The sequence below is a fragment of the Eutrema salsugineum genome, unplaced genomic scaffold, assembly GCF_000478725.1.
Source record: "Eutrema salsugineum unplaced genomic scaffold, Eutsalg1_0 scaffold_4, whole genome shotgun sequence".
Taxonomy (NCBI): domain Eukaryota; kingdom Viridiplantae; phylum Streptophyta; class Magnoliopsida; order Brassicales; family Brassicaceae; genus Eutrema; species Eutrema salsugineum.
In genome coordinates, this window is record NW_006256686.1 from 9271195 (window position 1) to 9341334 (window position 70140).

At 36.8% G+C, this 70140-nt stretch overlaps 12 protein-coding genes across 13 annotated transcripts; 8 read left to right on the forward strand and 4 right to left on the reverse strand.

Annotated features, from left to right (window-relative positions):
* Positions 1-4025: 4025 nt before the first annotated feature.
* On the reverse strand, positions 4026-5347 carry LOC112084667. The gene has a single exon (XM_024153957.1). It carries the CDS (start codon positions 5035-5037, stop codon positions 4060-4062), a length of 978 nt encoding a protein of 325 aa, XP_024009725.1. The 5' UTR covers positions 5038-5347; the 3' UTR covers positions 4026-4059.
* Positions 5348-19938: 14591 nt separating this feature from the next.
* On the forward strand, positions 19939-20724 carry LOC18014200 (zinc finger protein ZAT8). Its single transcript, XM_006418906.2, has one exon. The coding sequence runs from the start codon at positions 20035-20037 to the stop codon at positions 20602-20604; it is 570 nt and encodes a 189-aa protein (XP_006418969.1). The 5' UTR covers positions 19939-20034; the 3' UTR covers positions 20605-20724.
* Positions 20725-22215: 1491 nt separating this feature from the next.
* LOC18014046 (zinc finger protein ZAT8) lies at positions 22216-22812 on the forward strand. Its single transcript, XM_006418907.1, has one exon. The coding sequence runs from the start codon at positions 22216-22218 to the stop codon at positions 22810-22812; it is 597 nt and encodes a 198-aa protein (XP_006418970.1).
* A 471-nt stretch (positions 22813-23283) lies between these two features.
* On the reverse strand, positions 23284-25598 carry LOC18014047 (ras-related protein RABE1c). Its single transcript, XM_006418908.2, has 9 exons — positions 25357-25598; positions 25144-25221; positions 24859-24931; positions 24653-24753; positions 24285-24350; positions 24092-24189; positions 23940-24002; positions 23741-23833; positions 23284-23632 (listed from the first exon to the last, which is right to left on the reverse strand). Exons 2-9 carry the CDS (start codon positions 25214-25216, stop codon positions 23549-23551), a joined length of 651 nt encoding a protein of 216 aa, XP_006418971.1. The 5' UTR covers positions 25217-25221; positions 25357-25598; the 3' UTR covers positions 23284-23548.
* A 1451-nt stretch (positions 25599-27049) lies between these two features.
* LOC18014048 (40S ribosomal protein S15a-1) lies at positions 27050-28857 on the reverse strand. The gene is made up of 4 exons (XM_006418909.2): positions 28754-28857; positions 28102-28250; positions 27827-27987; positions 27050-27394 (listed from the first exon to the last, which is right to left on the reverse strand). The coding sequence occupies exons 2-4, from the start codon at positions 28232-28234 to the stop codon at positions 27296-27298; spliced, it is 393 nt and encodes a 130-aa protein (XP_006418972.1). The 5' UTR covers positions 28235-28250; positions 28754-28857; the 3' UTR covers positions 27050-27295.
* Positions 28858-29169: 312 nt separating this feature from the next.
* On the forward strand, positions 29170-29850 carry LOC18013626 (histone H2B.7). Its single transcript, XM_006418910.2, has one exon. The coding sequence runs from the start codon at positions 29245-29247 to the stop codon at positions 29683-29685; it is 441 nt and encodes a 146-aa protein (XP_006418973.1). The 5' UTR covers positions 29170-29244; the 3' UTR covers positions 29686-29850.
* A 117-nt stretch (positions 29851-29967) lies between these two features.
* LOC18013627 (cold-inducible RNA-binding protein) lies at positions 29968-30943 on the forward strand. Of its 2 annotated transcripts, XM_006418911.2 has the most exons (4): positions 29968-30036; positions 30121-30189; positions 30276-30382; positions 30726-30943. In XM_006418911.2, exons 1-4 carry the CDS (start codon positions 30000-30002, stop codon positions 30807-30809), a joined length of 297 nt encoding a protein of 98 aa, XP_006418974.2. In that variant the 5' UTR covers positions 29968-29999; the 3' UTR covers positions 30810-30943. The 2 variants fall into 2 exon arrangements, with proteins under 2 accessions (XP_006418974.2, XP_024009540.1); XM_024153772.1 differs by having other exon boundaries at positions 29968-30189; positions 30726-30920.
* A 770-nt stretch (positions 30944-31713) lies between these two features.
* LOC112084478 lies at positions 31714-33010 on the forward strand. The gene is made up of 3 exons (XM_024153622.1): positions 31714-31720; positions 31823-32742; positions 32840-33010. Exons 1-3 carry the CDS (start codon positions 31714-31716, stop codon positions 33008-33010), a joined length of 1098 nt encoding a protein of 365 aa, XP_024009390.1.
* Positions 33011-43304: 10294 nt separating this feature from the next.
* On the forward strand, positions 43305-45106 carry LOC18013628 (actin-depolymerizing factor 1). Its single transcript, XM_006418912.2, has 3 exons — positions 43305-43508; positions 44311-44576; positions 44683-45106. The coding sequence occupies exons 1-3, from the start codon at positions 43506-43508 to the stop codon at positions 44831-44833; spliced, it is 420 nt and encodes a 139-aa protein (XP_006418975.1). The 5' UTR covers positions 43305-43505; the 3' UTR covers positions 44834-45106.
* Positions 45107-45738: 632 nt separating this feature from the next.
* Positions 45739-47423, forward strand: LOC18013980 (actin-depolymerizing factor 2). The gene is made up of 3 exons (XM_006418914.2): positions 45739-45978; positions 46625-46884; positions 46982-47423. Exons 1-3 carry the CDS (start codon positions 45976-45978, stop codon positions 47130-47132), a joined length of 414 nt encoding a protein of 137 aa, XP_006418977.1. The 5' UTR covers positions 45739-45975; the 3' UTR covers positions 47133-47423.
* A 19116-nt stretch (positions 47424-66539) lies between these two features.
* LOC112084479 (ubiquitin-conjugating enzyme E2 29-like) lies at positions 66540-67083 on the reverse strand. The gene is made up of 2 exons (XM_024153623.1): positions 66862-67083; positions 66540-66797 (listed from the first exon to the last, which is right to left on the reverse strand). The coding sequence occupies exons 1-2, from the start codon at positions 67081-67083 to the stop codon at positions 66540-66542; spliced, it is 480 nt and encodes a 159-aa protein (XP_024009391.1).
* A 1871-nt stretch (positions 67084-68954) lies between these two features.
* Positions 68955-69655, forward strand: LOC18013981 (histone H2B.11). Its single transcript, XM_006418916.2, has one exon. It carries the CDS (start codon positions 69019-69021, stop codon positions 69472-69474), a length of 456 nt encoding a protein of 151 aa, XP_006418979.1. The 5' UTR covers positions 68955-69018; the 3' UTR covers positions 69475-69655.
* Positions 69656-70140: the final 485 nt, after the last annotated feature.

Genomic DNA, 70140 nt, shown 5'->3' on the forward strand with positions numbered 1-70140 from the left:
GTTTTTAAAGAAGAGAAGAAGAGAGACGAAATACTTTACATAAATTTTACTTTAAGCTTTGTTTTTAGGTTTTAGGGAGAGAGAGATCTGTCTCTTGAACCCTTGTTCTTTCTTTTTCAATTTTGGTTTCTATTCTACTTTTTAATACTATGTTTTTGATTTCGTTCATCATGTCTGAGAAGTTTTATTGTTGGGACTAAGGGATTTTCGATGGAGATTTATATGTTCGGTGAGGATTCCATGAGATTTTGAGCCGAATCTTAGAACTTTTTCTTCTGAATTCGTTTTTACTGCAAGAGAGTAGCGTCATGAACTACAATCTGATCCAGATGCTTGGTGACACGAAAGTGTTCATCCGGTGTCAGATCTAGTTTGGGAGAGCAAAACAAACATAGGAGTGGAAACCTACCTATGGGCGATTTGTGAATGTTGACGAGTCTTAAACATAATGCATCTCTTCTTTTCCAGGGCCAGAGTGGAAACCTACTGGTCAGGGTTGAGAGAGATAGTTGTCTATGATCACGATAGTGGCATATTCATACGTCCGTGACTCCAGTTCGAAAAGTTTAAGCTAAGATCTTATCAAATTTACTCTCTAGCAATGTTTTGAATCGTTTGTACCCCTGAGAAAACTTCCCTAAACCCCAGCGCCTCTTTTCTTATAGATTCACACCGTTTTATTTCAAGCTTTAGTTCACTATTTTCATTCCCTTTCAATCGATTTTTATTACAGCAATTAGGTTAGCCGTTTTTCTCATTTTTACTCGTTTTCGCTAAGTTTAGTTATTAGGTCATTTTAATTCCCGTATTTTCTCTTTAAGATTCGTTTTTACATTTTAAACACACCACCAAAACCCTCACAAAACTCGCATGGTTCTAGACTTCCTTACTTTATATTTCTTTCGAAGGCTTTTGCAGGAAAGATCCTCCTTCCCTGTGGATTCGATCCCTAAGTACTACAACCGATAAGCTGTGCACTTGCAGCTATTGATTTCATTTAGGGTAAAACTTGACAACCCTCAACACACGACCACATCACATTCCAAATACGAACTCCACCATTATGGACAATGAGATCCCTTACTTTAATGTTATCCATGTTTCCGGATGCTTTTCTTGGATGATGTGTGGGGAGCCAATTGTCTCTAAGAACATGAATTCGTTCACCAGAGCCAACATTGAACCGGAGACCCTTTTTAATAATTCTAACCCCACAAGAATTGAAGACCACCCTGTTTGTTTTGAGCTTTTGCTTCAAGAATGGAGCTGTCTCATAATATTTAGCTTTAAAAAATCTTGCGAACAGTGTGTCAGGATGAGTGTATAGACGCCAAGCCTGTTAAGAGTGCATTATTGAAAGAGTCCAAATCTCGAAATCCTAAGCTTCTTTTCTTTGACCGTTGAAGTTTGTTCCAAGCTACCCAAGAAATTCCCTTATGATCCCGACTCTTCTCCCACCAGAATCATGATAATAAACTAGTGATTTGGCTAGTAACTTGATGAGGTAGTTTAAAGCACGGCATGGAGAAGACTGGTAAAGATAGAGCCACTGATTTTAATAAAACTTCTTTCCCAGCAGGTGAAAGAAAACTGCAGTTCCAAGAAGAAGTTCTTTTCTTAACCCCATCAATGTAGTTGAACATTACAGTCTTCTTCCAACCAAAACATTCGGGGAGACCTAGGTATTTTCCTCCACCACCTTGATTGTTGATTTCCAAAATACCTTTAAGACGATGTTGTAAATCCTCTGGAATGCGAGACCCAAATGTAATCTTCGATTTAGAAGGGTTAATCATCTGACCAAAGCACTCCTCATAAAGTTTGAAGATATTCTGCAGAGTTTGACAGATGCTGTTATTGGCTTGGCAAAAGAATAAGGAACCATCAGCAAAACGTAGATGTGTGATGGCAGGCACTCCGTTTCCTATTTTGATTCCAGGGATCTTTCCTTTCTGAGCGTTCACCTTGATTAAGTGACTTAAAACATCAGCACACAAAATAAAAAGGTATGGCGACAGAGGATCGTCTTGCCTTAGGCCACGCTCCGGAATGATATAACCTTGAGGATGACCATTTAAAAGGACTGAATAACTAACTGTTCGAACTGTCGCCATAATCCATTCAATCCATGTCTCTGAAAAACCAAACACTCTCATGGTTTTTTCGAGAAAATCCCACTCCACCCAGTCATAAGCTTTACTAATGTCAGTCTTGATGGCAATATAAGTCTGAGATACTCTCTTCCGTGACTCAAGAGAATGCATACGCTCATTAGCGACCAAGATGTTGTCTGATGCCATGCATCCAGTTATGAAGGCAGCTTGTTCTTCTGATACAATGACATTTAAAAAACCCTTCAGCCTTCGTGCTAGCAGTTTAGAAATAATTTTGTAGAGGGCATTGCATAATCATATCGGTCGGTAGTCAGAGAAAGTATCCGGTCTCTCAATTTTAAGGATCATGCAAATGTTGGTGTGATTCACTCCAGGTTTCATTTCTTTAGTGTGGAAAAAGCGTTTGACTTCAGCTATTACGTCTGATCCAACAATGTGCTAACATTCTTGATAAAACCTTGCAATAAAACCATCAGGTCCAGGACCCTTGTCTGCTCCAATTGAACAAACTGCTTCATAAATTTCTAGATCCTTGAAATCTTCAACTAGAGAAGCATTAATAGAATCTGAAACTGTTTTTTGCATCCCCTCAAAAATTACATCCGGAACAGGAGTTTTATTTCTGGCGTAGATACTTTTAAAGAAAGACTCAGCATGATTACCAATTTCTTTGTCACCTCTATACAGCTGACCCGAAGCATCATGAATGGCATGAATTCTGTTCTTGGAAAACCTTTTCTTTGTGCAAGCATGAAAAAACTTAGTATTCTTATCCCCAGATGCAAGCCAAGTATTTTGAATTTTCTGTTGCCAATACAATTCCTCATCTTTATACGTCTTGACAAGTTTTTTCTGCAATAGAGAAATCTGATCTTGATGTCTTGAAGCAGAGGTAAGGGCATCCTCTAACTTACCCTTCAAATCATCAATCTGAATAGCAGAGTTTAGCTGAGTGTTGCGATGACATTGAGCTAAAGACTTACGACATTCTCTGATCTGATTTGTAATACTTAAGATTCAAATTCTGAGTATTCCATCCTCTTCGCACATAGAGCTCAAATTCAGGGTGTTGAATCAATCTCTTATCAAAGTGAAAGCGCTTATGCCTCAACTCTTGAACAATGACGACTGTAGTGATGATTGGTCTATGATTGAAACAATACAAACCGAGGAATTCTGCTTCCGATGCAGGGAAAACAGCCAACCAAGCAGAGTTTACCGCAACACAGTCTAAACACTTCTTTATTGTGTGTGTTTGTTGTTTTCCCACCCAAGAAAATTTGTCACCTCTGGAACGGAGATCAGAAAAATCACAGAAACTATACATGTTCCGCAAATCCTGAAAACTCCACTCATCTAGTAATGGACCTCCAATTTTCTCATCATTTGACAGAAACTCATTGAAGTCCCCAACTAGCATCCAAAGACCATTCCGGTTACAACCAATTATTTCTAACCGCTCCCAAAGTTTATGTATGTGCTTTTGAACAGGATGCCCATAAACACAGGATAAGAAAAATTTCATTCTATTATATTTTACAAGCAGATCAACCAACCTTACATCTTCATAGATCCTAGTAATATAAACATCAGACTTCCATAAAAAAGCTAGCCCAGCACTTCTATCAAGAGGAGGCACACACGAAACATTAAGATATCTTAAAGAAAAAGCAACATCCCTAACTACATCAGACCTATTCATAGTTTCTACTAGAAATATGACCTCCGGAGAATATTTTTTACGTAGCTCCTTCAGCCTAGATTCAGTACCAGACCCTCCCAACCCCTGACAATTCCAAGAGCATTGGTGGAAACAATGAGGGTACCGGGCCCCCCGCGCCTTTGTCAATTTCTTGGTTGACTGAGCTTGAGTCCTGAGAGTTTCCACGGCAGTCTTTTTTCTTGACCGAGCACAAGTCCACTCAATCATTCATGGTTAGAGATTTCAGCATCTCTCAATTTTCTGTCTCTTCCGCTTGTTAAAACCAGATTCGTCCCGAGCAGAGTCTTCAAAGACATCCAAAGAATCATCTTCTCTAAACTTTCCTCGAGCCCTCCTTAGTTCCTGAAGTTGTAATTCTTTCTGCAGGTTCTGAGACATTGCAGAATCGGATGGTGTTACAACAGGGTTTAATGGATTACCATCATCAGCAGAGTGATTGATTGGGGCAGGATCCTTAGACGCCACCGCACCTCTTTGGTGTGGGTCATTACTGCTGCTGTCATCATCACCGTCTGAACCAGAGAAGTCATCCTCATCATTCGCTGGAATAGGACAATCTTTCCTTTCATGGGAAATCATGCCACACCGCTTACAGAACTTCTGAAGTCTCTCATATTTGAATCGTAGGATAGTATTCACCCCAGCTTCAAATTGGAAGTTGTGTTGGAAATGAAGAGGGTTGTCTGTGTCCCATAAAACCCGAAGCACAAAATCAACTCTTGTGGAAGTTTCGTCAAAATCCACACTAATGACTGGACCGTAGATATCACCAATAAAGGTGATTGTTGGTCGCGAAAGAAACTGTAAGGGTATTCCCCAAATTTGAATCCGGAAAAGAATTATCTTACAGTCGCCATCTGGAAGATTAGGGGCCCATCTGGTAATAGTGATCATCCACTCTGCAAAAGACCAAGGAGATCGGCGAAGAACCAGATTCATGGTCTCCTCAGATTGAAAGAGGAATTGGAGGCGGTTTTGACCGATGATGCGACCAGTAGCAGCAGATTCCATTCCCCAGAGGCGAGGAAGTTGAGAGATCATGGCACGGAGGTTCTGTTTCGCCGGATTAAGGGGGACCACCACCAAAAAAAATTGGTTAACGGCTGTAGCATGGTTGCAGATCTCCGGAGGGAGAGAAATTGGCTCATCCGCAATACCCAAACTGATATTCTGCATTTGGCGTCGAAGATTGTCACACATTTTCTGAGAGGATAAGAAAAATAAGATTTGTGTGGTTTGGGATGAAGGAGAAAGCGTTGTCCTAGATCTGACCAGGGCGGTTTCTGATTCCAGAGTTTGAGATCAGCGAGAAAAAAAAACCAGAAACCGCAAGAAAAACGTGCCCATCAACTCCAGATTAGTGGACAACGTGAACTATGGAAGGAAACCGACATCATCAGATCTCAGACAAGCCAAGATCGTGGCTGGAACAACGCTCTCTCTGTTCGAAAAGTAGTAGTTACCAAAAATCGCATTACTCGTCGCAATGAGAGATAAATTAAATCCAACAAAAAAATTATTCAATTTATTTATGGCAAAGTCTCTATTACGAAAGTTTTTTTTTTTTTTAAAAAAGATTTTTAAAAAAAGGAAAAAAATTAAAGAAGTTGTACAAACTTAGAAATGATATTAAAAAAAATGTCTGTCTAAAAAAATGTGAAGACTGTTTATGTATTCTATAACCCTAAAAATCTCAATCCAAGCGATTCCTATATCTTAAGTTTTCTTATTCAATTCGAGTTTTAACCCGGGAATTGAAATTAGCATGACTCTTACATGATATATAAGTTATATTGGCATATTCTGCACAGTTACATGATATGAGTTATATTGTCATTTTCTTCTTTCTCCAATATATTTCGGGCCTTCGGAGAAACAAACATGTATTGATCAAAGAGGTGATTGATGTACTGACGTAACACACCCATTAGTTTTTGTCTTTATTTTTTGGTGGGTATGTGTGGTAATAAGTACTCATTCTTATATGCAAGTGCACCATCTTGTATGTCAATGTCAATAGTTCAATACAAAAAACAAAACAAAAAGCATGTGATTCTATATATCTCCCTGTTATTTAAGCCAGAGAAAACGTACAATAAGAAAGGAATCTAAAGAGGCCCTAGATTGTGAGGATACGAGAGCAATGTCTCCTTTGACATTTTCGGATATAGATTTCTACTTTTGAAACTTATAAAATGTAAAACAGAGAAAAGTATTATGAATAGTTTTGTTGGCTATAGGGTGCATGGAATCAGAAACAATTACGCCAAATCTAAATGTTTAGAAGCGTAAACTTTTTTTCTTCGTTAAATTTTTTGGATTTCTAACTCAAAACCAATTAGCAATGAATAGATTAGCCTAAATCCCTTATATTTTATCCAAAATTTATCCAACTTCAGATTTAGGATATTCTCACACGTCCTCTCGAGATAATAGCTCGTAAAACCATTAATCTCGACAATGTCCCATCATAAGATTAATTTTGGGTAAGATCAGTCGACTCATTCGAGTCAGATAGATTTCGATTAAGATTACTCGAGCCTCTTTTGATGAACCGAATCGATTTCAGTTTTAAATTGGACAGCGCGTGATCGGGTTCTGATACCATGTTAAATTTTCTAGACTTCCAAATCAAAATCAATTGGCGATTGGCTCAAATCTCTTATATATTACTCAAAATTTCTCTCAACTTTAAATATGGGATATTCTCACATACCATTTAGAAAATGATATGTTTTAGCATGTTATTATGAAGGTATATCACCAAATATCAACTATACATTTTTTGGCAAAATTTTTAATTGATTTCGAAATTGAGATTACAAAGTCAGACAGAATTTTTAAAAAATAAATTATTACATAAACATTATATATACACTATATATTGAAAAATATATAATTGAAAAATATATAACAGAAGAAGTGGTTTTGATGATACATTATATAGTCTATACTTAAAAAATTGTTTGAAATAGGAATGCGATTACTTAAAAAAAATATTAGGAATCAATATATTTTGGAAACATTTAATTTCTATATATATATATATATATATATATATATATATATATATTATAAACGTATACCACAAAAATATCAACTCTACCCAAAAAATATTGTTTGACACAACACAAATCCAATATAAAATAGGGAAAAAAATTAAACTTATCTTTCTTACATTTGCAAGAAAAAACAAAATTTAAACTTTAAAATAAGAATCCATATTCCTTCTTTTTTTTTTAATGAGATTGTTTTTATTTAAAATTAATTTTTAAAAAAATATCTCTATGTTTTTAAATAATCAAATTTGTAATGATGGATCATGGATTCTTTTTTTGAAATTGCTACATTAAATTCGAGTTCTTGTGGTTTTATCATTCATTATGCGTGTTGCTTTGGGGTTACAAATTAAAGAAAATTCTACACAACACCACACTCTTGAAAGCTACAGCATTGAGGTAAGGCATGATTATTAGTTGAATTTGACCACTTAATAGAGTGGTAAACACTAATTAAACAGAGGCAATTATACCAATACATTTGGAAGAATATGATTAGGAGATGATTGATAAAACAAAAACAATACGTTAAAATAATTATTGTTTTGTCAGTTGGGTTTGGTCATCTTGTCATACCTATTTCTTCAATGATTTAGAAATTTAATGACACGTTACTTGTGTAGATGCGCAAGACTTTTAACACTACACAAGAGCGATAGAAAAACAAAACGAAACGGAGAGAATTGGAAATTGATCTTAGTGGAGTCAAAAATATTGAGATTGAGGGACGTGGACGTCACGATCACACTCCTCTATGGCCCAGCTCCACTTATCCTCCTCCTTGGCTCGTGACTCCCACACGCAACGCAGGTTAAAATAAGACCTTGACTGGTTCCACTTCTCTTATTTGATATTAATAGAGATGTGAAAATAAATAAGTATGCGTGAAATATCAAATATGTCCGGACAAGCCTGCCAGTGATCCGGAATAGTCTTCATGTATTGTGTACCGTCATTACACACGTATGCATGCATATACATAAAAGTAATAAATGGAGAAAATATCTGAAATTTTTATAGGCCTTGCTGATTGTTTTGGATTCATCTACCTCAGTTATAATAAAAAGGAAAAAAGTAGTATAGTTATTAATTAACGAAGAAGAGGATTGATGGCGATGCGGTGGATATTCTTATGAACTTGAGCACGTACTAAAGGTATAAAGCCTAAATCTTCATCAAATCTTACGTATGCAATGATATGTGATCCCCCCTCATAGCAATATGGAATAATACTATAAATAATACATTACATATACTCATATTAATATTACAGAAAGACAAAGCTCAAGATTACTTAATAATATCCGTCTATTTAGGTTAGATGAGCAATTAGATTATTTATTCTTTTTGTCGAATCTGCAAGATTAAAAAAATAAGCATTAGATCCATAGTATATGGAAAATGGAAGCGATGCCATTTAGAAATTCGAACTTAATTCCTACTTCATGCAAAAGAGTTAACTCTTGTGATGATTGGATCTTTGGGTCTTTGACATTTAGATTATTCCTCTCTTGGAATTTAGACAAATTTGTTGCAATCGTCAGATTTCCTTATTGTGGAACAATGTTTTTGGACAAACTATATTTTACACTAATCATTATCCTTTTTAATCACTATTTATTAGTCCATTTAGAAAAGAAAATAAAGGTGTTGTCCAATTAAGCAATCACTAGCTTTCTGCCATCGGGTGGAGATAAGGATTTCATCAGCCATAATCTACATACACAAAAGAAAACATAAAAATTCACGACAAGTCCTTTTCTTAATTACTTTTATCATCTATTCGAACAAGCATGCAACTTTTCATAGTAAATTAATTACTACAAATTTGCAAATTTAAATACATGGGTAACATTGATTTATACGATATATTTTAATTAATTTATGAGTATAGTCATTTTTGTAACCATATCCTACGCAGGTTTTGATCGATGACGGTGTGAGTTCACTAAGGGCATGAACTGGTTCTATGAGAAGATATGATTGCAATTATATGTATTCGTGATTATTCATAAAACACTTCTTGTACATAACTCAACCAACATAAATCTCGAAGTTAAATTTAATACATATATGTTATCAAAAAATATATATTGAATACATATAGGTAAAAAGATTGGGTTTATCTTGTTTATAACAAATAGTTTTCTATGTTTCATTTTTAGAGAAGAAGAAAACTAGAAGTCTAATTTGACGTTATATGTAGTATGATCTTTCTTTTAGAAAAGATTGGGCTTCTTAATTAAATTAAGAAAATAGAAAATTATTTCTATGTCTAAATTATTTACTTTAACACGCTTCCAAAATTCAGAATCCAAAATCATTTGGTTTTCAAAACCGGAATCGACGTTTACAAAGTTGACGCTTCCAAAACTGAAATCAACGCTTCCAAAATCCAAATACAGTATACAATTTTACGAATCGCATTTTCACAATGCTTCCTCGTACGTCCAAAGAAATTATGATTCCAAACCGATTCCAAAACGTGAAACGTGTTTTCATGCTTCATACCATTATAATAATCTATTTTTAAATATCTTGGGGAGACCGGAAGAGGTTCTTTTAATTTGTAGAGAAGAAGAAAAAAACTAGAAGTCTAATTTGACGATGTATGTTCTTTCTTTTTGTTAAACATTGATAACCAGCTCTATTTTTAAGCTTATAATGCACTCACTAGCTAATGGGCTAATGCGGCTCAACAACCCACTTAACATTCTTATATGGTCATATTTAAACTATAAATTCATAGCCCTTGAGATTTATAGTTAAAATATGGATCATATATATAGGAATATTAAAGTTTTTCTTTTTCTATATTGTGGAGTTATCTTGAATACATTCTTTGTTGTCATAGAAAATGAATGCTTATATGGATCTAACATTCTTCCTTGAAGCGGACTTGATGCATCGAAATTTGTTACTTGGCTTTGGTTATGGTATAAAACAACAACAAAAATATACGTTACAGAGATTAAATGGTTGTAAATAATATAATCGAGTTAACAACTAATCATACAAACAAATGCGACATAATGAGCTTGAATAAGTAGTAGCCAAGATCAGTTTAGTCGGTAAAGACTAAGTGTTCTGAAGACTTCAGGTGAAAGAGAAGGTCTTCAGGGAGCTAACCAGCTAGAGATAACCGAGGATTTAAGAAGCAATCTGATATGGTATAAGTTTGCTAGATGCAGCTCTCTCATTAGTCACACGTGTGAAGGTTGACGTGTGTCTGTAATGGTCTTATAAAACCAATCGTTGACTCTTCTTCTTCTCTAAGATGTTGAACTCTAACAGATCAAAGAGTGAGAAGGAGAGAATCTTGTAGTGAGAAAGTGACATTGTTGTAGCTCGTCTTGAGCTTGAGATCTAGTGGATTCCAGTGAAGTATCACCGGCGAGAAGTAGGGTGCTAGTTAATGCCCCAAACTCGTTAAATTTCTCTGTCCCATTTACTTTCAAGTCTTTCTCATTCTTGCGATTCAATTCGATCTAAGCGAGTGTTTGTAAGATTAAGTCGAGCGATAAAGTTTCACAAATTGATATCAGAGGCAGGCTCGTTGGCAGCTCGAGAGATCGGAGATGACGACGACGCCTCGATACGAGATCGTACCGTTCGATGGTGATGGAGACTTCGGGATCTGGAGAAAGCGCATGATGGCGCATCTTAACATTCAAGCCTTAAAGGATGTCCTCACTCCTAAAAGCGAAGAAGTCTCTGAAGAGGAAGATAAAGAAAAGGATCCGGCCAAGCTTAAGAAGAAAGCTGAATCGGAGGCTGAGAGATCTGAAAGATGCGAGAAGGCGATGAATATCATATTCATGAATGTGTTGGACTCAGTTCTACGGAAACTAGACAAGTGCGCCACAGCAGCTGATACCTGGGAAACGCTAGAGCGCCTCTACATGGTAAAGTCTTTACCTAATTGAGTTCATGCTCAGCTCGTGGTGTACTCTTTCAAGATGCAGGAATCTAAAACGATTGATCAGAATGTAGACAATTTCTTAAAGTTGATCACAGATCTAAGTACAGCATAGAGATTCCATAGGCGGTTCAAGCAATTCTTCTTCTGAATGCTTTGCCTATGAGGTATGATCAACTTAAAGATATTCTCAAATATGCAAATACGGAGATCAAATTAGAAGATATTACAAATGCTGCTAAGTCGAAGGAGAGGGAGTTAAAGAATAGCTCTAGTGCTAGATCTGATGGTGAAGGTCATTATGTGAGGGGTAGAACTGAGTCTTGGGAAAATCAGTCAGACAAGAACAAAAATAGTAAGTCTAGATCTAAGTCAAGGGATAGTAAACGAGTTTGCTGGATTTGCGGGAAGAAAGGTCATTATAGGAAGCAGTGTTACAAGTGGCTTGAGAGAAACAAGCATAAGTCTCAGACTCAAAGCAGTGGTGAATCTGCAATGGTCAAAGACGTGAAAGACGATGATGCGGATTTGGTAGGTCTTCTTGTTGCAGAGCTTAACTTGAGCATGGGTGAAATCGCTAAGGAGGACTGGATCATGGACACAGGGTGTTCTTTTCATATGACTCCACGGAAAGAATGCTTTATCAGCCAAAAGGAAACATCAAGAGGAAGAGTTAGAATGGCTAACAATTCTATCTCAGAGGTTAAAGGAATAGGTTCTATCAGGTTTGTCAATCCTGATGGAACAACCTTTGTTCTTCATGAGGTGAGATACATGCCTAAGATTTCTAGAAGTTTGATATCTCTAAGCACTCTTGAAGAGAAAGGTTGTGAGTTCAAAGGAGGACAAGGAGTTCTTAAAGTTATTAAAGGATGCACGGTCTTCATGAAAGGTTTGCGGAATGAGTCGTTATACATTCTACAAGGTTCAGCTATGGTTGGGGGATCTCATTTGGCAGAGTCAAGTAATGCAGCTCAGGTTCAGAACAGTGGTGATCTTACTCAGTTGTTGCATAGTAGAATGGGTCATATAGGTCAGAAAGGGCTTGAAGTATTGGCAAAGAAGGGTTGTTTCAAAGACAACAAATTTTCTGACCTGAAATTTTGTGAGGATTGTGTTATTGGGAAATCACACAGGGTATCGTTTGGTCAGGCTCAACATGTTACAAAGGAGAAGTTAGACTATGTTCATTCAGATCTTTGGGGCTCTCCTAATGTCCCCATGAGTCTAAGCAAGAAGCAATATTTCATTTCTTTCACAAATGATTATACTCGCAAGGTCTGGATCTATTTCCTGCGGTATAAAGATGAAGCTTTCAATAATTTTGTAGATTGGAAGAAGATGGTGGAGCACAGTCTGAGAGAAAGGTTAAAAAACTTCGTATAGACAATGGTTTGCAAAGACGAAGGGATTGTAAGACATCGGACATGTACTTACACTCCTCAGCAGAATGGGGTTGCGGAGAGATTAAATCGGACAATTATGAATAAAGTTAAAAGCATGTTGATAGAGAGTGGTCTGGAACACAAGTTTTGGGCTGAATCTGCAGCCACAATAGTGTATTTGATAAACAGGTCACCATCGTCTGCATTGAACTTTAGTGTACCAGAGGAGTTATGGACTTCAGTGATTCCTTCTCTGGATGTTCTAAGGAAGTTTGATTGCTTGGCATATGTTCATTCAAATGAGGGAAAGTTTAATCCAAGGGCCAAAAGAGGTGTATTCACAGGATATCCAGAAGGATTTAAAGGGTTCAAAATGTGGCTATTAGAAGACAACAAGTGTGTCATCAGTAAGAATGTTGTCTTCCGAGAGGACAAGATGTATAAGGACATCAAGGCGGAGCTTCAAACAGGTATTCGTAATCCTCAATATTTAATTAATAAGTCTGTGATTTTTGATTTTGCAGGTGATAACAGGGAACCAGAACAAGATGGTTCTCTAGGTGGAGCTTCGAGAGGTAAATCTCAGCAAGATCATGGTCGGTTAACTCAAGAGTATGGAGCAACAGTGAGTACAAGTAATGACAGTCAAGGGCTGAATGATTATCAACTGGTAAGGGATCGGCCAAGAAGAGAAACAAGGTTACCAAAGAAGTACAATGACTATGAGGTATATGATGACAAAGAGTATGAAAGTGAGTATGCAGAGTTTACAGAAGATGCAGGAAATCTGGAACCAGCCAGTTATGAAGAGGCGATGAATGATCCAGATAGTGATAAGTAGACAGAAGCTTCAGTTGAAGAAATGCAGTCACTATGGAAAAACCATACTTGGAATCTGGTAGACAGACCAAAAGGCCAGAAACCGATAGGTTGTAAATGGATCTTCAAGAAGAAAGTTGAGACAGCAGGAGTTGAGGCACCAAGATTTAAGGTCAGACTCGTTGCTAAAGGCTTTTATCAGAAGGAGGGCATCGATTATCAAGAGATTTTTACTCCAGTTGTGAAGCATGTATCAATTAGATACATTCTTTCAGCAGTTACTCACTTTGATATGGAGTTGCAGCAGTTAGACGTCAAGACAGCATTTCTTCTTGGTTATCTAGATCAGCAGATATTAATGGAACAACCAGAGGGATTTGTGGATAGCAAACATCCAGAGAAAGTGTGTCTCTTGAAAAGATCTTTTTATGGTCTCAAGCAGGCACCAAGACAGTGAAACAAGCAGTTCGATGATTTTATGATTCAGAATGAGTACATCAAGAGTGAATACGACTGATGTGTTTACTTCAAGAGGTTAGAATATGGCTCTTTTATATATATATATATATATATATATATATCTTCTTCTATATGTTGATGATATATTAATAGCGTCTACTAACAAGTCTCAAGTTTAGAGTTTGAAAGTTTTATTGAGCACTGGATTTGAGATGAAGGACTTAGGAGATGCGAAGAAGATTATGGGCATGGAGATTTTGAGAGAAAGAACTGCAGGGACTTTGAAAATATCTCAAGAGGGTTATCTATTGAAGGTTCTGGCAAATTTTGGTATGGATCAAGCTAAGTATGTTGCTACTCCAATGGGAGATCATTTTAAGCTCAAGACAGCAACAGCGAAGGAATTAGAAGATCAACAAAATGAAATGAGAAGTGTGCCATATCAGAGTGAAGTCGGAAGCATAATGTACTCTATGGTGGGTACAAGACCAGATTTGGCATATGCGGTAGGTTTGATCAGCAGGTTTATGAGCAATCCTGTAAGAGAACATTGGCAAGCTGTGAAATGGGTATTGCGGTATATCAGAGGAATTGTGGAGGTTGGTCTTTGTTACAAGAGAAAAGGAGAATTCACAATCAGTGGTTATTGTGATTCAGATTATGCATCAGACAGGGATAATAGAAGGTCAATCACTGGAATGGTTTTTACAGCAGGTGGAAATGTGATCAGTTGGAGGTATACACTGCAGAAGATAGTGGCTTTGTGTACAACAGAGGCAGAGTATGTTGCATTGGCAGAATCTATCAAGGAAGCTATGTAGATTAAAGGGCTTGCAACTGAATTGGGGTTTGAAAAATCCTCCGTAGAAGTATTTTGCGATTCTCAGAGTGCAATTGCATTATCCAAGAATGCAGTGCATCACGAGAGAACTAAGCACATGGATGTGAGGTATCACTATGGAAGGGATTTGATCAACAAAGGTGAGATACAAGTGTCAAAGATATCAACAGCAAACAATCCTGCAGATATCTTCACTAAAGTATTGCTCGTAAACAAAATTCATGAAGCATTGAAGATGCTTCGGGTCTCAAAGAACTGAGACAAGCATTCTCTTGGAGAATGCAGGCATTCGGGTTTGGATGCAAAGGAACTTCACCAAGGTTATTGATCATGGCTACAGGTGGAGATTTAAGTAGTAGCCAAGACAGTTTAATCGGTAAAGACTAAGTGTTTTGAAGACTCCAGGTGAAAGAGAAGGTCTCCAGGGAGCTAACCAGCTCGAGATAACCGAGGAATGAAGAAGCAATCTGGTACGGTTTAAGTTCGCTAGATGCAGCTCTCTCATTGGTTACTTATGTGAAGGTTGAAGCATGTCTATAACGGTCTTATAAGACCAATCGTTGACTCTTTTTCTTCTCTGAGACGTTGAACTCTGTAACAGATCAAGGAATGAAAAGGAGAGAATCTTGTAGTGAGAGAGTGACATTGTTGTAGCTCGGATTGAGCTTGAGATCTAGTGGATTCCGGTGAAGTATCACCGGCGAGAAGTAGGATGCTGGTTAATGCTCCGAACTCGTTAAATTTCTCTGTTCCATTTACTTTTAAGTCTTTCTCATTTTTGCAATTTAATTTGATCTAAACGAGTGTTTATAAAATTAAGTCGAGAGAGATAAAGTTTCACAGAGATGAATATAAGATGGTAAACTAGAAAAGTTGCCATATTTAAATAAATAGTCATTTGCTTGGAATTAGTTAGAGCTCTAGAAATAAGAGTATTAAGAGAATTAAATGTTTGACTAAGTTTCTAAGGGAGAAAGTAGAATGGGATACCAAAAGGCAATAACTTAACTGGTAAAAATCTCAGGTAAAGTATAGAAATCGCTGGTTCGAGTGACTTTTAGAATGGAACTATATAACATGCTTTAGTACCGAATCTAAAAGGATGTACAGACCTTAGCCCAAAACATCTTACTTATTAAAAAAAAGTAGAATGGGACGTCGATCGATCAATCATTAATTAGTTGTAAGAAATGTAAAATATGTGATATATGCATGTGAATATGTGATCGGAAAAAGTTTTAATCGATCTCGACTGTTCATCAAATCCTTCAATTTTCATCAGGGCCCACATAGATCGATCGTCTGTGAAGACTGAAGTGAAAAAAGAAAAAGAAAAAACACAACAATTACTAATTGCCTATCTAAAAGCCTAGAAGCAACACTTTTTTTTTCTTCTGAATGAAAACATAATCGTTTGAATAGATTTTACTTTTGTTTTTGTTAATCATAAAAGTTTTATAACAAAAAAATATTGGCAACTATATATTTCATTATTTAACCAAAATTCTATGTGTATATTGAAGAGAAAAACTGGCGATGAGTTATGCCTTTTTAAAAAATTATCCTCTAAGATGATCCTCCAATGTGCATTTGTGCTCGGGTTCAAATGAACAAATGGAACTATAGCTTAGGAATGCGGTGTGCTTGTGTATGGTGTTCTAGGAACATTTTATATTCTCTTCTCCATCGTATGGCCCGTACCATACGTGATGAGTTTAACTGCAAAATTTGAGATAGTTGCATTATTAGACCAAGATTGTAAATCATAAGAAGGAGGAATTACAATCACGTTGTATCCAAGGTTCACCATCTTGGTAATGGCTTTAGGAAGGCGGTGATCGGAACAATACTATTGATTAAAAAGGTACATGTAAGAAAACTATCTCGAAACCATGCTATTGACTACTTGTTTAGTAAAAATAATTTGAGAAAGAACATTTCATACCTATTTTACATTACTTATAGTTTCAAATTATAGTAGACTTCTATTACAATGATAAGAAAAATGCTTATAAAATCCTATTTTAATTTATTATAAACTCAGTGTTTTTGCATGTAATAAATTTTAATCAAAACACTTGCCAAATATATAGTTCAAAGAAGGTATAAGGTAATATGGACCCACGGTTTGCGGCAGACTTTCTAGAATGTATCAGTTAACATGAAAAACTATTGCCCATACATATGATCAAGATGAGGATGCAACTAACACATAACATTTAACTCTATCGTGAACATGAAACATGTTACAAAAAATAATATATTCAAATGAGGCACATCTAACTATGAACCCTTTTTACATCATGGAGACACCTAACCACGGACTCCCTCCGAACATCACAAGCACGTCTAAACTTCCTCTAATCGCTTTGTTGTGACTATTAGAAGTAGAATCTTCTGTGATTTTTGATAGCTTGAAATCTGACCGGACTCAATCCTTGACGCCTCTACAGACTGCAGACTTCCAGCGAGCTCTTCCTTGCCAGCACACTACCTTGACACAATGACAAATCTTAGGTAAACTCATTCTCGTCTAATCCTATTATGGTACCCATGATATCTCACTTTATATTTCTTTTTCCTAATTTCCTTCTCTTTGTTTAGTGACACAATGGATGCTTTTCATCTTGATCAACCATTGGATAAACTAGTAAAGTGATAAATTAGTAAAGCTTTTATATGTAAGTGGCCTCATGTTCAAGAATACTAAGATTCAGAGCGCAATTAAATGTAGTAAAGAGACATAAAACAACACTGTTAGTTGATTGGAAAGTTGGGCAAAAGAATATATCCTCATCCGCTAAGGAATTCATCCAGAATATTTGTAGATATTTCATACCAGCTTGGTGTGCTTCACCGACACGCCTTATCTGAAGCTCGTCGGCTAGTCTCTCCAACCCATACTGAGCCGCAATCTTCTTGACATTGTAAGTCATTCCTAGAAATTTCTCAGCCATTTCTACAAAAATTTATGTAGTCTCCGGCAAATTAAGACATGTCGTATAAGCCGTCAAACATGACCCAAGTCATTTTTTTTATACTCGCTCTGCAGAATCTCAGTAAACTCTCCTCGATATGGGTCCCTTCCTCTCTGATTTTCATCAGATTTAAACCATTGCGTTTCAGTTTACAGATTTTTCGTTTTTGCATCATTTGCTTCGTCGAAATCAGAGAAGTTTTCTTCCCACGTACCGCAGATTTTCCCTTGATTGTCAAATATCGTCAAACCCAACTGTATCATCTTGGTATTGTCGACATTGAATTTCAAGTTATCGTATCAAGTTTTATTGCTAGAATCTAGGAAATTTCGATTGGGATGAAACCACAAGTTTTTAAACATTCACATAACGGAATGACTAGCCGGTATGGGTTGTAGAGACTAGCTGATAAAGGCGTGTCGGTGAAGCACACCAGGCTGGTATAAAATATTCGTTCCTCAAAGTTCGCAGGCCAACACTTTTTTTTGCATATTTTTTTTTCCATTATCTGACTCATTATTTGATTTGGTTTCTTCATCGTGTTGCACATACTATACACGATGAGTTTATTATGATTTGCCCTTTTTGCGTTGGTTTTCATGGTAGCATCGTTATCCTACCTTTGTACATTATTGTTTACAAACTTTGAGAATATGTGTGAGTGTACACTAAGAAGTAAGAAAAAACCGCGTGAAATTTTTTTTTAACCGCATGCAATTATATGAAAATTAAAATTATCGCATCATACTAAGTCTTTCTTTTAGTTTTGCTTCCAAAACGCTTCTCTCCTGTGTTTCTTTATTTTTTCTAGTAATCAAGCTTTTGCAATTAATAAAGATCCAGCTTTTGGAGTATACCTCTTTTGAGATTTGGAAAACATCAAAGTAAACAATGAAATTGAAGAGAAATTACTAGAACCTGGAAGCCTGCTTACGTAAGGTAAATCCAGCTTTTCGCATTGATAAAAAGCATGGATCAATATAGGTTTTTAGAACACATTAAGAATAAACCTAAGGTTTATAACTTATTTCTAAATCTAGCATTCAATCTTGTTGATGTGTTTTTACGAAGACATACTTCCGGGAACAATGGGTGTCGACGATAGATTATGACATCAATGGAGGTTTTAAAAAGAGAAAAGACGCCTAGCTGATAAGGATGATTTTGCATCAAATTAATGCTCAAACAGTTTGTTAGTGATAAAAATAGGAATATTTTTAATGACCTAGATTTTAGAAAAAGTAGGTTATTTAAGAATGAAGAGCTACAGGATTTTTGTAGGAGCTGAGTTAAAAAGAACAATTGGATGATTCGAGTATTCAAGCTATGGATTTTCATGGCCTTTAATGAACAAAGATGGTGGAACTCAACTCTTCTTTCCTCCGAGAAAGAGAAGAATAATTCGTTAGTGTTTTTTGGTTTTTCTTAGTGGTGTTTTTTCTGTAATTTATTATGTTATGTATCTAATTTTGTTTTCTTATTATGCATCGGTGTAATCCGCTTTTCTTATTATTGCAATATTTGCAACTTCATATTGTTTTTTAATTGGTTTTCTTCTTTCCACACGCCCTTTAATTTTTCTTATCGTTGTGACTCACATAACAAAGTCTAGCCTAAGTGAGATTACTTTATTAGGAAGATTATATAGGGTGTGTGTAATGTTCGACTGAATGAATCTATAAAAAAAAATATTTATATTTGGTGGATTAAAAGTTTATCGAAAAAAAAAACAATGTGGATAATTATGTAGCTAGTGATTGATAGTAATCCAACTGGTCGTTTAGATATATAAAAAAAACAATATATATATATATATATATATATATATATATTGAGTTCTATTGATCATTGCAAATAACTAAACAAGTGGTCCTATAGGCTATAAGGTATGAATATTTCTAAGTATATAAAAATGAGTAATTAAAGTATAATCATACAAGCTAGTACATAATACTCGAATCTACTCTTCTGATATTTCGTTGTAAATTTGATGTCATAGAATTGTTTTTTTGAATCGTTCTAGCTAGTTCTAGCTATTTTATTGTTGACTAAAAAAATCAAAGTATTAATACAAATATACAATGAATAACAAATATACAAAAAATACAGTATAGACTATCCAATAATATATAAATAAAATTTTAGATGTACTTTGAGTGGATATGGATAATTTAAGTTACCAAGTAGATTTGCATAATTAAGATGATTTTGTTTTTTTTCTTTCTTTTTTGTTCTTTATAAAGACCTCCTTCTTGAAGGCAACATTGTAATGCACGAATCAAAAGAGAACGCGTGGGGATTAATAAATTTATTAGAGATTTAAATATAATTAAAAAATACTTCGAGACTTCAAAACTGAGGAAGAAAAGGAAATCACCAAGAACATTCCTTTTCTTATAACTAACGACTAATTTCCTTTTTTCCGAGTCTCCCAAGTGTTAACGCGTGACGCAAAACTGTGACGGTAAGTAATTTCCTTTTTTCTGTCCACCTCATATTCTCCACTTAATTACAAGAACACCACTTCCACTTACTTACGCAGCAAGTCACGATGGGTATTTCTGTCAATTAATATGTCTTTACTCCCAAACCCTCGTCCCATTATAAATACCAACATTCACAAGTCACACAACACACACAAACTAAAAAACTCCAACCTTAGAAAATAAAACACAAAAAAAAACCCTAGAAGTTAAGTAAGTCGAGTCATATTAGTATAAGTGTATAACAATCAACCATGGTTGCAAGAAGTGAGGATCTTGCTCGGACGGCGCAAAACACACCGGCGAATAGTGATAATCTTGATCGGAAGGTGCAAGATACGGCGGCGAATTGTCTGATGCTGTTATCGAAAGTTGGAGATGGCGGCGGAGGAGATAAAGAGAAACGTGTTTTCCGATGCAAGACTTGTATGAAAGAGTTCTCATCGTTTCAAGCTTTGGGAGGCCATCGCGCAAGCCACGGGAAGCCTATTAACACTAGCAGCGAAGAACAGTCGTCGTCTTCGTCGTCACTTTCTTCCGGATCCATCACTAAGAAGGCCAAGAAGACGACCTCGCATACTTGTCCGATTTGTGGCGTTGAGTTTCCGATGGGACAGGCTCTTGGTGGTCACATGAGGAAGCATAGGAACGAGAAAGAAGGCGGCGCGTTGGTTACACGCTCTTTTTTGCCCGAGGAGACGAGTACGGTCACGACGTTGAAGAAATCGAGTAGTGGGAAGAGAGTTGCGTGTTTTGATTTGGGATTTGATTCGATGGGGAGTATAATCAATTTGAAGTTGGAATTGGGAAGAACGATTTCTTAAATTTTGTCTTCTTTCTTTACTCTATATTGAATATAATACTGTAGTTCCTAATTCGTTATATTTTTAGTATTCTAGATTAGCATCTTGCATAAACTTTTCCATTGCTTTATAGTCTTTATCTTACCGAACATTTTGATTTACTATCAGAAATTTGTAGTTGATCAGTAAATCAATGGAAAGCTATTGCTCAACCAAAGAATCTAGAGTTTAAATTGTTTTTTATTGTTGGAATCAAAAGCATGAAAGCATAATTAATAATGTTGTTAATGACATATCATGACCGCCACAATATAGGTATGGTCTAGCACTCTGTTTAGTTGTTGGTGCAATTAGCTAAAACATTATAAGTTTGATGATCATTTCATTAAAGAAAGCTAACACAAATTAATTAGATGTTTTGTTTTCTGACCAAAATACTATCATATTAAATGTTTGTCGTTGACTAAACCAATGGAAAGGCTATCACTCAATCAAAGAATCTACAATATAAATAGTTTGGTGCAATATAGATAATCACGTAATAAGATGCTTATGGAACTTCAACAATCAAAATGTCATATATTAATTATATATCAAGTCTTATTTTGAGATTATGCTACATTCTTATGCATTGAGAGATGAATATGAGAGAAAAAAATGTAGTGGATTAAAAAACCTGTAAAGAGATAAGTGTGTTAGTGTGTGCTAAGAAGGAACCGCGTGGAATTGCATAAAAAAAGGTCAGCATCAAACATCACTCTCGTCTTTTCTTATTTTCTTCTCTTTTTGCCTTACAAACGTTTCTCTCTAGTTTCCATACAACCACCATTTTCACGCTTTTTTAATTTATTTATTCCAATTATTTCCATCATTGAATCTTGATATCGATCGATATCTCAGTTTCAGTTGAACTCGGCTGATCTCTCAATAAAATCCTGGTCAAACCCTAAACAAGCTTTTAGAATTTACACAATTGCATTGGAATAAAACAATCATCATCCTAAACATTCATGATATATTCATTAATTACTAGATTACTATCAATTAATTAACTATTTATAATTAATTTGGATATTCACATGAACAGAGCGATGTATGATTTCCAATAATTTGTTTTTTTTTGGGGTATAAACAACAATATGGATAATTTTTTTTTATAAAGATATGAATAATATCTAGCTAGTTGATGATAACAAATATACAAGTCGATCTGATTACGTTGATCAACTGCAAATGACAAGACCAAGACGTATGAAAAGTATATAAGAAAACTAGTTAATATGTGAATAGGTGACGAGTAAATAAATTTATTACATTGATCATTTATTTTACGAATAAAGAAAAAAACAAAAACATTGACTATCAAACGAAACACAAGTACAATTTTTTAAACCTAAAAATAACAATTTAAAGGCGGCTTAAAGTTAACTTTCTTCCGAGTGATATAACTTACGCAGCAAGTCACGATGGGTACTTCCGTCAATTAACAATCTTGTTCGCCTATGCTATAAATACCAACATCACACAAGTCACACTACACACACACAACTAAAAACTCCAACGGTCACAAACAACCCTAAACCCTAGAAGCTTAAGCCAGTCAAATTCAGTTTACGATAACAACAATCAACCATGGTCGCAAGAAGTGGGAATCCTGATCGGACGGTGCAAGATACTCCGGCGAACAGTGAGATTCTTGATGATCGGACGGTGGAAGTTAATGCAGCGAATGATCTGCTGCAGTTGTCGAGAGTTGGTGATGAAAGCGGCGGAGGAAACAGAGAGAAACGCGTTTTCCGATGCAAGACTTGTATGAAAGATTTCTCATCGTCTCAAGCTTTGGGAGGCCATCGCAGCGCAAGCCACAGGAAGCCAGTTAAAAAGAGCAGAGACGAAAAGTCGTCATCACTTTCTTCAGAATCCGTCGTCACTACGAACAAGACCAAGAACACGTCCAAGAAGACGGCGTCGCATATTTGTCCGATTTGTGGCATAGATTTTCCGATGGGACAGGCTCTTGGTGGTCACATGAAGAAGCATTCGAACGAGAGAGAATCCGGCGAGTTGGTTACACGTTCTTTTTTTCCGGAGACGACGACGTCGACGGTTACGACGACTTTGCAGGAACCGAGTAGTGGAAAGAGGGTTTTGTCTACGGATTTGGGGTCAGATTCGGTGGAGAGTATGATCAATCTGAATTTGGAGCTGGGGTCTGGGAAGAACGAGTAACTGATTTTCTTTTCTTTTTGTGTGTATCTTTTCGTAGTTTGAGAATATACTACGTACGTACTGTAGTTAGTTCCGATTGTGTTTCATTAGTTTTACAGATTAGTTAGCATCTTGATTTTGCATAGAGATTGATATGGCTTTGTAGTCTTTTATTTGACTGATCGATGTGCGCATATTTTGATTTACCTATCCAAGATTTGTTTTCTTGTTTGCTCAATTTTGTTGGTTTTTTCTTTTGGTTATAATCCTTGAAGGTTGAGATACGAATGGTTGCAGTTGGGTTTAAGTATTGTCTTGAAAACAACAAATATGTTTGAGAAGTTTCACGATCACTGGATTGAAGATGCTAAACACAGAATACAAACCTAAATGTGTATAATTATATCAGATGTTTATGAAAGAAAAGCTGCAGCTTTAATTGATTAGTGGAATCAAAAGCATAAGAAAATTGTTGTTAAACGACATAGAACATGAAGCAAGAGAAACAGAAGAATAAAGAGGTAAATGACGAAGAAACATATAACAGTTCAGACTATTTAGTCACCGTCGGAAAAAAAATCAGTAACAGAAAATGAAAAATACAAGTTTCGATTAAACCTTCGTACAAATAGAAAAAGGCAAATTTAGAGGAACGAATCAGGAATTTTGAAATAAAACAAAAAATTCTTAGTTTTGTTTTTCACTTCACCACCAAACTTTTGTTGATTCTTAAATCTCTTCACTTTTAAGAACTTTTTTAACTTCCACAGCATGCAGACTTCTGAGTAGCCTGGCCAGCTCCAGCTGCTTGGTCCGTTTGGCTTATCCTGATCGTCGCAGGCTGCAATTGACGACAACAATCGCACCAAAAGAATGCGTTTTCAGATTCGTGTCATAATGAGAAGTAACAGAGATGTGAAAGAGGAAAGACGAGAGATGTGCAACAAACCTCTGCTCTCGCGTCCGTGTCGGAAAGCCTCTGCTTAATGTCCCTCCCAATAGAGAAGAAAACTTCTTCCACGTTTAGGTTTGTCTTGGCACTCTGCAACAAGATAGATAGCTGTGTAAGCAATGTGTACAAGAACCCATCTATCTTATTAGCTGTGTTCTCTTGAAACTGAAGATTGAGAAGAATTGTAAAGACTTACTGTTTCGAAGAACTTAATTCCGTACTCATCAGCAAGAGCCTGACCCTTTGCTGTAGGCACCGCCTGAAAATCGTGATAGGACCATGAAACTATTGTTAGTATCAGCCGCGTGAATCATCAAACTGGGGTAAAGTCGGTGTGAGCGTACGTACCCTCTTGCTTTCATCCATATCAGCCTTGTTCCCTACCAAGATCTTGTTAACATTATCTGACGCATGCTGTTCGATGTTACGAATCCAGTTCCTAATGTCTGCATTAACGTCAAGAACCTCGTGTGTCAAAGAAATGATCATTTTGGTTATAGAATTTTAAAAAAACCAATAAGTGAAAAGGAGGGGCCTTTACTGTTAAATGATGACTCGTCTGTGACATCGTACACCAGCAGAATGCCCATTGCCCCACGGTAATAAGCTGTCGAAATGCAAATAGGAAAAAGTGGAGGTGAGCAGAAAATCTTCAAACTTAGTGTTGAAACAAAGGAACAGATCAAATATAGTGTCGAGATAGGCCAAACAAAGAACTAGCAAACTAATCAGCCAATCAAAGCAAATCAGTCAAATGGCATTGCAAAAACACATCCTCTTTACAAGAAGAGATCGTAACCTGTAACTAGCTATGTAATTCAGACATGTTATATATGTTCATCTCCTCGAGAAAGCAGCCTACAAGTACTGATTCAGGAAGCAGCTTTATATATGAAAAGAAGAACTAACCAGTGGTGATTGTACGAAACCGTTCTTGACCAGCTGTGTCCCAAATCTGGAGCTTGATACGTTTGCCATCAAGTTCAATCGTTCTTATCTTAAAGTCAATGCTACAACAAAGCGAAAGAGAACAAGACTCTATAAGACGTCGTGTAATTAAAACAAACATCACTACTGGGATCAAATTTCTCAATAACAGAGAGAAGAACACAAACCCAATGGTGGTAATGAAGCTAGTGGTGAAAGACCCATCAGAGAAACGTAGGAGGAGGCAACTTTTACCGACACCTGGAAAAACGAATCGCAAAATTTCAGAGATCTCTAAACATAATCTGAATATCTGTATTGCTAGGTCTACACAGCGATTTCATCACAAACAAAATTGATCAACAACACAGTGAATAGATCGATTCCATAAAAATGAATAGATTCAGGAACTTGTGCTCGGATCCTTAGAAAACACGAGAAACAAGAGATCGAGGAGATTTCAGATCACATACCACTATCTCCAATCAGAAGAAGCTTTATGAGATAATCGTAATCGGCTCTAGCCCTAGCAGGTGGAGCAGCCATCGAATCTAAAAAGGATTATTATAAAAAAAAACTCACAGATCAAACCATATACATCTTTGTTTCATCGAAAACGAATCGATCAGAAAAAAAAAAAACAGCAGAATCGAAATGAAAGAAGAAGATCGCGAAAAAACATGTACCGGATGAAAGGAGGCAGAGAAGAAACCGATGTAATCGGAAAGGAGAAGCGACAGCGAAGGATATGGCGGACGGCTAAAATGCGCCAGTCCCGATTTAGCTTCCCTCTCTTCTGGTTTTTTCCCCGCTTCTTCTATTTACTTCTTTCTCTTCTCTTCTGCTTCGCGTGCACGATAAGGATACCCTGCGCACGTTAGCAACTGTGGAACCGAAGAGAAATGCACAGAAAGAGAGAAGGATTCTTCTTTTTTGGAGGGCCTTAAAGGCACGAAGCCTAATGGGCCTTTTATTAATTGCTTTTAATCCAAATTAGCTAGCTGGACCAACTTGGCTTCATTTTCAATTGCATCCCCAAGATGCCACGTGTCATTATTCCTGTGGCTAGCCATTCAGAGTGATGAGCTGGCGTACCAAAATCATCATGAATACATTGCATGAAAATGGAAGTTGTCAAATTGACAAATACTAACTAGTGGCCAAAACCATCATAATAGTAGGAAAATGGATATAAAGAGAAATGAGAATTTACATATGTAATTGCAAATTGAGTAATCTTATATATAAAAGTTGTTTAATTCTGTTCATGACACATCAGCATTTGAGAATTGATATGAGAATGACATGAGTTATTTTAAAGAAAATTAATTAATAAATTTAAATGTTAAACCACTTAAGAGAAAATGAAAAGTTTTTTTAATTGATTCTTAAATAACATTTATGTAAATATTAAACAAGAATTTATGTTATAATTAATTAAAAATTGATGATTTTAATAACTTCTTAATTTTTAATGATATTATATTTTTAATTAATTGATTTATAATAAAATATTAACAAATGATGATCATATTTTTTTAAAAAAAATTACAAAAATATATAAATTTGAAATAGTTGAAGAAAAAATCTATTTAAAATTACAGTTTAAAAAAAAAAAAAAATTAATAAATTTTAATTTTAAATTTTAAACTACTCAAAAAAAATATTTATTAATTGATTTTAAGTAACATTTATGTAAATATTAAACAAGTATGTTATAATTAATTAAATATATTGATAGATAATTAAACAAGAATTTATGTAAATATTAAATCTTAATTTTTAATGATATTGTATTTCAAATTGATTGATTTATAATAATATACTAACACATAACAAATAATGTTTATATTTTTTAAGAAAATACAAAAAGATATAAATTTGAAATAGTTGAAGAACAAAATTTTGCACGTTACGTGCGGGTATTCACCTAGTTCATATAATTTTGACAAGAATATGTATTTCGCTTCTCAAATCATTGCCAATATCGTTAATTATTTTATGTGTTTAGCCTCTAGTGAGTATCTAAATTAAAATTGTCAGTTTTTCTTTAGTTTTCAGCTAATGTTAACTTTGACGAGTTCAGCGACATTGAAATTTTATCACACATGAGGTCAGAATGTAGAAGTTTGATCCAAAAAAAGAAACTGTGAAATTATCGGATGATTTTGTTTCTTCCGGTTTTGAGAATTATTGGAAGTTTCCAACGAACATTCAACGTAGAGATTTCTTGATTCTAGATCATAAAGAGGGAATATCTACAACTTTTTTACTTCTTTTAAATTTTAATAGTCAACTAAATTTTTTGATGAACTTAACGGATCAAACGAACAAGTAGAGAAAGACTTCAAAAAAGAGAGTAAATGCCACATTAAAAGATACGGCAAAAAGATGGATCTGCTTCATGACTCGCATGTCTTACGAACTAAAAAAACTGAAATAAATTTGTCTATTTCTCCAAATCTTTTAAGCATTTGAGTAACCACATAAAGAACAATCGCCGAGTCAAAAAAGAAAAAGGAAAAAAACTTCTACTTTAACAGTGAGGTCAATCGAATTTTCCGCTCAGTCCACATAAGGAGAAGCGAAATACAACCCGACCAAGACAGATCTTGAGAAGCTGCTTCAGTAAAAGAAGCCAAGAACTTTGCCACCGACATTCTTTCTCCTGGCTTCTTCGTGATCCATAATTCCCGCTGATGTAGTCAGAACAATGTAACCAAACTGCATATAGAGATGTGTGAATAAGTATTTGTTCAATAAGGTTCAAGAAGTCATAACATTGTAAGAAGATAATAGTGATCTACACACTTGTCAACCGATTAATCGCTAAAAGGAAAAGCAAATAATTATCATTGTTTTGCTTAGAAAAATAAAAGGGTTTTTCTCAATGTCATATCTTTTCTTCCGACTTGGAAGAAGTAAACATTACTTGCAAGAGGAAATAGAGAAAAGATATGGTCTCAGTTTGTGCCCGCAACGGAACAAGAACAGCACTGTTGTAGCTACTCTGATCTCTCAAAGGCACTTTGATATAAGTAGATTTTAATAGGCATTACGACGAATCTTATGTTCTACAACTACAGCATCATTTAATGTTGAAATTAAGATCAAAGAACAGAGAGTAAATGACAAAGATATAGTCTCGAGACCAACCTGTCTGGAAGGAAGTAGACGAGCAGTCCAACCCTCAATCTCCTTAACACCAACATCAAAACGAGGACTGATAACTCCACACTTGTTTAGCCTTCCATTAAGCTCAACAACAATCTTACCAGACCTGTGGTCATCAACATATTCAAACTCGCCGATGTAACCTAAAAATCCATGGGAAACAAGAATTTTAAAAAAGCCATCAGTACACTTGAAACTATGTAGGAAACAAAAAGAGACAGGAAATGGATTCAAGCAAACACTGAGAAGTACCATACCGTGCTTTTGCATGACAATCAGGAACTTGATGATAACTTTAGATGAAGGCCTGATCATAACCTGCCTCTTTCCCCTCTTCTCTGCATTGTACATGCTCTTAAGAGCGTCATTGAGGACACTGATTCTCACCATTCTTCAAAATTCAATACTGCAAATCATAAACAACAAAATTTGAAATTAATGAATCATAGGTAAACGAAACTTACTGACACTTGCAGAAAAAAAAAATTTAGAGCTACAAAGCAAGTGAACATCAATACTAACATTATAAAACATTTCACGCCTTTTGTATCAAATGATGCAATGTAATTTTTTCATTTTAATAGGATACACAAAAAAGCTTATGCTTCCAAGCTAGACAGGCAACCAAATGCAACGAATTTGATCCTTAACAACATCGAAATGCACCACGACACTAACGGGAAGGACATAAACAAGGAATCCGAAACAGAAACTACGAGCTCTCGTCACATTTTGATCATTCAATACGAAATCAAATCCCAGAAATCAAACACTAAAAAACTTGGCAACTAAATTCTCCGGGGAAACATCAAACTGGGAAATTGAACAACGCGCGTAGCAACACCGTATTCCAACAGGCAATACATCAGATCAAAGAAGCCGAGTTTCGAATTTCTGAGATTTTCTAACCTGAAGTTGAACTCGCAGCCGCTCCGACGTATTTCGTTTGCTAGAAGGCTGAACAAAAATTAGGGTTTTAGCTTTTATCGTTTCACTTGAAAACTTTATTACACAGCTTAGATATATGATCCATTAGGCCCATACTATAGACATAATTGGGCCCATTGTATCCCGTTATAGATAACTTTCTTTACATCGTCACCGTTAGACGTTATCGCAATCTAACGGTGAAAAATAAACACGTAATTTATTAAAGGAATTCATATCTTTGCCGTTTGCTCTCCAAGGCATGGACGGATATGGTGTAATCTAACGGTATTTAATAGCTCCACGTCATCGATCCTCCTGAAGCATGAACAAGCCAATAGGTATCTTATTCTCTACCCTATATATATCAGTTGCCGAATTTGTTGAAAATCGCACATCTTACGATTCTCAAATTCACTTGCCCTCACGATCTCATCCTTTGAAAATTCCTTGAAACTTTTCATCTTGTGAGAATGGCACCAAAGGGAGAGAAGAAGCCGGCCGAGAAGAAACCAGTGGAGGAGAAATCAAAGGCCGAGAAGGCTCCGGCGGAGAAGAAACCTAAGGCCGGGAAGAAGCTGCCGAAGGAAGCCGGCGGCGCAGGCGGCGATAAGAAGAAGAAGATGAAGAAGAAGAGCGTCGAGACGTACAAGATCTACATCTTCAAGGTCCTTAAGCAGGTTCATCCAGATATCGGAATCTCGAGCAAAGCCATGGGGATTATGAACAGCTTCATCAATGATATCTTCGAGAAACTCGCTCAAGAATCGTCTAAGCTCGCTAGGTACAATAAGAAGCCTACGATCACTTCTCGGGAGATTCAGACTGCTGTTAGGCTTGTGCTTCCTGGTGAGCTCGCGAAACACGCCGTCTCCGAGGGAACCAAAGCCGTCACGAAATTCACCAGTTCGTGAAATTGCGTCTCGTGATTCGAGAATTTGGGGAAGGATTTGTACAATTAGGGTTTATGAATGTTAAGAGTTTCTAGATTTCGATTTCTGTTTCGTCTTTCGTATTTCGATGTAATCAATCAAATCCAATCTCTCTACGAAATCAGTTGATTTATATCTTTGCTTTTATTCCTCCCCTACAAGTGAATCGATTTATCGAATTCGTTTCTTGCGAATCTGGGTGTTACTTTGAAAACGTCGTCGTTTCGCTAGAGCATTTAACCTAGAAATGTTTCGCACTTGGCCTTTTTCTGAATCAGTTTGTCTTATTGTTAAAGATGGCTAAGAGATTCGCAACTCAACTCTTCGTAAGCAGTAAGATAACGGTTTCTGAATTATCACCGATTAGATTAATCCTCCGTTTACATTCTCTGGTTTTCAGATTTTTCTCTTGTGCAGGGTTATCTGCTTACACCACAGATCGATCTCTGAGGCAGCTTTTTTCTCCTTTTGGTCAGATTAAAGACGGTACAAACAAGAAACTCGCATATGTCTTTGAGGCTCGATTAGGTTTATGTTTTGTTCCCTAATTTTGAGTTGTGGTTTTTATTTAGCTCGGCTTATTAGGGACCCAGAAACGCAGAGACCCAAAGGTTTCGGCTTCGTCACTTTTGAGTCTGAGGATGATGCCCAAAAGGCATTGAAAAGCTTGGATGGGAGGGTAAGGAAAAATATAATTTTTTTTAATTTCTCCATCAATAACTTGCCAGTTTCTTCGTACTTAGATATTAACTTCAATACGTTTCTGGGTTTGTACTAATCAATTGCTTGATAATGCCTCCTTGTTCTCCAGATGTTCCTTGGCACATTATTGTCCTAAACAAAGCTACTTTAGACCCTTTTGTGATAAGTTTTTTAGGTGTCTAGATCCAAGTTGTGTAAGATCATATTGCCGATTAGGGTGTGAAGCTTTATCGATTTTGGTTTCGTTCATTGTGACTTAACTTCTTGAGAAGTTCACTGAAGTTGGATTTGGTTCTTTTTGTATGGTTTGCTGGTTTCAGATTGTAGATGGTAGACTAATATTTGTTGAAGTTGCCAAGAACGCAGAGGAAGCGACAACGGATATGAACAAGGACGACGACTAATTTAGGCCCCGACACTTGATGTAATCATGTAGACTTCTTTACAGTGTCGTAATCATGTAGACTTCTTTACAGAATGTATCAGAGATGATGATCAGTTCCATGTTTACAGCTCCAAAAGCTTGGATGCAATTCGTGATAAATGATTGTTAGTCTTTTGTTTGTAGAAGAACATCCGTTTCACTATTGGACCGATCTGGGCCTATGAATATTGGGCCTGGTTGGGCGTCAACTTTTAAAAGTGGTTAGGCTACGATCACAGTCTGGTAGGAAACCTGTCGCACAAAGCAAAACGTCAGCGTCCATGTTTTTATAAATATACCCTAAATTTTCACGTGGCAATCTTTGATTGGAATTAACCAGCTCCTCACCGCTATAATGAAAGCTGAGCGGAAAGTGGAGCCAACCGAAAGAGCCATTAGAGTCATGGACCTTTTAATTTGAATTTCGATTTTTTTCAAAAGGTGCAAAATATTCGATGCCAATAAAATATAGAATAAATTACACTAAAAGGTACATTATAACTTTCCCATAACACTAAAAGGTACTTCCAATTATTACTTCCAATTATTAGGATATTTTTATCAGGTGAGATGACATTTATGTCTTTATTGTAACTTATACTTGCTTTTAAGTTATTTACTTTAGTCATTTTACCCATGCGGTAAAACATCATTTTTCCAACATTTCACTATCTCGGCGAGTTTCTCTGATATTCACCGGCTTTAACCCTAAAAACGCCCTTCTACTTCTTCTCTGAAATCCATTTCGCGTTTGTCTCTTCAAATCGTTTCTCTCCTAAAGCCTAACTCGGCTTAATCGCCTGTGTCTTCCAGCACGAGGCTGTCGAATTCGTGTTTTCTCGGTTTATTTTGTTTTTCGCTTCCAGTTTCCGCTGTTATTCGACATGTCAGGTTTGTTCTCCATCCAAGTTTATGTTTTTTTTGTCTGAACTCTGAATTATTTCACGAATTACTGTCTTATCGGAGTTTTTTTCAATATTTTTTGTTTTCCAGACGAGGTTCATGCTTCTGGGTCCGACAACCGATTGCCCGAGCGGTTGTTTGCGACGGACCGATTTCCTATCAACCGTATCAACGTCTACTCGAAGCCCGACACACTTACATTTCTTCATGATGTGCTTCGTGATACACCAGAGTTTGAGACAATTTTGAACTCGCCGTTCGGCCGTTTATTTGACATTCCAGCAGCTAGTGCACCGATCTCATGTAAGCTCATCCACTCTCTCTTAACCATACAGGTTGTCACTAAAAAACAATACGAGATCTGGATAGTGTTTGGTGGACAACCTTTTCGATTTTGTTTGCCCGAATTTGGTCAAGTAACCGGGTTGTCCTGTGGCGAGTTCCCTGACGACTATGCACCAGACTTTCAGCCACCGAATGAAGTTGTACCAGATCCATACTGGCGAGAGCTAATCGGCAACGACCCCAAAACAACCTTGGCTGACATCGGATATATGCTTAGAACGGATAAGGATATGCCAAGTAGCAGGAGACTTCGGTTAGCCTTGCTTATGATTGTTGATGGTGTACTAGTTGCTAACACACAGGTTCACAAACCCACTCCCCGATATGTTCGGATGCTGGAGGACCTCGATGGATTTCTCACTTTCCCTTGGGGAAGAGAATCCTTCCTAAAAACTATTGCATGTATGCGGCCTTCCAGGAAAGTCCCAGGAAAAGTAGATAACCCTGTAGGAGAATTCCGGCAATTGCTTCTCCAATTCACTTTCCGTATGCAAGGTTTCCCCCTAGCTTTACAACTTGTTGCATTCCAAGCCATCCCAGCGCTACACTTAAAGTTACCCAAAGACTCTGCATATTTCACATTACTGGATTGGGATGGTATTAAACTTCGCAAGAACGACTCTCTCTCCATCCGCGACGTGCTCGACGTCGAGTTTGGTGACAATGTAAGTTCTTATACTACTTGGTTCTGCAATAAAACATGAAAAACATTTTGTTTAGAGATTACTCATTCTACTTTTTTATGTTTTCTTTTTTATTCAGTTACTGGTGCATCCACTTATCGAGGTCCAGGTTCCTGATGTCATTGGATGGGGTGAATGGGATGATGAGATACGAGACAGGAAAGTTACATACTTAGAGGACCTAGTCCGTGAAGGTCATTCATTTTCCAAGTCGGAATGGCCTGGTGGAGATGCTTCGCTGCCTCTGTAGACTCATGTCCCAATCCCTGCACAACGCGTACACCGAAGGCACATTGTAGATCAGAAGAAAAATCTATCTCAACCACACACCCCGTTGAAGCTACGAACAAAGAAAAAAAAATGAAACATGTCAGTCGTCGGAAGCAGAAAATAATGGACGACTATCTACTGCCAAATGATGCGGAGTCTCAAAACCAGAACGTGTGGTTGCTATCTGAGGTGAAACATCTTTGTAAACGTGTCCAAAAATTAGAAGACAAGCTTAAATTCTGCAAGTTTACACGATTTGGTAAACTGTCTTCCCAGCGTCTCACAGCTACCAGACACAAGAGCAAACGTCAGACAAAGACTGACGATGCAAGACATCCACCTTCTCCTGTCCATTACTCTTCTAATATTATCCGACTCACTGATGACAATTACACACCTGGAAATAGTGAAGCCAGCCAAGAAGTAGTATCACCTGATCGAGCCAGAGAAGAAGTTCAATCACCTTTACTTGATAGAAATCATGATCCAGGTTTTATCGCCGTAAGTATTCTACAATCTAATCAACACATTCCCTTTACCATTATACTTACTAAAAAAATCTCGCTTATAGGAAGCACAGGCGGAGGACTGCCTTACAGAACCACAAGTGGGTACCAAAAAACAATTACCAGTCCAGGACTGTCTCATGGATGACTGCCCAAAAGAACAGCTACTAGATGAGTCGGTTGATTTGGTCGCCGGAAATCAACAGAATTCAATTGTTAATGAAATGGGTAAACTAGTAACTTCTATCAAGCAAAATTCACTTCTTTTCTGGGCACACTTGATAAATCTATATTTGCTTCCTATATTACAAAGGTCATCCATCAGGGTAATCTTCTTCCAAGCTCGGCAATACCATTTCTGACTCCATTCGGCCCTTTCCAAAACAACACTGTAAGAATCACTTACAACCAGTTAGTAGCACTAATGTTTTATCCACAAGACAACATCCACACGTCCACATGACTAATCACGTTTTTATGCGCTAGTCTCAGCCAGACATGGAATTCGCAGATGGCTGCATTTCACATGTGCTCGAGGCACTTAACAACAACGAAGAACTTCACGACAATGACAAACCATCAACAAAGGTAAATTCTACATATAAATATCCTTTTCAGTGCTTAAGGTCGGCCTTAATATTGTCTCAAATAAACCAATCAACACACCAACGCCTGATGAACACTCGAGTTTTCTTCCACAGGATTCGAAGGACACGGCGCTGACAACCACGAGGGCAACTACAGCACAATCCAGACATCTCCCATTTTTGAATGGAAACCACACAAAGCCAACGATGGTCAGGAAAACATGCATATCGACAAAAATGAGCCCGAAGAACCCATCTCCTCACTCGCTGAAAACAATGTCGTCCTGCAAGTGGATAACAGTGGCCAAGTTCACGAAACTCAGCCCATTGTAACTCCTTCAGTGTTGCAGGTGTATCATGTCCCCGACGTACTCAAACCCCTGGATAAGTATATGCATGTCGTGACGGATTCGACGTGCAGTGGACAACTAATGGTGGACGAATCATCAATACATAACTCCAAGATATCACGTTACCAAAGTGGACACGAGAAATTGGACATGATACCAGATGGACACGAAGATGTGGACATGATAACTCGATTGCAACTAGTTATACCATGCTCAGACCTGGTAAACTCTCCAAAACAACACGGTTTGCATCCATGTGGACAGCCTGAGGCGGACGTCGACTCTGCTGATACCATCAGCACCTCAAGAAAACTCACTGTACTCGATGAAGTAGATCCGGGAACTAAAAGTGAAGATGTACACGCAGAAGTGGAAAACGAAGCAGAGGAAAGTGAAGCAAATTATAACCAGGTAACTGTGCTTCACCAAAACGTCGCAAACGATGTTCATACCAATTTCTGACACAACCTTCTAAATTCTGTAAAACGTAGGTTCAGGTGGACGGTGAGGTGCTGGACGTAAGTGATTCTTCCCCACCCCCACAGAGAGTTCAGTATTCGCCGTCGTCCGAGGAGCAACGGTTAGCGGTTGCTTTTAGGGAAAAACAGAGCCCACCGTCAACCCTACTGCTCCAACATGTTGACGAACAAGAGTTCAAGTTCTTTCACGACACCTTGACCTCCTCTATTCACGTGTACGTGCCTACCTACTTCCCATATATTTAGCTGAACCATAAATCACATTACCCGTGAAGGAGTTCATTTTATTCTTGTTGCAGAAAACACACCACTGCTGATAACTTTACCTTCGACAATGAGTTTATTCTACACCTAGCTACCCCTCAGAAATGGATCTCAACACTGGTACCTATACTACTTCCTATTTCCTTCGGTTATTACTACATCCTATGCTCACTTATCCGTTTTTTCCTTAACAGCACATGGAGGTTCTTATGTCCTTCCTAGGATCACGTCATACACACATTCTACAAGCAGAACAAGCATGCTTTGCGTCTCCATGGTTAATCAATCATCTTCAAGGGAAGTATCGTTCTTGGAAAGCCGCTAGAAACAAGTCAAAATTTAGATGGGATGACCATCTCGCAGCTTTTGTCAAGGCTGATGGTCAAACATGGCTGACCGACGTCGATACAGTGTACGCACCCATGGCTGGGACAATCAGCATTGGGTTGGACTTGCGATAAACCTTCGAGGCTGGTTCATCGAGGTACTTGATCCACTCCCTTCTCTAAATCCGAACGTAAAGTGGAGAAATACCTCCAACCTGTTTTGGAACTACTCCCGCATATCATTCAGACCATGTGTCCGAACGAAGCCCCCACCGAATACTTAGGACACCCATTTCGTTTCACTAGAGCGTCTGGGATTTATGAGAACCACAGAGGTGGAGACTGTGGCCCTGTCACACTTAAGTTCCTCGAGCTTCACGCTCATGGTGATACCGGTATGATAGCTATGTGCGATGCAACGGTCGATCAATTCAGGAAACAATACGCCATGGATGTCTACAAGTACTTAGTTGTTCCTATCTACTTCCCCCAACCCTCTCAATGAACACCAAATCCCGTATTAAAAATGTACCCACATATGGATGGATGTTTTCCTTATCTTCGAGTAGCTACTTTTAAGTTTCTTCCACATTAGACAGTACTTTTGTAAGGGCATGTTCGCAGTAAGGTTGCTAACTTTTTTTAACGCTTTTGGTTGATCCTTTAATGGGTCACCCCGCTACTTCAGTTTTACGCATCTAATCCACTTTTTTACATCCACTATATATGTTGTTTATGTACACCGGTAAATCCACGTTCGCAACGTTCTCACGTTTTTGTGAATTGCTTTAATAGTTTTCGATCCCGAAAGCCACATCCACCAAATATGTCCATACGATTTCATCCACCTACCCACTTATGTTTGTTGCTTTAATGGTTGACCCACATACGTCAGTTCTACGCATCTCATCCATTGTTACGTCCACTATATTAGTTGTATAGGCACACCGGACATTCCACGCTTGCAACGTTCTCATGTTTTCGTAGATTCCTTTCATAGTTTTCAAACCCGAAATCTTCATCCCCCATATACATCCATTTCATTCCATCCACGTACCCATATCCACTACATACTATGATCATATCTCCAAATTGCTTTACCCTATCATATGCTACTCTACGGTGGAGAAATTCGAAACATTTGAAACATTTGAAACATTTGACACTACAACTACCTCCAAAACAAACATCAGAAACACAATAACCGACTACCAAATAACAGTTGAAACTACTTCCATAACTACAACAACCTACTTAGATTTATAGATCACAAACAGCATCATCACAAATGAGACAATAATCAACACTTGTACAAGCCCTATGTCAGGATCGGCCCTCACAATCGTAGTCTCACTTCGCGGAATCTCAAGCTTTAGGACGACTGACTTCAGCTCATTGTAGTCGTCATGACACCCACAAAGTTGTTCATTAAGCTCCTTTATCAGCACCCTCAGCTCCGCAACATCATCACGAAGAACATCCACATTTCGCCAAATTGTGGGTGGATCAACTAGTTCTCCACTAGCTCCGCTCAACAAGTACTTCATCCTATCATCTTGGTATCCCAACTTCACCTTCTGCTCTGCCAACTCCTCTGTAACAGCTACATCCCACCATTTTTGGTACTTGCATCCTCCCTCCTAATCCATTACATTCACATCAACAGTTATAAAACTGTGTACTTTCCGATTTAAATTGCGGGATTACAGACTACATACCTCTCTCATTCCACATCTGTAATAACGGCGACCTCTGTTGTCCACCTGATGAGATATGTCTATCAAGACGGACTTTCCACAGTAACATTTTTTTGGAATCCCCTCATCGTACAATCCCTCGTAGTATCCATAATCTTCAAGACTACCTCTAGACGAAGAACTGTTGCTGTAGCTGATCGGCATTTTCCTGCGATGGTTAATCAGGCGTAAATCATCTACATCCCCGATTTCCAAAGTATCAAAAAAACATAGAAAAACCAGCTACAAAATGGATAATCATTTAGACCCACCTCGTCCCCTCGAAAATACAACGTTCTCTCACCGCCCCCAAATACTACAACAGATATTTATACGGAACCTTCAAAGCTCAAACCTAATTTGAGGGTATTTTAGTCATTTACAACACCCACACCCCCTAATTAACATCCAGCTGTGATAATCCATGTTAAGTGTGTCCACTCATAACTGTCCCGTATATTGAGTTAAAAACATTATTTTTTGCTTCTCGATCTACACGATCAACACTTACAACCAAGGACTGTTGCTGTACACACCTCATCACAAAAAAGGCCAAAAAAACATGCCTACAAACATGGTTGTCTTAGATTATCTCCAACGATCCATTAACACTCACATACGTACGCAAGGTATAATCCACCTACATATCGTATTTGCAAATGCTTTATATAGGATCACAGGACTTCCAACAATGAGATAACTATCAACAATGAGATAAATTTCAACAATAATGAAACAAATACGATTAACGACATTAGAGTAAAAACAGCTTAATCAATAGTCTGTCTGATGACTAGACAACTAATCCAATGTCAGCCGAATTAAATCGCCCAAAAAATCCAGGAAAACATCACCAAAGTAATCACCGCGGAAATTTAAAGTAGTATCCAAAGTTCCATACACCCTCCACACGCACAATGAAAAATTGATAAGACGTGGTGGATAACAAAACCAAAACAATCACAATCCGGGTATCGCAGTAAACGTGTCATGGATCCAAAACGGATTGGTCTGAAACTCCATCTATATCGGATTGGCGCAGCTGCTTCGATTGTGTCCAGACATTCTACAGCGTCCACACTTGTTCGGCACATATTTTTTCACACCAGTTCCCTGCAGATGTTACTACCGTTAATATTATTTCCTGTCACTGCAATAAAGTTACCAACTAATTAACTTTACCTTTATCACCCCGGTTGATGGTATCCGCAACTCCTTAGGACGGCCTGAAGGCCTTCTTGTTTTCGGTGGGAATAGAATAGAACTACTCACTTCCACTGGTATCTCAACCTCATTCGGGTCGGCCTCAGGATTAATCACACCTTGATATGTTTCCCTCCATGTACTCGTCTTGTAACAATCACCAACTAAACTCGCATAAGGAAGACCAACAGAATCCGCAGCAATAAGAGCATGGCCACAAGGAATTTTAAGCTTCTGATAAGCCTGACAAGTACATTTGCGGTCATTTAAAATTACATTGTGCTTTCCTCCGAAACGATTAATAATCTGTACACTCCAGCTAGAAACGCTATTGATTTTGCTTTCTTTTGTGACCTCCATGTACTTAGTCATAACTTTGTCCACCTCCGGGGTCACAATCCCGCGATACCTAGCAGATTTTTTACGACGAGCAGCAAACCATCGAGTCATCATACTCTGGATAAAAGTCAAGAGCTCTATGATGGGGGAGTTCCTCCCTTCCCTCAATGCTTTGTTCAGCGTTTCTGCTATGTTGTTAGTCACCAGGTTATAACGATCCCCTGGGAAATACGCTCGAGACCAAGTAGCTGTACCCATTTTCTCTAAATAACTAGCACAATCACCATTCATAGATCTGACTTTACCGAAGAGCTTCCTGAAATCAGGAATTGAAAATGCAAAAGCAGCAACTCCTACCATTTTCGACAGTCCTTTATTCTTATACCTTGAAGTGACATTCCTCTGAACATGAACAATACAAGCTCCATGACTTGCCTTAGGATACACCAACTTTTTCGCCGCCTTTATAGAATTGTGTCTATCCGAAATGATTGTCAACCGATTGCTGTCAGCAAGTAACCTCTCCAAACACCGAAGGAACCATGTCCATGATACATCATTCTCACTATCCACTACAGCAAACGCTAGTGGAAACACTTGGAAGTTAGCATCCTGTCCACTAGCCGTTAGCAACACACCCTTGTACTTCCCACCCAGATGAGTTCCATCCAAGACAATTAGATGCCTTAGTCTTCTAAATCCAGCCAGAGATGCACCGAACAAGAGAAACACATACTTAAATCTCTCAAACCCATTTTCATCTGTTTCTGTCTTCAATTCTGTAACTGTTCCAGGATTTGCATATTTCAACATGTATAGATACTCAGGCAGTTTACTGTATGACTCGTCGTGTCCACCTCTAACTCCCAAAAGAGCACTCTCTTTCGCCCTATAGCACTTCATATAAGAAGCATTCACACAGAGATCTTCGAGCACAAGTCGCTGCAGCTCCCTTGTTTTAGGACCATTAACTGGGTCACCAAACTTCGATTTGTAGACGGCAGCGATAACACGCGCAGATGCTCTTTTCTTGAACGCCTTTCTGGTCTCGATATCGCAACTGTGTTCAAGCTGTGCCTTTCTTATTTCGTAATAAGAACTATCTTTTATTTCCTTTGCAAGAACTCGCCAGACACAACGGGGGTCGACACAACTTAAAACAAAACGGTTCCTCTTGGTTAATGTCTGCTTGAACTGAAACATCTCCTTAATTGCATAGACTGCTAGCGCAATCTGACAATCCTCTTTCGAAGGATAAACCTTACCAACTCTGACGCAATCCTCCCCGTCCACAAGGTCTAAGTCTAAAATATCTGCAGTCTCGTACTGGGTGTCATCGAACAATGGCGGGATATCAAAGTCCTCATTGTCCACACTCCTGAGATCACGTGGACTGGGGGTACGAGGAACCGTCCCGTCCATTCCCATCCATCCACTACTTTCATGCTTTGAGAATCCACCAGATGGTGGTGTACCCACATACACATCGTGGTCAAAGGCATCATTGGTTCTACACCTGTAAACTTCTCCCTCATGTAAATTACTCCACTTCTTGTCGGCTGTATCTACAGGGTCGCACATAACCTCCACAACATTGGACCCAGCAAATTGTTCATCTAGGAATGGTTCCCAAAATTCCTTATCGAACTCATGAGACATACAATCGAAATTTACTTCATCTCCAATGTCACTTACATCATCATCATCACTGTTTGAGTTAACTGCACCATCAGCGTCTACTTGCCCAGTACCCTTGTTTTAACAATTTCCATGACCAGCGCTAAAAAATTCTTCTACCATCACGGCGTGTTGTACTAGCTCTTCGTCCATGCTGTTATCCATATCAGATATTGGTCCTTCGACAGACCTGTTAATAGGTTTCTTAGCTTTAAAGCTATCTTCATCGCTAACCAAATCCCTCTTCCTAGACGTCAGTGGATACTCTTCAAAAGTTTTCCCAGTCTCTACTGTCGTCTTAGGCGTCGAGAAGCAGCAACCTGTACTATCTTCGGACATTGAAGACATTCGCGGGATGTTAGCCAAATTTGGAATCCCATCCACACTCCCACTGCCAAGAGAAGAATGGCTACTTGTTTTAAACCCACTCTCCATGCTCTCATCAGCTTCATTTCCCTGGAAAAACCCAAGCTTTTTACCAAAACCAGTTATTTCACAACCTACTGATTTACGCATCCTCGTTGGAACTGGTTCTTTATACATTGCATTACCATTATTTGCTAGTGGTGTTTTAAACGTAAAACCACCAATATCGACATCCCCCGGCCCCTTTCTCGTAGGAAATGGGGTTTTATACCCAGAAAGGTCACCCGAGGACTCACTGCCTCAGCTTCTCCCTCTAACAGTGTTCTGAACAGCACTGCCACCACCCTCAAACCCGTTTTTACCAATCGATACCTCATCGCCCTCAAACCTCGCGAATAGGTTTACACTACTCTGAACCTTGAAGTGTTTTAAGAAATAACCTATAAAACACTCGTTTGTAACCATAACCGGGGGAGTAGATATTCCAGTTGCTAATTATGTGCTATTAGGAGGCCAGTAGCTTAATGTTACACCAACATCGAAAAAAACATTCAAAACACTTTTTTTAACTCCGATATAGTAACGCCTGACCTAAGAGATACTACTCTAGACATCTTCATCTTGTCCACAACGAAATCCCAAAGTCCCTCTCTTGAACGAATCCACTCACCACATATTACAAGACAATGTTCTTCCATGACTACACGAGAGAAGCAAAAAAAAAAGTTTTAGTTGATGTCCACGGCCTAAACATCCACCATTACAACTGAAAATAGTAAGAAGGCACACCTTTGCAAACTTTTTCCGCCAGCACCGAACGTGTCTGCTGGAATGGAACAGGTTAACCTAATATTACTCGGTTCCCAAAACAGACGGAATTGACGTTTATCTGCCACTGCAACCCCAGCCGTTCGATTATAAACATTAAATGTGAATCCGACGGTAAGGATTTGTACAAGGTAGATTAAAAGCGGGCCCGAAAAATTTCAACTTCAAGGCGGGAAATGACCAAACAACTATACATCCAAATAGTCGATTACATTTCATCCAACAACTTACATAGTACAAACTGCATCCACCGAACATTGTCATCCACCTAACATTGTCATCCACCGAACATTGTTCTCATTCTTTTCGATTTTGTGAGACAGTTAACTTAAATTCACCCAAACCCATCCACCATAATATGTCCTGCGCATTTATCCACTACGATACATTTTCATCGCACACGCTATGGTGATGAAATGCTTCACCAGTGTGTTTATCAGTATACGCATCTGTACGGATTTTAAAACGAACGACGATACCAAACCGAAATCGTTTGCGTACACGTTAAACGCATCTTACAGGATCAAACACGTTGAAATAACTTTCACTCTTATCAGATTTTCATAAAAAATAGCTCGATTTCTTGGTCAGATTTAGTTCAGTCAAGGAATTCTCGCCAATAACTGAAATGTACGCTGACCGGAAAACATAGATCTGGCGGTGGTAAAAAAAAATAGAGAAAACAGTAAAGTTTGTACTAGTTGTAAAAAGTAAGGGCTTCTATATCCTTTCACAAAGAGAGAGATGAGAGAAAGTACCCAAATAGTTACAAGTACGAGTAAGGAAAGTGAAGAAAGTGCCTTATAATATAATTCACTCTAAAATATGATACAAGTATTAAGTCTACGTTTCTTTAGATTTAGATTGAATATATACTTATTGACTACTTTTAGTGGCCTTTGTTTTCTCTATGTAATTTATGTAGTCCCATTACCCAAATATCTATTATTTCCCCCTTGTCTTTTTTGTTTCTTATTACAATTCCATACATATGTACATTTTGTTTTGGTCAAAAGTCAAAACATATCTATACATATTCAAAATATATGTATGGAAAGTGTTTAGCTCTAAAAATAGCTATTAGCTTTCGTACATGGGACATTTTAACGCTTTGAAAGAAATTCGTAAGTGTTTTTTTTAATCAAATAACAACTTTTATAGATATATGATATAACAGCATTTAGCAAGACAGCAACTAACTAAAGTATTAAAATTTTGAAACCGATTCATGATGTATTATGTTAGTTTGTCATTCACTTAACTATTATAAATTTATAATTGACAAAACATTTCTGTCTAGACTGGTATATATGTATGTTCCAAAATTACAATAATGACTATGTTCTTCAAATTATTTAGAGTGAGCATCATTTTATTTTTGTAAACGGTCAACAATTAAAAACTTCAAATTTATGACAAACAAATAAACATTAAAAGTTATAAACAATATTTTGTATATTTTCGAGTGATTTTATACATCCGGAAAAAAATATATAGAACCAAATCATTTAATTTTTTAATGTGCGCATCTTTATTTTCTTATTATGGAAGTAAGAAATTTGTTTCTGATGATATTATTGAAAAAGACTTACACGAAAACTGAATTAGATAATAAAAAAAAAATCTTATATAATACGGTAAGCTATGTATGGTTTCCCGAATAAAAGCTGAAGAAAGGAAGAGGAAAGAAATAGAGAAGAAGAAAAAAAAAGACTGACCGTATTCTCCGTCGATTTTAGCCGCCCGAAGAAAATATCATCGTCTCTCCTTTCGTTTAAGCAGAAATTTGCTCTGATTTCAGTGTGCTTCCAACGATGGTGAGCTCAACTTTTCCACTTAATCTTTTATACTTTGAAATCCTCGATCTCGAGTGCGCCTCTCGATTTGGGGTTGCAACGCGTTTTGGTTCGTATTTAAATCTTCGGATTACGATTTTTTTGGCTCACTTTTCTGTTTCGATTAGATCTGTAGATGGATTTGATTATTTTCTGGGCTTAGATCTCTGAGATTTAGTGTTTCTGTGATCGTTGTGTGACTGATCTAGGATCAAAGCAACGCGAGAACTTATCTGCTGAGTTTACTGTGTTTATTTCGATTGCGATAGCTAAAATTTGAAATCAGAAGAAATCTAAGACTTAGTGTTTTTTTTTTTTTCATGTGAGATTTCAGTGGATTTTAGGGCTCTTACTTGTTGAACCTTTTTTAAGTGATATCTATCAATTTCGGTGATATTCGGTTGTTCTTATGCAGTCACTTCTCGTGTCTTGAAATCGACATTTCTCAGTTTTCGTGATCACTCAAACTGATCTATATAGATCTTTCGTTTTCGATTGCATTTCAATTTTGTTTTGCTTTGTCTTGAACTAGCCGTTTCACTATTGTTCATCAGTTTCATGTAATCTCTTAGGTTGATGTATTAACTATGCACAATCCAATCATCATAGAGGTCTGAGAATAATAGCTATGCACAATCCAATCATCATAGAGGTCTGAGAATAATAGCTATGGCCTTAAATGAAATGGGTTTGATGGACTTTTAGGATTGTGTTTTGAGTAAGAAGTCTTGAATATATGTTCTGTGAAAAGTTGTTTCATTTTCATGTTTTTTGGATTTAACAGGCTAACGCGGCATCAGGAATGGCTGTGCACGATGACTGCAAGCTAAGATTTCTGGAACTGAAGGCGAAAAGGACACACCGTTTCATCGTTTACAAGATCGAGGAGAAGCAGAAGCAAGTGATTGTTGAGAAAGTCGGTGAACCAGTCCAAACCTTTGAGGAGTTTGCGGCAAGTCTTCCTGCTGATGAATGCCGTTATGCGATTTACGATTTCGACTTTGTCACAGCTGAAAACTGCCAGAAGAGCAAGATCTTCTTCATCGCGTGGTAAACTAATTGCATAGTCTATAAACTCTGTGTCTTGTTGTTTCTCATTACCTTCCAAAGGTTTTATCTTATTCATGTGATGCAAATTTCTGTTTTTTTCGCCAAGGTGCCCGGACATAGCTAAGGTGAGAAGCAAGATGATTTACGCGAGCTCCAAGGACAGGTTCAAGAGGGAACTAGATGGGATTCAAGTAGAGCTTCAAGCAACTGATCCAACCGAGATGGATCTCGATGTTTTCAGAAGCCGTGCCAACTAAAAGTAAACACTCAAAGTTTCTCTCTTTGAATGATCTTATTCTCTTATCCTGTTATTTTCGGAGTGATGTTACTTTTTTTTCTATAATTTACATTATGCTGTGAAGGTTATGAACCTAAAAACTTCATTTTTTATCTGTGTTTGGTCTTTGTGTTCAATGTTGTCTTTGGTGTTCCATCTTCGTTGTAGATTTCACTATTTTGAGTGGGTTTCTGAGTGTAAAGACTCAATTCGTCTAATTGAAGATGAACCCTTTTGGTATCATTTAATGTTACATTCATGCCATTAAAGGTCGATCTACATGATCACAAGAGTTTAAATCTGTTATGGTATGTCAAACCAGCTCGATCCGACTTGTTTTGAGTCTTGAATACTATTCTAGTCTGTTTTTGAATTTGATGAAGTGAAGACACTTATCGAGCCTGGTAGAGGAATCAGTCTTGATTTGATTTTAATTTTAGGTTAATTTTAGGTTTTGGGTTCGAAACTGATTTATTTATGTGATTAATCTGTTCATAATACAAAGAGAAACAGTACAGTCCAAAGCCGAACTTAGCTTTGACTTAATGTTAAGAACAAAACAATATGTGGACCAATTCGTCTGGGTCAGATTGCATTTACAGATTTTTAATCGACCACAATATCTTCTTATGATTAGATTTGTCGTTTTGACAATTGGTTTTGTTGACCACATCTGAAAAACTTTGTAAGAGATTTAGCTTGCAATCTCTAATCTTATGAACTTATTCCACGGATTTATCAACTAATCGATGACATTTTCAATATTGGTGGGAAAAAAAAATCGAACGAATTCAAACATATTGTACTGTTTCGAGATAAATAATTTGATTAGAATACTCAATAAAAACTATAAAGAAATTAATTGATATTTTTCTGATCCATAGTAAGCAAATGCAAAGAAAACAAATAAGCAAAAGAAATATTTTTCTATACAAAAAGAAAAAATAATATTCGGATAGCTTACAAATAACGCTGAGGAGAAGGAAGAGAGAAGAAACAGTGAAGAAAAAGAAAAAAAAAAGTCATTAATATTCTCCATCGATTTTTGCCGACCGAGGAATATATCTTCTTCCGCTTCTTCATTTCAACAGAAATTTTCTTTGAAATCGGTTTGATTCAGCCATGGTGAGCTAAATTTTTTCTCCTATATGCTTTGAGTTCTTCGATTTAAAAGCTTCCTTCTCGATTTGCTTGCTTGCTTGTCGATTTGAGTCCAAATCCGGTTGGTTTTCGTCTCGGATAGTATATTTTGTGAACGCTTCTTGTTCGTTTAGATCTGGAGATTATTTTATATATTCGTCGATCTTTGATATTTTGTGTGTGTGATCGGATTTGTTCATAGAAATCCGACGAAGAACTCGTAACTTTGCTGTGCTTCTTCGATAGTTAAATCTGAAATCAGGAGGAATCTGATTCTTCAGTGTGTTTTTCTTACTCGAAGTTCATATATTGAGTTTAGAGCTAATTACAAGAGGTTTTGAATAATTTCATCAGTGATAGTCGATTTTTCGATCTATTTTGATCATTCTGGTCTTCCGAAGTAAGACATTTTTCAATCCTCATGATGATTCGTAATTGAAGTCTAAATTGTTCTAAATCTTTCAAATTGTCTGGAAACTAAAAACTATTTAGCTTCTCTACAATTTAATGTTATCAATGCAAATATTTGTATTGAATGATGTGGATCTTTTGGTCTAGAAATGTATCTTGAAGAGATTTGCATCTTCTTACTGTTCTTCTCTGTGTATTGATGATACTTTGATTATAACAGGCTAACGCAGCGTCGGGAATGGCTGTGCACGATGATTGCAAGCTAAAATTCTTGGAACTGAAGGCAAAACGAACATTCCGTACCATAGTGTACAAGATTGAGGACAAGCAAGTGATTGTAGAGAAACTCGGCGAGCCTGAACAATCATACGATGACTTTGCAGCAAGTCTTCCAGATAATGAATGCCGATATTGCATCTATGATTTCGACTTTGTCACTGAGGAGAATTGCCAGAAGAGCAAGATTTTCTTCATCGCATGGTAAAAAGACAATTACTAACGTATATGTCCTTGGATTTGTGTTTATGAGATGATCATCAAGATTCAAGAATTTGTGTTTGTGTTTGTGTGGTACAAGGTCTCCTGACACAGCCAAAGTGAGAGACAAGATGATTTACGCGAGCTCTAAGGATAGGTTCAAGCGAGAGCTAGATGGGATTCAAGTGGAGCTTCAAGCAACCGATCCAACCGAGATGGGTCTTGATGTTTTCAAGAGCCGCACCAACTAAGCAAAACAAAACCCTTGCAAAGGGCATTGAATAAGTTTGTTTTATGGAGTGATGATATATGTTTCTGTTAACAGTTTCCTCTTGACGGTTATGAAACTTTTAACTCCTTTCATTATATTTGGGTATTATTGTATTTGATGTCTTGATGACGATGTGTTTCATCTATCAACTATGAGATTGTGTACCCTTGTGGTGGTTTGCAATCTGTGTCAGTTTATAGTTATGTTACAATACGTGAAAAATCAAATTGGTGTTATTGATATATGTTATGTGGCTTTAAGCCTTTGTCTCCGTATCCCATAGTTTTGTATAAGCCTTTTTTTGGGGTTTTGGGGTACATAGTTAGATACCAAGTCTTTTATTCACGATCAGTTGCAAAACATCGTTCAAGCAATTCTCTCTGATCTTTTGGGGAAACATTTATAATTGGTATTGTGGATCGAAATATCAAAAGCATAAGAGCATAAGATTTTGGTGGTTTTCTATAACTGGAAGAAAGTCATTTATGTAAATTGCAAACGTTATGCGCACTTTTGTACAACTTCAAAAGATCTGAGACAATTCAGTAAATAATAAAGTTTCCGGTAAATTTATAGAACTGGGGGCAATTCAGTATTCCTGAGAATTTTTGTAAATTTCAATTGATATGGGTCTTATAAAAAGTTATGGGGCTGTTTTACAAATTTTTAAACTTTCAGGTACTCTGGTAAATAGATCAAGTTATGGATCATAATTTAATTAAAAGAATGTACGTATACTTTTATAAATTCGGAAAGATGTGGAAAAAATCTAAAAAGTTCAAGAAAGCATTAAGCGGCCAGTAATACAATGCCTAGCTCCTAGGACGTGGTCTAGACGATTATATGGTTTAAATGTTTATGAGATAAATAAATATATTATATATATTTTTATAGAATGCAAAGTTCATAAATAATAAAATTTAAATATTATTAATCTTAAACATAGATTCAAAGTTCAAATACACACAAGAACAAAAAGAAATCTTATAAATGTCAAATATAAAACATTAAAATATAGCATATATTTGAATTAGATAAAACATCTATTTGAACATCAGAAATGTTATATATATATATAAATAATAAAATTTAAATATTATTAATCTTAAACATAGATTCAAAGTTCAAATACACACAAGAACTAAAAGAAATCTTATAAATGTCAAATATAAAACATTAAAATATAGCATATATTTGAATTAGATAAAACATCTATTTGAACATCAAAAATGTTATATATATATATATATATATATTAGACAAAAACATTCACTATATTCATATTAAAATAACAAAAAAAAATCAAAAACGGCACCTAAAAAACAAATGTTAACTGATTAACAATTTTGATGAACCGCTTAAAATCATCTAGAATCCCTTAAAACCGTCTAGAACCGCCTAGAGCCGCCTAAAACCACTTTAGAACATGTAAAACCGGTTAGGACCGTTTAGGCGGCCACCTATACCGTTTTTTAGAATATTTTTTTTCGAAAAACTCAGTCAATATTCCATAACTACGAATTTGTCTATGTCTAGTTCTTCCAGCATTAACTCTTTTTAGGTTGTTTGTACTAATGCACTAATAATAATACAAAATAAAAATAAATAAAATAATGCATTTTAGGGTGTTTCTGCATTGGAAATATAACAAATAAATATTAAAACCACATTGAAAAATGTAAATCTTATAAAATGTGTATTGTTAAATAACAAAATGTGATTGAAATGTTTATGGTAACTTTGAATTTCACGAAATATTGAAATAACTGTTACATAGATATTGCAGATTGCAGAAGATATCGCTAATCATCTCATCCACATGAATCTCAAAGATACAATGCATGAAATTGGAAGGAAAAAAAACTCATATATTGCATAAAAGACTATAAATTGTTATTGACAACATTGTAACTATATATCATTAAACTCTGTCAGTTTAGAAACAAAGTGTTGACATAACATAAATGCATCCATGAGATTATTTGTAGAGGTGTCAAATTGGGCTCTGACCCATGGGTTCGGACCAAGTAGAATCGTAGTAGTGCGGATTTGGGCTCCATAAAATTTTTTCATATAAAAAGCGGGTTTTGCGGTCCAAACTCGCATAGAAGTTGGACTTTTACGGATAGGGTCAGAGCGGATCCGCGGATTTGCGGGCTAATCCGCAGAATTTGATGTTTTCTTGTAAAACTCGAAAAGTGAAGTATTTTGTCATCTTTGATTGGTGGATTTAAAGTAGTAGTTTCATGGAGTGAATCAAAGCCTAGTGGAGTCACACAATTCAGCTATTAGGCTTTGTGATAGCTTCATTTCAATGAGATCAAGCAAACATCAAACTAGTATGTGTTTTATATTCGATTCGATTCAGATTCTCTGATTGGATTTTTAAATTTGGGAAAAAATCTGGTCATTGTCTTCCCAACTAAAATCTAGTATTTTTTTAGAGTTTTAATTTCAGTTTAATGTCATAAGTTTGATTTTTTGTTGGTTTTGCTCATCGACTATATCACAGACGTGATTTTTATTTTGTCCGCATCGATGCAAATGTAATTTAGAATCGCTTAAATCTTGAATTGACAATAAATAGTTTTGCTTGAGAATCACATTTGTTTGAACGCTGGACTAACAAATAAGCTTTGTTCATCTGTTTTTTTTTTTTTATTTTATATGTGAATGTCTTGTTGCTTGCATCTTGATGGTTATCTAGCTTAAATTACCAGTTTTGATGTGTATCATTATTTGTAATTCATTTATTTTCTTTTCAAAACTAAGTGTTTATTCTTATCGTTAAATTGATTTTTCAAATCTTATGGCATCCTAGAGCTAGGAGTTTTGTATAGGAGGTTTATTGAATTCATTTGTTTGTTCATCGAATTTACTTAGACAAAGAATTTTCTTTAGTTTTGTTTCTTATGCATATTGTGATTCAGTTACGAGCAAAACTTTATTCTCCTCTTGCAGATTTTCTGGTTATATAAGTCTAAATGTCATAAGAACTTTAAGATGAAGAAGAAAGTATGAACCCACGGGTCAGCCCGCAAAACTGTAGAGTACAGGTGGGTCGGGCTTGGATGCATCAATTTGGGACCGCAGTTTATGATGGGCCAGCCCGCCAAACCCGAAAAAAAAAATCCGCATCAGGCCGACTTGGACGCGGGTTGGCCCGTTTGACATCTATAATTATTTGTATCAGATGATAATTGTGACAGGTTACCTTTATTTTTATATATAGAATATTACCTCCTTTTGTATGTATAAAACCATTTCAATTGTTCACTTGATCAATAAAATATTTGAATATTTGAATATAAATAAACAATCTTACGTAAATAGATATTTGAAAAGAGAGAATATATGTGTGGCAAAACTCGATAAATATGTATTTTTGCATTGAGGGTGTTTTTGCATTGAAAATTTGACAAATAAAGATTAGATTCACATGAAAGAGAGTAAAAATTACAAAATGTGTATAGTTATAATAAAATTGTCATTTGAAATTTTTATGACATATATACTTCAGAAAGTATATATTGAAATGATTATTATTGTAGAAGAGATCACTAATCAGCTCATCCACATGAATCTCTCTAAGAAATACAATGCATGAAATCAAAATGAAAAGAAATCTCAGATATTGCATAAATGACTACGAATTTTTATTGAAAATATTATAACTAGATATCATTGAAATCTATCAATATATAAACAAAGAGTTGACATAAAATAAATGCATCCATGAAAAGTTTTGTTTACTATAATTATGACATGTGAAGTTATTGGTTTGTTAGTGTTATTTTTTTTTTCCTTTCTTGTACGTATTTTATATGTGGTTTTGAGTTTACTATTTTCTAATGTTTGTTTTTTTTTTTAGTGTTGAGTTTAATGTTTGTATGAATTTTTTGAGATTTTTTGTGTGCTAATGTTTTTGACATTTAGCGACAGACCAAAAGATTTCACCGGACCCTTATTGAATATAAGAATATTGTGTTGTCTTATTTCATATGATGAGAATTACAAAGGTATATATAGGAGAGCTACAGAATCATATAATAAATGAGAGAATCATAGAGAATAATTGTATAGAGTAATTATAGGGATCTTGATAGATATTATCCTTAATATGACCCCTCAAGCTCAAGGCGGAGATGAAGTGAAGACGGAAACATTGGCTTGAGATTGAATCTTTGATAAACTTGATAGGAAGAAAGAAGAAACATCGCGCTTGAACCATGCGGTAGACGGATTTACCGTGACTGATGGGAACACCTCAACGAACGTGTATGTGGAGGTTGAAGGAAGCATATAGCTTAGGAGAAGTCATTATGGACTTAAACAAGTGATCAACTTAGATCTTGGACGACATTGGTCGTGTGGAAACCTATAGCTTGATGAAGCCGTAAACGACTTGACCGAATATCATATTAGGATGGGCGGCATACGGTGGAAAGATTTGTAGAGTTTTTTTTTTTTTGTAAATGAGATGAAAGAAAACGAAAACAAAAATTCAAAAATAAAGAATGGAAAAAGTGCTATGAAAAAAAAAGGAGCACAAAGCTCTATAAGAAAGTGAAGAAAAACGTGTTTTGAGTTAAACAATATATAGATTGAGTTTGATCGGTGGATCAAAACTCACACAAATAACCTGCTCTGATACCATATTGAATATAAGAATATTGTGTTGTCTTATTTCATATGATGAGAATTACAAAGGTATATATAGGAGAGCTACAGAATCATATAATAAATGAGAGAATCATAGAGAATAATTGTATAGAGTAATTATAGGGATCTTGATAGATATTATCCTTAATAACCCTCCATTTCTTCTAGACTACTTATTCGCCTCTACAAGCTACAACTTGCGCAGCTTAAAGACCTGTGCAAAGGAGATAAATTCATTTGATTTATAATGACAAAAAGATATGATATTGTACAACTCAATTACAATAAGATGGAGTGTTGGGATTTGTTTGGCTCTCTAATGTGAAGAAATCTCTCCAAGGAGGCAAGGATAAGATTCAATGCTTCAAATTTGAACACTTGTCTTTGAAGTGGAGTAATAATATCTCATTACTTGTCTCCAAAATGGAGCAATATTCAAAGAATCAGTCCATATTATGGAAACTGAGACACTACGATTTCTTAATATACTTCAAATAGAGAATTATTTCTACAAATACCAACTCAATATCACTAACAAAATATCACTAAGCCACCACATATGATTTTATAACCTTAGAGCAAACATTTATATCCGCTTAAGATTTTTTGACATAACTACTAAAAATATTCTTGTGACCAAAGCTTACCTTTCTAGGAGTTTTGATCAAATCTCTTTATCATCGCCTCATCAGATCTAACAGAAAAAATAACAAGAATTGTAACATTGCATTCCTATTGTTCATCAGAGGTTTTCCTGTCATTTAAAAAGGTCAACTCTTACTAGCACCAGTTTCCTTAGGGAGAGCAAAGCCTAAGATGAATGGCATAAGTGTTTAACTAATAAGCTGGCTGTAAGAAGATCTCCCATCATTTATCTGGATTCTCTGCCAATCATAGAGTCTGTTGCAGCTCTAGAACTTATGTTGTGACTATAAACATGAGAAAATAGAGGGTTACTTCACCTGACTTGTCATTTTTTCTTAGATATCAAACGTCTCTTGAACTTTTGTTCTTATGAACCCTCAAATTGATGATAATATAAACTGTCACAAATCAACAAAAGTTAATAAGAAATTTACCTCTTGTGCATGCATGAAAGCATAAAATGTTTAATTGTTGAGAAACAACCAAAAATAGATGATTGAAAAGTAAGAGACATGAGAAAACTTGATTACAATGTGTAGATGTTAGATTTATGCGTTGGTTTTTGTTTTTTTTTTTGGTTTGGTGTTTTGATCTATTTGTGTTTGAATTCATGGTATGTGCATTTTTTTTTTGTGTTCAATTTGCATTTGAGTGTTTTGTGTGTGAGAGCATGTGTTAAGTTGTTTTTAGAATTGCAATTAAATGTTTGTGTTATGTTCTCCATTGTGTATAAATGTGTTTGATTAACCTTAGTTTCAGTGTCTATTATGTTGTGTGAGAAGTGGGAGTGCAACACATTTTTTTCCAAAACTCCCAATCAATAGTAAACAAGAACCATTTAGAACAAATGGTAACGATGCAAACTTTGAAGGAAAAAAAAATGTTTCGTCAAAGATAAACTCAATTAGGTGCACATCCATGGATAATGAACAAGGAGAATTCTGCTGAAAATCAAAAGAGTTTTTGAATATATCATGTCGTGTTAAAAACTAAGATTTTTGGATTGAAATGTGTGAGACAACCTCTCACCAAAAGCGTTATAGTTCTCAACCAAGTTCCTGAGCTAACAAACTGATGCAAATTTGAAAATTAAACCAATGCCTTTACCAAGCATATAGAACCTGACACAGAATACCGTTGATAACACCATATTTTGACCAATTTTATGGATCATTTTGAGATACTTTTTCTATGTTATTTATTGCTTTCAAATGTTTTTATTAAGTTTTCTAGTACTTGTAGTTTCAAGACTCTTTTTAGAAAACTTAGAAAAAAACTTAACACAATGGATAGAAGACCAGATTTTAGCTCAGAGTCCGTCGGAAATCCACCCTCAGATGAAAACCTTCTCAACGTCCGATCCAGCTCAAGTTTGGAGATCTTAAAGATGGAACTACCAGCTTTCCAGAACACTTTAGAGAATGGCAATCCAACGGTTCAATCAAAAGTTACGCGAAGAGTAAAATGTCCCATAAACCAACCAGCAAGCATTCTTACCCGCGGCCAACACCCAATTCGCACCGGTCCCGTCCTTTCCGACCGCGGAGATTGGTCTGTCCGGCCTAGAAGCCCATTTTCAAGCTCAAAATAATTCTCTTAATTGGAGAAACCCTAAGTGACGCCCAAAAATGACTTCAACACTATAAATACATGTTTTTAGGAGCCATAGACGAGAGAGACACATGTGCGACTTCTCTTTTACAGCTTTTAAGTTTTTGTCTATCATTTTATTAGTTTTAGGTTTAGAGAGATAAAGATCAATCTCCTGAATCCTTTTTGTTTCGTTACTTTATCGATTTCTATTCAGCTTTTCAATACAATGTTTTTGCTTTCTTTAATCATGTCTGAGTAATTTTATTGTTGGGTTTAAAGGATTTTTGATGGGGGCTATATATGTTCGATGAGGATTCCATTAGCTATTGAAGCCGAATCCTAGAAATTTTTCTTCTAAACTTATTTTTAATGCATGAGAATAGCGTCATGAACTACAATCTGATCTCGGTCTTTGGTGTTGCAAAAGTATTCATCCGGGGCCAGATCTAGTTTGAGAAGAGCAGATCAACCATAGGAGTGAAAATCTACCTATGGGCGAACTGTGAATGTTGACGAGTCTTAAGCAAGCTTGCATCTTTTCCCTTCCAAGGCCAGAGTGGAAACCTACTGGTAAGGGTTGCGAGAGATAGTTGGTTATGATCACGACAGTGGCGTATTCATACGTTTGTGACTTTAGTTCTAAAAGTTTTAGCTAGGATCTTTTAAACTACTTTTTAACAATGTTTTGAATCGTTCATCCCCGGAGAGAATTTCTTTGAAAACCCAGTGTCTCGTCTTTATAAGTTTTCGCCGATTTTCATACAAGTTTTAGTCATTAGGTCATTTTCTTTATTCCAGCCGATTTTCATACAAGCTATTTAGGTTTAGTCGTTTTTCATCGTTTTTAGTCGATTTTATTAGCTTTAGTTATTAGGTCATTTTGATTTCAGTATTTTCCCGTTAATGTTAGTTTTTACGTTTTAAAGACACCACCAAAATCCCTTAAAATATTTCCTGGTTCTAGACTTCCTTACTTTATATTTCTTTCGAAGGCTTTTGTAGAAAAGAACCTCATTCCCTGTGGATTCGATCCCTAAGTACTACAATCGATCAGCTGTGCACTTGCGGCTTATTGATTTCATTAGGGTAAAACTTGACACCCTCATCACGCACGCAATCAAGTTCTTGGCACCGTTGCTGGGGATGTCACGCGTTTCTTTTTCCGGAAAACCCTAAGAAAAGTTGGTAAATCGACTCTAGAACCCGTTTTCTATTTATTTTCGTTTTTGGTTCTTTTTGTTTCAGTTCCTAAAGCAATGGACCCTATAAATCGAAATCGCTACTACGATGGAGGTTTTTACAACACTCTTCAAGCCACCAGACACAGAGAAGAGCAATACATACGCGACCTCTTCAACTCTGTTTGGAACTCTGATCCGAACCACCGAGCATTCCTGGATGAACCCTACACGCCTCCTATGGTAAACCCTAATCTACCTTGTCATCGCCTACCTCACCAAATCCTCCAGCAGGATGATAACGTCTAGATCAGTAAAAGATTGGAGCAGCTTGTAGCCACGATCAAGCAGTTCACTGAAGCTCAAGCCGTCTAAGGCCGCCCTTCATGAGAGGATTGATAGTATGTCCATATACTTCAATAAAAAGTTTGAAGATCTCTCAGCTCAAATCAAGTCTATCGAAACTCAGGCAAACAAAGATGCTGCGTTTATCTATAAAAGGATAGACGAAGTTGAAGAGCAAGTTGGAGAGAATGAAGTCAACATTCGTAACGCTAACGGCAGCATTCACACCCTTGAGATCAAACATGAAGAAGAAGAAGAAACTATCAATGATCATAACAACCATTCTTACTCCTACGTGGAAGAACTATGGGATGGAGTACACAAGGTTCGAGACAAGGCAGATGAGATAGACTCCACCGTAGACAAAGTAGTCTATGCTCTCGATGAAATCAAAGAAAAAGTTGAGAAGATTATGCAAGGGTATGGAGTGCATGACTCAACACTTTTCAACAATGATCTTGACCAAAAAGAAGGGCATACAGAACCACAAGTCCCAAAAACCCACTTAGAAGGCAAAGGATAAGGTGAAACAATAGAACCACCTCAGAGCCTCTTGTCCACGGTTGCACCTCCCGCGACCGCGGCCAACAGCATTTTAGCTGCGGTCGTGCAACTTCCACCGGCGGCCATTAGCCATTCCACCGCGGTTGAGCCTCCTCCACCTGCGGTCAACCATCGGTCAGATTCATCTAAGCCTTCCTCTACTCTTGCAGGCTGATAACACCGTATTTTGACCACTTTTATGGATCATTTACTTTTTCTATGTTTTTAATTGCTTTTAAGTACTTTTATTACGCTTTTCTAGTATTTGTAGTTCCAAGACTCTTTTCAGGTAACTTAGGGAAAAGCTTAACAAAATGGATAGAAAACCAGATTTCAGCTCAGAGTCAAACCGTCAGAAGTTCACCCGCGATTGAAGGCCTTCTCACCGTCTGATCCAGCTCAAATTGGGAGATCTTAAAGATGGAAGTATCAGCTTTCCAGCACACTTTACAGCTTGGCAATCCAACGGTTCAATCAAAAGATACGCGAAGAGCAAGATGTCCCGTAAACCAGCGGGCAAGCGTTTCCACCCGCGGCCAACAGGCCATTTCCCGCGGTCACAAGCATCCCGACCGCGGCCACCCACCCATCTAACTCCGACTTTGAAGGCCCATTTGTGAAGCCCATATCATTTTCCCAGCCTCAATTCCGGAACCCTAGACACCAGAGAGTATTGGAGACTATAAATACATGTCATTTAGGTCGTTTTTAAGGAGAGAAGAAGAGAGACGAAATACTTTACAGAAATTTTAATTTAAGCTTTGTTTTTAGGTTTTAGGGAGAGAGAGATCTGTCTCTTGAACCATTGTTCTTTCTTTTTCAATTTCGGTTTCTATTCTACCTTTTAATACTATGTTTTTGATTTCGTTTATCATGTCTGAGTAGTTTTATTGTTGGGTCTAAGGGATTTTCGATGGGGATATATGTGTTCGATGAGGATTCCATGAGCTATTAAGCCGAATCTTAGAACTTTTTCTTCTGAATTCGTTTTTACTGCATGAGAGTAGCGTCATGTTCTACAATCTGATCCAGATGCTTGGTGACACGAAAGTGTTCATCCGGTGTCAGATCTAGTTTGGGAGATCAAAACAAACATAGGAGTGGAAACCTACCTATAGGCGATTTGTGAATGCTGACGAGTCTTAAACATAATGCACCTCTTCTTTTCCAGGGCCAGAGTGGAAACTTACTGGTCAATGTTAAGAGAGATAGTTGTCTATGATCACGACAGTGGCGTATTCATACGTCCATGACTCCAGTTCGAAAAGTTTAAGCTAAGATTTTATCAAATTTACTCTCTAGCAATGTTTTGAATCGTTCATACCCCTGAGAAAACTTCCCTGAACCTCAGCGCTTTCTTTCTTATAGATTTACACCGATTTTCATTCAAGCTTTAGTCTAGTTTATTTACTCTTTCAATCGATTTTCACTTATCAATTAGGTTAGCCGTGTTTCTCGTTTTTACCTGTTTTCGTTAAGTTTAGTTATTAGGTCAATTTAATTACCGTATTTTCTCTTTAGGATTCGTTTTTACGTTTTAAACACACCACCAAAACCCTCACAAAACTCGCCTGGTTCTAGACTTCCTTACTTTATATTTCTTTCGAAGGCTTTTGAAGGAAAGATCCTCCTTCCATGTGGATTCAAACCCTAAGTACTACAATCGATCAGCTGTGCACTTGCGGCTATTGATTTCATTTAGGGTAAAACCTGACACCCTCAACACGACAGCACATGACAGGCCAGTGTTCATTTAATGCATCTGCTGGGATGGTCAGAACCCCTTTCCTCGAGCGAACAGTGTACGCAATTAACTCCAAGGCGTCTCAAGAAGAAGATAAGGTACTACAATGCAACATAGCTTTAGCTTATGAAGATGAATATGAAGGACAATACCTTGAAGACGAAGACTATCGTTTTTTCATAGAAGGGGACAATCCAGACAGATTGGTGGAACAAGGCTCACCATTCTTTAGAGAAATACTCATCGAGTTTAACAAATTTGTGAAGACAATCCCTCTCTATACATGTTTCGATGATGTGTGGGAACTTGGCTGTTTGCAAGTTTTCTTTAGGTACATCAAGGAGACAAATGAGGATATTCAAACTTACTTTGGGAGAGCCAGATGCCTATCCTTTCCCAGGACATCACCTGATGCTGTAGTTTACTCAATCCACCTTCAAAGACCTGAAGAATGCAGCTACTACACCAACAAAATCAGCAAAGAAAAGTTTGATGAATTCAATGATGTAGTTCAAAGTTTGCCAGAAGGAATCACCTTCGCCAGAGCTTGCAAGTACTTCATGATCGGCCACCCACTACTTCTGTGAGAGCAAAGAATCCATTCATGAAATCGAAGACTTGTTCAATCATGCCAGAAGAGGTAGACCTGTTCGAACACTTCACAAAATCGAAGGTCAAGGTCAGTTTCTCATCTCTTGTTCGATTAGAGGTGAAATATTTAACAATGTGTTTTGTGATTTTGGAGCTTGTTTTAACATAATGTCCAAGGCAATTGCTTTGTGACTGGATATTAAGCACTTGCGCAGGATTAGGACAAAGATAGGTCTAGCTGATGATTCCAGTGCAACACGTAAAGGAGTAGCTTATGACATTCCTTTAAAGATAGGAGACTGCATTGTTCCTGTCGACTTCTACATTGTCAAGACAAAGGACGTGTCGACTTCTACATTGTCAAGACAAATGACGCAACACATCCAGTGATTCTAGGATGGTATTTTCTAGCAACTTCCAGAGCCATCATGGATTGGCCAAACCGGAGGATTTCATTCGCTAATATCGACAAGGATGTCTTCACGGAAGCTGTCCCATACAACAGCAATGCAGGAAAACATCCTGTAGCAGAGGTGTTTGAAGCAGAACTTTGGAGTGACGAAGAACCTGCTAAGCAGAACAAGAAGATTTTGAAAAAAACTTGTCTTAGGACAAGGTCTTCTTCATCTGACTACGTCGAGTCTTAACCAAGTCGAGCTAAAAGACTTAAACCAGAATCGCTTTATGGGAGGCAACCCATTTAGATATTGTTTTCTTTAGACTTTTTCTTTATTTTTCTATTGATCTTTTTTTTCTTAGTTTCAGGTGTTTCTTATAAATAAAAATAACCAAAAAAAATAAAAAAAAACTTTAAAAACCCAAAAAGAATGATGGTTCCGAACAGTTCGGCCCAGCATGAACCAAGGAGAAGCAGGAAACATGCCGCATTTAAATCCCGCGGTTGCATACCTTTGGACTGCAGGAAGGAAAACATCGACCGCGGCCCCAAACTCCTAACCACGGCCAGCCATAGCTTCCCCGCGATCGCGTGAGCCTGGACCGCGGAAAATGGTCGTTCACTCGACCCCCGACCCCAAACCACCCACTTCACCTCAATCCACCTCACCAAGTAACATTCCACCCTATCCATCACTTCCCATCACCTTCCATCACCATTTATCACCTTCCTGCATCCTCCCAAATCGATCCGGTTCATTCCCGTCAGCATCTCAGATCCAGGTAAGTTCCCTTCGGCTTATCTATTTTGATATATTTATGCATTTTTCTCATCCAATCTCGACTTATTTCACAGTGAGGACAGTGTGATTTAAGTCTGGGGGAGGATTTCATCCCTTTCAAACCACTTTTTTTTCATGAGTCTTGCATTATCACACTTTTTGCATTTTCTTTAAAGTTTTTCAAAAACGGTTTTCAAAACAAAATACATTTTAAAGGGAATGGTAAACATGAATTAATGATAGTTGACTGTGTGCTTTTAAACTGTTCCTAGTGACATACTCATTCATGATTTAGGACTAGACTAGGCGGTAGCTAAGCACATTTGAAACGAAGTACCCCTGAGGAATTTGAATGATTTCGATTTAGATGAAGTAATATATTAGCTCTGTTTTATATGGACTTAACATTGACTTAATTTTCTCATTGAAGCATTCGACCAGGGAAACAAAATCATACATTCATGACTCCTGAATGGCTAGTTCATCTTTAGCTAGTTCCCCACCTTAACCCAACCTCTTTCAAACCACATGCATTCTTGTTTTCCATTGTCCTATATGCATATATGTGCAAAAACGTCGGAGAGAAAGAGGAACTTTGCAGTTTTCAGTCACCAAAGATGGAGGCCTGCGATTTTTCCGGAAACTTTACCGGAAGGATTCAACACGTGGAGAAAACACAGTTTGCCTTGGAAAAACTTCAAAATCTTGGTAGAATCTCGTCCTTTAGACACTCTCTCTAAAAATGCATTTCCCCTTTCATCAAAAAAAAAAAAACCAAAAATAAGAAATGAATGGAAATAAGAGCTTTAGAGAGTCTAAAAGGATCGAATTTTATCCTTGAGGCAAGCTAGAGTCTGATTATATGGAGTTTTGGAGATCATCTTTCTGATTCCCAGAAAAGATATAAGTCTTGGGGAAGTAGCTGTTCACAACAAAGGAGGAAGAATTATGCAACAACATTTGGCAAGAAGAAGTGATTAAAAACTATGCATCAACAAGTCCACTCTCTCTTGCAGTTTTGCATAATATCTTGCACCCTCCAGATTCATCAGGTAACCCGAAACATTTTAACTCCACCACTTAAACAACCTTTAAATGCCAAATGCCGTCTACCCTGGATAATATCTGATGAGAATTCACTATTGCTCTTGATGAATGTAGAGAGCTAGTTGACTGGAATCGAGATTTAGATTGTTTTAGTTTTGCATGACAGAAAAAGTGGACTAGTATCTTTTGTGTCTTGATGAGAATTTTCTAGACTAAGTTGTGGACTGATGTACGATCTATGGTCCTAGTTTAGGAGTTCATGTCTCTGAGATTTGTGCATTTCCTTTTTTTTCACTTCACAGATTGGATCTCTGCTTTGTTTGAGGACAAACAAATGTTTAAGTCTGGGGGAGTTGATAACACCGTATTTTGACCAATTTTATGGATCGTTTTGAGATAGTTTTTCTATGTTTTTTATTGCTTTCAAATGCTTTTATTATGTTTTTCTAGTACTTGTAGTTTCAAGACTCTTTTTGGGAAATTTAGGAAAAAGCTTAACAAAATGGATAGAAGACTAGATTTCAGCTTAGAGTTAAACCGTCAGAATTTCACCATCAAATGAAGACCTTCTCACCGTATGATCTAGCTCAAGTTTGGAGATCTTAAAGATGGAACTACCGGCTTTACAGAACACTTTACAGAATGGCATTCAACGGTTCAATCAAAACTTATGCGAAGAGCAAAATGTCCCGTAAACCAACCGGAAAGCATTTCTACCCGCGGCCAACACCCAATTCGCACCGGTCGCATCCTTTCCGACCGTGGAGATTAGTCTGTCTGGTCTAGAAGCCCATTTTCAAACCCAAAATGATTCTCTAATTTGGAGAAACCCTAAGTGACGCCCATAAATGACTTGAACACTATAAATACATGTTTTTAGTAACCCTAGACAAGAGAGACACGTAGGCGACTTCTCTTTTACAGAATTTAAGATTTTGTCTTTAATTTTATAGTTTTAGGTTTAGGGAAATAGAGATCTATCTCTTGAACCTTTTTGTTTATTTACTTTATCAATTTCTATTCAGCTTTTCAATACAATGTTTTTGCTTTCTTTAATCATGTCTGAGTATAGTTTTATTGTTAGGTTTAAGGGATTTTCGATGGGGCTATATATGTTCGACGAGGATTCCATTAGCTATTGAAGCCGAATCCTAGAGATTTTTCTTCTAAACTTATTTTTAATGCATGAGAGTAGCGTCATGAACTACAATTTGATCTCGGTCCTTGGTGTTGCGAAAGTATTCATCTGGGGCCATATTTAGTTTGAGAAGAGCAGATCAACCATAGGAGTGGAAACCTACCTATGAGCGAACTGTGAATGTTGACGAGTTTTAAGCAAGCTTGCATTTTTTCCCTTCTAGAGCCAGAGTGGAAACCTACTGGTAAGGGTTGCGAGAGATAGTTGGTTATGATCACGACAGTGGCGTATTCATAATTTCGTGACTCGAGTTCTAAAATTTTTAGTTAGGATCTTTTAAACTACTTTTTAGCAATGTTTTGAATCGTTCATCCCCAAAGAGAATTTCTCTGAAAACCCAGTGTCGTCTTTATAAGTTTTCGCTGATTTTCATATAAGCTTTAGTCATTCGGTCATTTTCTTTATTCCAGCCAATTTTCATACAAGCTATTTAGGTATAGTCGTTTTCATCGTTTTTTGTTGATTTTATTAGGTTTAATTATTAGGTCATTTTGATTTCCGTATTTTCTTGTTATGATTAGTTTTTACGTTTTAAGACACTACCAAAACCCCTTAAAATATCACCTGGTTCTAGACTTCCTTACTTTATATTTTTTTCAAAGGTTTTTACAGAAAAGAACCTCCTTCCTTGTGGATTCGATTCCTAAGTACTATAATCGATCAGCTGTGCACTTGCAGCTTATTAATTTCATTAGGGTAAAACTTGACACCTTCATCACGCACGCAATTAACACTCACAAACAAACAAAGGAAAACAAACTTTAAGCTCCAAATCAACTACATATAATCACTTTTATGCTAAGCATAAGACTTTAATTAAAAAGAAAAATTTAACATTCTCATTGTTAATTAGGATTCCCCATCAACTATCGATGCAGCTTTAGCAAACTAACAACAACTTCTATGGAGATTGAATTGCTTCCAATCCATTGCAGGTGAAAAACCTACACATGAAGCTATAGATATAGGGAGACCATATGAAGGTTCAGATAACGCCTAATGAAAATGTGAAAACATTTAAAGATATGTCATTTCATCTTGAGTTAGAGGATGAGCGCATAAAGGCTTTTAAGTTCTTTAACGAGGCCAACTTTGCGAGTTCAAACCTAGGTTTGAAACGCAAAAAAGGTAACATAGAAAACAAGGCTCTCTATCAGTCTGAAATTAAGAGGTCAAAGAAATATGCCAAGCGTGGCAAGCATAGAGGCAAGAAGGATAAGACTAAAATAAAGTGCTACAACTGTATCTCATTGGTTTACTTTGCTCGTGAATGAATCAGGGTGTGCCTCTTTTTCCACCACCGCTATTACTGAACAGATTCGTGCATAATGATACAGAGTCTGGCGCCAGTTCATACAAAATTAATAAAATTATTGTTCCAATTTTGTACAAAACCACTAATAACAAATTCATCCCCAAACAATAAAAATGAGAGTAAAGACAAAAATTTTATTCTAAACACACAAACTTTCTCCATTTTTTTACAAATTGCTAACTAAACTTTTTTTTTTGTAACACCACTAACCAAACTTTTAACCAGATTTCTTTCGATAAACTAGATAATCAAACCACTCAATCTCTTTTGGTACATACTCAAATGAAGATAAGACTCTATCAAGTTCGACCAAACTCACTTGATCGTCTCTAAATTCATAAGACTATAATACATATCTAAATTTTCAAATCATACTTCCTTAAAGTTGACAAATTATGCATTTTTTGTAATTTATTCTAAATCACAAATAATGTTAAATCTAACATTAGATGAAATAAATTGATAACAAACAAAATTAACAAATAATAATTGATTATGTAGTTGTTGTGGAAAAAAAATGCAAGTTTTCAAAACTTCAACGATGAAGAAGAAAAAAGTCAAAGAGATGAATTTAATAAATTAAAAGCTTAATTTGTTTAATTGATTAGGATACCAAATGATAGTGTTGTCCTAATTTATATTCTATTGTTTAATTAATATATTAAATTGCTAATGTAAATAAAACTCATATTTTTCTACTGTATTAAAATTAAAAATTAACAATTAATCAAATAGACTCTTTAAAAAAAATTAGAAAATAGACACGTAGGCTAATGCTTATTTTCTATGCCCATAGCTAGGCACGGCTCTGTTACTGACGCCACCTCCATTTATTCCAGTGAATTATATAGTGCCCCTCCTCCTCCACCAACGCCTATAAACGGTCCTTGGCTGCCACATCCGCCAATGAAGAAGGTAGGGGTTTTGTCATCCCTAGTTAGTGGAGGTTAAATCTTACTTTTATTATGTTTTATCAATCTTACTTTTATTATGATCCTTTGTTTCCTATCAAAACCCATTCGATAAAATTGGAAAAAAAAGGTTTTGGGTTTTGTATATGAAAACCTTCACGTTTCATCTTCTTACACTCTGTTTCAGCAGAGGTTTTATCTCGTCCTAATGCAGTCTTCAAATAGCTCGTAGAATTATGCTTAGTTTTCAGAAGAGGACACAACCGTTATCAATAAAGATTTCTGACAGAATGACATCCAAACAAATCTTGATTCCAAATGCATATATTCAACCGGTTAAAACTGTGACATCCCAAACATTTGTTTTAGCCCAATTTTTTTTATTCTTTTTAAAACCTAAACTCTAACCCAATTTCTTTTTTAACACCTAATTAAGCCCAAATCCATATTCTAATTTGTCTCGAAACCAAAATCTCTAAACCAAACTCTAGTAAAACAAAAAAAAATGGAGGAAAAGGGAGCAGCCGTAAAAGAGAGAAGAAGAGAAAAGAAGGAAAGAAAGAGGAGAAGAAAAAGAGAAAAGAAAAGGGAGAGAGAAGCTCACCGTTCACCACCACCTCCACCACCAAAAGCTTCACGTCTCTAGAGAAGGATCCACTGCCACCAGAGCTTCTAATCTACCACCGCCGCAGCTGTTGGTTGCACAGAGAGGAGGAGAGGCCTGGAGAAGAAGAAAGTTGAAGGAGAAGGCACAGATCCGAGGTGGGGTTTTATGAGAAAGATTCCCGTTGATACAGAGAGATTTAAACCATGATCGAGGTATCTCTGGAAAGATCTCAATGCAACAAAGCCATAATGAAAACGACATCGATATCGGTGTTAAGGTCAGCCCACAACGAAGTTTTCTTCCTGCGCAAGAATCATCCGCGCTGCCATCCTGCAACCCAGAAATCTGTTTCGACGTAGCAAAGGACCGTATATGATTCGTTTGAAGTCTGATCGAGCTGAAATTTTGTGGAGTGCTTCATGGTGCATATGTCTCCAGTTTCAATGGTGTGATCGAGCAACGGTTGGTTGTCGAGTTATGAGCGTGTTTCTGAGGCAGCTTTGAAGTGTTCTTAAGATGGGTGTTTTCCAGCTGCAACCGTTTTTGACCGTCATATTCTCCAAGTGCTATTCCAGGTTCTTTTAAATTAAGGTGATTTAATAATGTGTGTATGCTTAGTGTAGGAATTAAACATGATTGATAATTGGTATTTGTTAATGTTGATTGATATTGGTTATTGATTGGCTATTGATGATAATTCATAATAAGAAGGTATTGGAATATGATAATAATATTGTAATTTATTTGGTTGTTAACTGAAATAGTATTTATTTGGTTACAATATTGTTTGACAGCCTATAACGAGAAACTGAGATTGTGAAGTTGTAGTGATCGATAAATTGTTTGACGGTCTACAGCGAGAGACTGAATATTGCGAAGCTGTAGTGATCGAGAAAGGGCTGACAAGCTATTGTCAAACCCTGTTGAGGGCTGTGACACCGGGACTAAATGTCGAGTCCTGTGATTTGGCGGAAGCATTAATCGTCAAACCCATTAATGGACTGTGGCATAGATTGAGTACCAAGCGATTGCGACCCTTAGAAATGTGAATTAGATTCGTTAGGTTGATTGTTTTAAATGATTATATGATTGTATTTATTTAGAATTATTAGAATCATATATATTATATAATAATATGAGTTATTCTAGGTTGATTGTTGCTTGAGTTTGATATCTATATTATGTATATACATCATTGCTATTTCAAATAATATGTCAAAGAATCATGTGTGTTCCAAGAGCACATCTTCACTGAGTATTTTTCCCGGAATATTCATCCCTCTCTTCTTTTTCAGGTAAGATTGAAGACTAGTACTTGTGGCAGTTGATGCAGTGTTATTTCCGGGGACCATAGATGTATTTTATTTATTTATTCTTAATTAAGATTTTAATTATATTTATTTTAGTTTTTTTTTCAAATATTTAACATTCGGTTTATTGTTAAGATGTTTTGAGTTTCTGATTTATTTATTTTTAATAAAGGATTTTAGACAACAAATAATTATTTAATGAGTTCGTTATTCTTTTAAAAGTTATTAGACCATCCACAACCCTGAACCTCATGATGGGGTTCATCAGCATTTTTTAATAATTTTTGGAGGAGAGAGAATGTGGAAGAACCTTAGGTGAACCTGGAGTGAAAAATAGGTGTCCAACCCTGATACTTATTTTGGGGTTCAACAAAATAAAATAATAATTTTTTTTAACTATTTTAAACATTTGAATAAAATAAAATGAAAAGAGTTCTTAAATTGAGAAAACAAAAGTGAAAGTAAAACTAGTAATCTTCTAGATGTCCAAATTTATGCCAAAGGTAGAGGGTATTTTTTTCTAAGCCGTAGCGTGCTCTAGAGTACATTCTCGTGCTTTTTCATCGAAACCCGCCTTGTCTTCTTTGTATAGCTTCGCTTTGGCTTCATCAAAGTCGTCCCCCTCACCTATTTCAGGGTTTGTCAGCATCTCATGAAGATTAATGAACATCTTATGGATGGTGTGAATAGGCGAGAAGTAGTCCGTTGTCAGCATCCTTAGGAAGATATGACCACGATCTCCTACATTGGGATGAAAGATTTTGGTTCTAAAGAAGACCTGCAGAAAATAAATATTCAGCAAGCGATTACTACAAAACCCTGAACCGTTTAAAGCGTCATACCTTTGGTGGCTTGAACGGGTATTCCGGAGGGAAGTCCATGCTGATTTTGAAGACTCCGTTCTCGTAAGGCGATCCTGCTGGTCCGAACAGCTCACCCTCCCAATAAAACATCTTTCCATCTACGGGGCCTGCTTTGTAGAGCGGGCTCTTAACCCTCTCAATCTCTTTTTTCTGCTTCGTTATGGCTCTTGCCCAGTACGGGACATCCTCTGAACTTGGCATACTCTGTCCACAATAAACGATTTGATCATTTGAGTTACATAAATATCCGAACCAAATGAGAAAAAAAAAACTTGAAAACAAACCTAAACTCAAGTAACTACTTAAACCTAATCATTCGATATAACCAGAACACGATTACAATACGATGTCCCTAAAGATTCGATACTCCTAAACACACAATGAACCATTTCAACCTAAACATTCGATATGACCTAAACATTCAATACTTGAAAACACACAATGAACCATTTCAACTCACACAAGCGATTCACACAAGCGATCAACAAATCGATTAACTCACACAAGCGATTAACTCACACAAGCGATTAACTCACACAAGCGAACCAAAATTTATAAAAGCCCCAAGCGAATTAGACGCCAATTGCAATCCCAAATGAAAGCCCCAAAATTTATAAACATTTTCGAGAACCCTAATTTCAAAACATCAAATTTTAAAACCCTAATACGCGAAATCCGGAAACCGATTGAATATAAGAACAATGAATCGCAAACAACTCATAATCAACATCAAAAGCCCCCAAAAAAACTTCCCGAAGAACCCTAATTTTCCTCCAATTTTGAAAACCCTAATATCGATTCAACCAACCGACCAAAACTCAATTAAAAGACTTCTAAAGGATATGAACGACGTACCATACTGATCGACCGGAGGGGAAGCAACGATTCACCGGAGATTCGATCGGAGGGGAAAATTGGATTCGAAGTTGCGATTTTCGCAAAATCGCCGTGGAAGTTTTTTTTTTGTGATAAAAAGAGAATGCGAAATAACCCCAAATGTTCGACCCCGACCCTAAAAATTTTTCTCCAAACTTCAGCCAATCAGTGCTTGCCACGTAGGCCGGTGAACCTCGACGATACGGGCTCGTCGGGCTTATCCCAGAGAGACAGTATCATCGAGTTTTTGGGCCTAATCGATTAAAAAAATTAAAATAATAGTATTGGGCCCCACGAATGAACTCCGCCCATCCCGCGTTGTGAATGGTCTTAGATGAATGTAAATCAAGATAGATTTAGTTTGCAAGATTGTCTCAAAAACCTCTCTGCTTTAAAATCAAACACACCAGCAACTGCTCGCAAATCATTTCATCATCACCAAAAAAGGTATGAGATGGGCTTTTCTGATTATAAGTCATGTCCACCTGAAATAAATTAATTAGACAACTCAATAGTTGTACGTCTTCTAAACTTGTCAGAAACCTCGAACAGTGTAGACAATGTAGTTTCTTTTAAGTTTTCAGGTATTGTTTCTTTGATTTGGAAATTTTTCTAAGGATGTTGAGGATTTCATTTCTGAACATTTATCAGTTGTACTTAGTGTTATGAAACTCCTTGGAATCAAAATTTGCGTTTTGGCACAATGTTTCGTAGGTAAATTTGAACACTGTTGTTCCGCAGATTCTTCAAACAGATTTGTAGTTTAGCAGACAAATTTTAGGTTTATGATTCAAAAACCTGGGATATATTTTCATAGGAATAGAAAAAAAAAACAGAAGATATCAAATGGCTTCGTCCGGACACCTTAGACTGACGTGATAACCACGAAACCATCTTGACTAAGCTTTCTGTATTTCTTAAACATTTTGTCTTCATTTATTACTCACGAGTCACAACTCACATCAGCTCAGTTTGGGCCTAAATAAGGCCCATTTAGAATATTGTGAGGCGGGAACGGAATCCATGTCGCGCTATGATGATCTTTTTGGTAACGATTATGATGTACCGTTGATTTAAAATATTATCAACGGGTAAGATCATCCTACATATCGATCCTCGTCGATGTCTAATAACCAATCATATCGATTACTCGATCTATTATAAAATCAAAATCTCGCCTTCATCGAATTACTCAGATTTGTGCTTTCTTCTTTACCCAGAACCAAAAAAAAAAAAGGTCAAAGAGAGAGATACATAACAATGGCGCCGAGAGCAGAGAAGAAGCCAGCGGAGAAGAAACCAGCCTCTGATAAACCCGTAGAGGAGAAATCAAAGGCCGAGAAAGCTCCGGCGGAGAAGAAACCAAAGGCCGGGAAGAAGCTGCCGAAGGAAGCCGGCGGCGCAGGCGGCAATAAGAAGAAGAAGATGAAGAAGAAGAGCGTCGAGACGTACAAGATCTACATCTTCAAGGTCCTGAAACAGGTTCATCCAGATATCGGAATCTCGAGCAAAGCCATGGGGATTATGAACAGCTTCATCAATGATATCTTCGAGAAACTCGCTCAGGAATCGTCTAAGCTCGCTAGGTACAATAAAAAGCCTACGATCACTTCTCGGGAAATTCAGACTGCTGTTAGGCTTGTGCTTCCTGGTGAGCTCGCGAAACACGCCGTCTCTGAAGGTACCAAGGCCGTGACGAAATTCACCAGCTCTTGAATTAGTAGTGATTAGGGTTTTTAAAAAAAAATCTGATTCGAAGGATGTTTCGAGTTTTGGAAATGGATTTAGGGTTTGTTTTCGATTTTATCAGTTGCTTTTGTTTTCTCAGTTGTAATTAGTGCAGTGAATCTGTTTCGAATCAAGATTTGCGTTTTAAATCGAATTTACTTTCATGAGATCCTGATCGGCATCGAATTTCATTCATGTATTTTTCAATTTTTATGATGTTGGATCTTCAATTCGTTTAATGGATTCTTGTAATTTCCGGAAATCTTGATGAGATAGTTTCTTTTTTGTTCATCATCGTCCTCACTATTAGTTGACTTCTTTGATGCAAATGGTACTGTTCTTGATTGTGTTTCAATGGCGATAGAACGTTGTACAACGTCTAAATCCATTGTAATTCTCTGTGTTGATGTTTGGTCTTGTCTTGTCTCTTGCAATCTCTCCAGCATTTGTTCCTATTGGAGTTGATAGAGTATTTTAGTGGGCGCTAATTTTGTTAATTTCATGTGTTTAGCATTCATTATAAATAATTAAATCATATTATCTTGATTGATTTCTGTTCAATTAGAAAATTGTTTGTAAGATTAAAAATTAAAAGTCAGTCACATTTTGGAGATATTATCATTTATCAAGATGAAAAAATCAATCTGTAATAGA

Coding starts and splice junctions, on each gene's coding strand:
- LOC18013628 (XM_006418912.2), top strand. Junction 44,577..44,682: donor AAGATCTTCTTCATCGCGTG/GTAAACTAATTG, acceptor TTTTTCGCCAAG/GTGCCCGGACATAGCTAAGG.
- LOC112084478 (XM_024153622.1), top strand. Junction 32,743..32,839: donor ACGTCGAGTTTGGTGACAAT/GTAAGTTCTTAT, acceptor TTTTTTATTCAG/TTACTGGTGCATCCACTTAT.
- LOC18014047 (XM_006418908.2), bottom strand. CDS start 25,216: ATGGCTGCTCCACCTGCTAGGGCTAGAGCCGATTACGATTATCTCATA. Junction 24,754..24,858: donor AGCTTCATTACCACCATTGG/GTTTGTGTTCTT, acceptor GCTTTGTTGTAG/CATTGACTTTAAGATAAGAA. Junction 24,003..24,091: donor ATATGGATGAAAGCAAGAGG/GTACGTACGCTC, acceptor CACGATTTTCAG/GCGGTGCCTACAGCAAAGGG.
- LOC18014048 (XM_006418909.2), bottom strand. CDS start 28,234: ATGGTGAGAATCAGTGTCCTCAATGACGCTCTTAAGAGCATGTACAAT. Junction 27,988..28,101: donor GATTGTCATGCAAAAGCACG/GTATGGTACTTC, acceptor ATGGATTTTTAG/GTTACATCGGCGAGTTTGAA. Junction 27,395..27,826: donor GTCTACTTCCTTCCAGACAG/GTTGGTCTCGAG, acceptor CTCTATATGCAG/TTTGGTTACATTGTTCTGAC.
- LOC18014200 (XM_006418906.2), top strand. CDS start 20,035: ATGGTTGCAAGAAGTGAGGATCTTGCTCGGACGGCGCAAAACACACCG.
- LOC112084667 (XM_024153957.1), bottom strand. CDS start 5,037: ATGTGTGACAATCTTCGACGCCAAATGCAGAATATCAGTTTGGGTATT.
- LOC18013627 (XM_024153772.1), top strand. CDS start 30,000: ATGGCTAAGAGATTCGCAACTCAACTCTTCGTAAGCAGTAAGATAACG. Junction 30,190..30,275: donor TTTTGGTCAGATTAAAGACG/GTACAAACAAGA, acceptor GTTTTTATTTAG/CTCGGCTTATTAGGGACCCA. Junction 30,383..30,725: donor TGAAAAGCTTGGATGGGAGG/GTAAGGAAAAAT, acceptor TGCTGGTTTCAG/ATTGTAGATGGTAGACTAAT.
- LOC18013626 (XM_006418910.2), top strand. CDS start 29,245: ATGGCACCAAAGGGAGAGAAGAAGCCGGCCGAGAAGAAACCAGTGGAG.
- LOC18013981 (XM_006418916.2), top strand. CDS start 69,019: ATGGCGCCGAGAGCAGAGAAGAAGCCAGCGGAGAAGAAACCAGCCTCT.
- LOC18013980 (XM_006418914.2), top strand. Junction 46,885..46,981: donor AAGATTTTCTTCATCGCATG/GTAAAAAGACAA, acceptor GTGTGGTACAAG/GTCTCCTGACACAGCCAAAG.
- LOC18014046 (XM_006418907.1), top strand. CDS start 22,216: ATGGTCGCAAGAAGTGGGAATCCTGATCGGACGGTGCAAGATACTCCG.
- LOC112084479 (XM_024153623.1), bottom strand. CDS start 67,083: ATGCCAAGTTCAGAGGATGTCCCGTACTGGGCAAGAGCCATAACGAAG. Junction 66,798..66,861: donor ACCCGTTCAAGCCACCAAAG/GTATGACGCTTT, acceptor TATTTTCTGCAG/GTCTTCTTTAGAACCAAAAT.